The 69173-nt window shown below is 43.8% G+C and overlaps 3 protein-coding genes across 5 annotated transcripts; all 3 read right to left on the bottom strand.

Annotated features, from left to right (window-relative positions):
* Window positions 1-13960: 13960 nt before the first annotated feature.
* Window positions 13961-35676, bottom strand: LOC106033043 (dual specificity protein phosphatase 13B-like). The gene is made up of 4 exons (XM_013176354.3): window positions 35544-35676; window positions 20780-20971; window positions 19855-20075; window positions 13961-14416 (listed from the first exon to the last, which is right to left on the bottom strand). The coding sequence occupies exons 2-4, from the start codon at window positions 20968-20970 to the stop codon at window positions 14160-14162; spliced, it is 669 nt and encodes a 222-aa protein (XP_013031808.3). The 5' UTR covers window position 20971; window positions 35544-35676; the 3' UTR covers window positions 13961-14159.
* A 604-nt stretch (window positions 35677-36280) lies between these two features.
* LOC106033034 (dual specificity protein phosphatase 13B-like) lies at window positions 36281-55691 on the bottom strand. Of its 3 annotated transcripts, XM_013176341.3 has the most exons (5): window positions 55446-55691; window positions 55190-55334; window positions 41027-41234; window positions 39680-39900; window positions 36281-38186 (listed from the first exon to the last, which is right to left on the bottom strand). In XM_013176341.3, the coding sequence occupies exons 3-5, from the start codon at window positions 41185-41187 to the stop codon at window positions 37960-37962; spliced, it is 609 nt and encodes a 202-aa protein (XP_013031795.2). In that variant the 5' UTR covers window positions 41188-41234; window positions 55190-55334; window positions 55446-55691; the 3' UTR covers window positions 36281-37959. The 3 variants fall into 3 exon arrangements, with proteins under 3 accessions (XP_013031795.2, XP_066856985.1, XP_047916070.2); XM_067000884.1 differs by lacking the exons at window positions 55190-55334; window positions 55446-55691 and adding an exon at window positions 53200-54135; XM_048060113.2 differs by lacking the exons at window positions 55190-55334; window positions 55446-55691 and adding an exon at window positions 46492-46836.
* Window positions 55692-62281: 6590 nt separating this feature from the next.
* On the bottom strand, window positions 62282-64498 carry DUSP13A (dual specificity phosphatase 13A). Its single transcript, XM_013176335.3, has 3 exons — window positions 64296-64498; window positions 63761-63978; window positions 62282-62617 (listed from the first exon to the last, which is right to left on the bottom strand). Exons 1-3 carry the CDS (start codon window positions 64445-64447, stop codon window positions 62418-62420), a joined length of 570 nt encoding a protein of 189 aa, XP_013031789.2. The 5' UTR covers window positions 64448-64498; the 3' UTR covers window positions 62282-62417.
* Window positions 64499-69173: the final 4675 nt, after the last annotated feature.

The raw sequence follows: 69173 nt of genomic DNA, 5'->3' as shown, positions 1-69173 counted from the left end.
TTTGCTACAAAATATGCTATTATTTGGAAAAGCAGTGTTTTTAGCAATTGCATGGGAAGAATAAGTGTATAATTACATGAGATTGTCCTAATGGACATTTGCAGCTGTACTGAGATGCTAACAGCATGCAGAAACCATTATGTTTCCAGTCGTTTGGCAAAAGTTGAGAAACTTTATATATATATTTTAAAGTTAACTGTAAAGTAAATCCAGATGGTTCTCTCTTGCACAGACAGGCAGTCTTCAAACTAGACATATAGATGTAGCCTGGCTATAACTTCTTTTCATTACTGCAGATACAGAGAAATGTTTTAAAAGACTGTGCACCCTCTTCACAAAATGCTCTGTGCCCTTGATTCTTGCTGAAGTCAACTAGCGTTGATGCAGCACTACATAAAACTTGTTGGACAACACCTTGCATGCATGAGGATCTAGCTGAGCGCTGTGTGTCAAATCCCTTGTTTTACTGAGGTATGGCTAATGGCCCCACCAGGGGCTGGAATCTGCTGAGGCAGGCGTTGCAGATCCATAAAGCATAGAGGACGTGTAACCTGCTGTTTGAAGTTGAGTTTGTTCTTCTCTCTCATCTAGTTAAGGACTACCAGAAGAATTGGTGGTTTGCCTAGTTTGGGCTGGTGATGTGTTCAGAGTTATATTTGAGTCTTTAATAAGCTTTGTCTGTTGTGTTCATTGCTTTACTTCAGTTAGGCATACTTCTTGCTAGCTTCTATCAGCAGGGAATCAAAATGATGTTGACTCAGGAGACCATCCTGCAAATCAAATCAGAAGGAAAGATTTAGTACATAGGGCAAGGATTTCAGTGCCTGGGTGATTTAAGACAAACCATTAGGAGCATTTCTGAAATTCTGAAAAGAGGGTGAACTGAAAGACCCATCATAAATGATAGGCTTTGGTTATGTTCCTTTTTATGTTGTTTTTCCTCAGTCAATAAACGAGTATTTGTGTAGGTAAGAGTTGATATTGTTTGTCCAAGTAGTATAACAGGTGGAAATATAGCTTTGAGTTTCTTAAGCAGTAGTATTATCAGAAGGGTAATGGATTTGACCTGGTATGGGTCAAATTTACTGACTGGTATGTTTCTTGCTGTGTCTCTGGCAGGACTAATAACCCAACAGTCTTGATGGCTGTTCTTATAAGACAATATTTTGAGGCTGGGGCAAAGCCAAGTCCCTGGGAGCCAGGAGTGAAGGACCCTGGTCCTGAACAAGGTTCCTTAGGTTTGTGGGAAGTGAACAAGAAGTCTTGTTCACTGTTCTGCTTTTTCTCTCACTGTCAGCAGAAAAAGCGTTCTGGGAGATGTGCATTCAAGTAGAGTAGAGATCCCAAGGCACAATAATGTGAAAATAAAGGATGAGGGCTTTCTTGTAATCCGCCCTTACTGCAGAATAGTGGGAACAGGAAGAGCCAGAGGCCCCAAACTACTTACTCCCTATTTCTCAGTCAGTGCTAAGGGAAAGCCCTGTGAGAAGAGCACCTGCCAGAGAAATCCTATAGAGAGAGAGAGTATTAACCAGTGAGTAAGTTCTTCTGTGTTGTGCAGTGCAGGACATCCTGACGTGCCCCAGAGGTCCAAAAATCAAGCACCTCCAATTGCTCATAGCATTTAAGCTACCCTACAAGGAAAATGGCATTGCCAAAATTCAAGGTATTTCGTCTTTTACATGCCAAAGTATTACACGCAGGATTGCACTTGAATTTTCTTGATGACAAGTTGGGAAACTGCCACAGTTTTTCTACTCTCATTGTCTGTTGGGGTGAGAAGGTTTTTTCTTCTTCTCTGTATTCTTACCCACATGTTGCTACAGAGATTTCAGAAATGTGTGATCCAATCTATTCCCTAAGTATGGCATATTAAAAAATAAAAAAGTAAAAAAAAAAAAAAAAAAAAAAAAAAGGTACTTGGTATGTAACTCTGATCAGACAGTTTTGTCCAGGCATGCTGAGAGCAGGTTTCGGGTCAGAGTAATCTCATGGTATATTGAGTGCCAAATCTAGACTTAAATGGAGCTGAGAGACAGAAATTGGATTGATGCTTGCTATCCTCTTGGTGTGGGCTCCTGGCTCGCTGGCATTGTAGATGGAGAAACTCCAGAGTTGCTGTGCTGGTGCCATTAGTCCAGCATCTGTAATGCTGACCATGGTCAATAACAAATGCCTTAAAGGGAAGTATGCATAATCTGTGCTCCCTGCTTAGGGGATACATGTGTTGCCCCCCAGAAAAGCTGTTTAATCTCCCCACTCCACTTCCTCAGATAAAGCTTGTCTGGAAGCCTGAAGCATGAACTTTTTATAGCTTTTCCAAAGCCATTTTTTTTCTTATAATGTAAATTGACTCTCCTGGTGGTTTGCTTTATTTATGCAACTATCCAATATTCTCTTTAACTCTTCTGTGCTCTTTGCCTCCGAGTGTTGTGATAATGAGTTCAACAGATTAAATAATGAGAATAACTACACCTTGTAACTGTAACTGGTTTGAGGTTTGTCCCCTTCGCATTTTTTCGGAGCTAGCTTGGGGGAAATTTGCCCGACCACTTGCTCAGGTGCAGCTGTTTTGTGGTGCTCCGAGCATCTGGTCCCGTGGTACCATGTGGCTGCAACCTACTGTCTGCGTAGAAGTAATCAAGTACACTTCATGTCTTAAAACCCCACAACAGCAAAACAATGCCTCGTAATCCACCGGGAATGCTCCACACCACCTCAGGGCAAGTGCCTTTTAATGGCTTTTTGCTCGGAGTTTGATCAGGTTCCAGACTCTTTCAAGCTGAGAACGCCATAAATGTTGGAAGTGAGGTACTCCATTTCAGGGAAAATACAAAAACCAGACTGAGTCGTTCTGTGAAGTAGAACAGAGTTGTTACACTATGAGAGATAGCGAGGCAGCCTTAATAGATGGCATTCAAGTGCAGCTGTTTATGGGTCTTAACTGGTGTTGGCCCACAAAACGCATACTTAGAAAGGAAATCAGGGAAAGCTAACACATGCCTGAGGGCTTTGAAGTTGTTATTATCATCCACATGCATAAGAACGGGAGATCCTCTCTAGTCTAGCAAGTACTGAGAAATGAATGAGTTTGGCTGGCGCGTACATCAAAGGTCTTCACTTGTAATTTGCTTAAGAGATTAAAAATGAAATATGAGGAAATTATCGAGGAAGAGCAAGCTGCTGTTTTTTTCCCCCTTGCATCAGGAAAGAAGAACAATTGAGCATCTATTCTGGCTGAAAGTGATTACCGAAAAGCTTTCTGACAACCTTGAGCAAAACAGCAGTTGAATCTTAGCTTCACTGACATCAAATAAGCATTTGATTTACTGAGACCCAATTGGACCTGTCCAGTGCCAAGGAGTGTCTTTGAGATACAAACAAACTTGATAAAGCTTTTCCTTTAGCCACAATCTCTAAAGCAGTGCATTGCTAGACCATGAAATGTGCTCTGCGTTTTAGGTACCAGAAATATTTTGCTGCAGAAGTAAATGAACAAAACCTTGTGACAAACATTTGAAGCCTGCTGCTGTTTCCCATGCTGTCAAAAGTGATTTTTACTAAGGTTGTTCAAGAGACTGAGTAACCACTGGGAAGGAGGCAGTGTTGTCTGGTGATTACGCCATGGTTGGACTGAGAGATACGAAGGCTTGACAACAGCTGTGATCTTTTGGGACAAAACCGACTATGAATGCTTTTGAGGTGGAATTAAGAAGATTTCTAGTGAGGAGAGAAGTGGCTTTCTAAACAGCTTCCAGCAGGAATGCAGATTGTGAGAAACCCTTGATTTTCAGGGGTTTAAGGAATAATTATTTTTTTTTAAGGATCCAGAGATGTTGGCAGAGATCTAGATCATGTAAGTCTTCCCATCCCATGCCTCTTGCTGTTGCCAAGTCAGAGGATTTATGGAATGACTTGGAGCTTCTTAATCAATATCAGATACCTCAAAAAAAAAAAAGAGCCTTACCTTTTTCAGAGGTGACACAGGAGCTGATAGGTGTTAGTCTGCAGCCCTTATGACCTAGAATCACAACCTGTGATTCTGTGACAATGGCACATGCTGACTGCAGATAATTTCCATGTTCACTTCTGACCTTTCTTTAATAGTGCAAAATCTGTTAAAATTTGCTGACTGTAGGTCCAGCATGTGTTTTATCACTTTTTCTCTGCTTCACCACGCAAACTGTTATGGAGTGTTCTTGGTCCACATCATAGCATTTAGGTTGGGATTTTACCTGTCCTTTTATGCTCCAAAATGGGGAGTGCTAAAAAATTGTCTGTAACTTTATTGTACATAGAGCAGAAGAGATCGTCAGTCCAGCTCATTTATTATTTTCTATCACTGAGACACAAGGCAGGAGTGTAACAAATGAGCGCATCTGTTTCCCAGTCAGAATTGATCAACAACATTTATGCTCTGAGCATTGCTACTCTTAATTGTTATGCAGTGTTAAAGTATTCATTTTTGTGAAGCCAGCCAGGCTCTCCTACACCTTTCAGCCCATCCACATTACCATGTTAGCACTGAGTATTTTAAGCCTGTAGCATAACCCTTTGCTCTTCCATTAAGATTCCCAAGCAACTGCATTTTTCCACGAATCCATTCAGCCTGCTTTATTCCAGCTGTTGCAGGTGCTGATTTCAGCATGAATTATGGCCGTGATCTGCTACACTTATGAAATGTATTAACAGATACATATCAACAGATAGCAGAGTGTCAACTGAGTGTTTTAAAAGAACATTCATGTTGCAGAATTGCAAGTGAATGAAAATGAACTCAAAATGACAACAGCCCTGAGACAAGTGCCCTGTGCCAGAGAGGAGCATGCAGAGCGGTGGAAGGAAACTCCCGCTGCCTGGTGGTGCAGGGAAGGGCACAGGACGTCGGGAGGAGTAAAACTGGGGGAAAGCTGGGCGAGTGGTCAGCAGGGGGATTTGAAAAATCTTTCCAGGAAAAGAGGACTTGGGTGTGAGATGCAGAACTGAAGTTTTTCAGGAAATTGAACAGGAGCTGATGCCTATTGCAATTATGGTTCCTTTACTATTAGAAAAGTAATATGTATAAATAGTGAATAAAATTACTGCTAAGCATATTTTTGAAATGTCTTGAATTTTTCAGTGATAAGAAAAAGCCTGGTTTTAGAGAGAGAAGTATGCTGCACACCAGAGATAAGTACAGGCTTTACCTATTGACTTATCTCTTTAAAAAAAGGAGGGAGAGAGGGGTGGGGGTGAACCCTAAAGGAGGAAAAACATGAAAGTAGAATACATCAAATATTGTTTCCTTGGAAACAAAAAGGAAGGTTACGTCACAGGGTTCAAGACTATATATAGAAACCTAACAGTGCAGATGCAGAAGAAACTCTTGTTCCTAGAGGGAAAATTTAGAAATGAGCATGACCTCCCTTTAGACACTGCTGTCACAATGCAGTCAGCACAAGCTGATCTCGAGGACTAGCAGTAAATTTAGCTGCTGGTGTATGACAGTCTTCACTCAATTAGCTGCAGAATTCGGTTCAGGGAACTGGTTCAGTTGGTGACAAGAGGTGCAATTTTCAGACTGCTATAAATACAGCCAGTGTCTCCAGAGCCCTGCTATGCTGCAGTGGCAGAAATTATTAAAAGTCTTCAGCTTGCACTCTAAGTCCTTCAGGCAGTCATGACAGGTCAGTGAAAACCTCTAGCCCTTATTAATGCTTGTGAAAAGCTACCTAGGTGAAGCATCACTGTGCTCAGGAGCAACAGGCAAGGCGGGAGCTCAGGCTTTTGGACACGATGAGTTGGGGTTCACGGCGTCTGGCACAGGGGTGCCTGTCCCCTCATGTCCCCCTGCATCCTGCCCCGTTTCTGGGATTCTTGATGCCATGGAGTGTTTATACTACTAGTTGCAAAACCAAATAATGTTGTTTTTGTTGTTACAAGTGGGGTCCTTCGGACAATGTCAGGGGTTCATCATAAGCCTTGTATTTAAGTGGTGGTCAACTTTCTCCCTGCTTTTACAGTCAAACTTTCCCCTGTGTGTACGTGTATACAATGCTGCTGAAAAGATAGCTTCAAAATTGGGTGATCTGCACGTCATTTTACAGGCTAAAGCAGTTAAATCTTCTTTCTAAAGACTGAAGCCTTGAATAAATAGCATTATGATGTGGCCTTTCCAGATGTTTAAAAAAAAATTGATTGGTTATGGCTCTGTGAGTAAATGATTCCTTTCAAACTGAAACACAGATTTGTTCCATCAGTTTGCATGTGATAACACAGAGCCTGGTCAAATTTCCCCTTTTTGGTGGGAATCATCTCGGTTTGACTGGTGATCTTAGTGTGGCTGGCAGCTCACAAGGGGCTGCTCCTCCCCAAAACCGGCAGAGCAGGGCTTGGAGTTACCAGTAAGTGAAGAGCTTTGCTAAATGTCCCAATGTCAAGGATCTTGATGATGCTGTAATATATATGCATGTATACATCCTTCCCCAGCACTGCTCATTTTAAGGCATAACGAAGTAAATGAAACAGCATGTGCTCCCAGCTGCTTTAGCCCTAGGACATGTCTGTGGTGTACCAGGTGGCAGTGCTCTAGCTCTTGGAGCTTTTTCATGTCTCAACGTGGTACGCACTCCTAAATCTACCGCAGAAAGTCAGCTTTCCTTGGCAGGGGAGAGGAAGAGAAATATAAGTTTATTGACCTTGTCAAGAAGATTATGAAAACAATGAACTTTAAAACAAATAATAGTAATAAAAAGATCCCATGCTTTGTAAAGACAATCTCACAATGGAAAGGATGGGGGCGAGAGAGGAGTTCAGAACATCTGGGGCTGGCACAGGTTCAGGTCTTGTTTGGGTTGATGAAGGGGTGATTTGTGTGCATGCCTGAGCCTAGCTGCGATTCTGCATCCAAGGTGGATATTGCCATAGCAAACCTTAAGACTCCAGGTCCCTAATCAGGATAAGATTTGGACTTTGTGATTTGTGTCAATCTTTAGCTTAATCTTATGCCTGAATTAAAAAAAAAAAAAAAAAAAAAGTTGTAAGGGTTGCGGCGTACTTTTAATGGGAAAATTTGTTGAAGGGATGATGTTTTAACGTTGGTTTTCCTGCCTACACAGTTGCTGTCTTTTCAAAATATCTGCTACTCATTGAGAGCTGGTATTTCAGCCTGCAGTATTTTGCTAGTATAACCAGAGCACTCCAGAAGTGCTCGTGTAATACGCTGCGTGGTATAACTACTAGACTATACAGATTTTTTTAGCCTGACATGATTTTTTTTTCTCCCAGGTTTCTTTCTTTCTTATTTCTTTATTTTTTAGCAAGCCAGCACCTTCATTGGCGGGTAGGCATTTCTGAGCATTGGGATGACTGTCATCAGCATGACTAGCCTGATAAAGATATATTAGTATTCATCTGTTGAAATGCTTTTGGATGACTGGCCAGATGGACTGTTACTGCACTGATACTTGACATCTGATCAAAAGGATGCAGAATAGCAAAGATGCAGGTAAATTGACAGCGCATGTCTGTGGTGTGAAGTAGGATGGGGTAGGAGCTCAAGGACTTCCTGGAGGTTATAGTGATCTTAAAGTCAGGTTATAACTACGTGAAAGCAGAACTGAGTCTAATCTAAAGCTTTTTTACTATTATTATTTTATTTTTTCACAATGAAAGATGACAGTAGAAAAAGACATAAGGTGAACTGGAGAGTTGTGAGAATTGATGAAAAGCGACTTCAGAAAAAATCAAATATGTCTTTCTGTTTACTGCCTTCTCCCAATCATTCCCTGCCTCCTTGAAAAGCACCAGGCAGCTATTCTGCCTGATCAGATGAGCCTTTTAAATTAAATCTACTCAGCCTAACGTGTATGCCAGCACTGTTTTCCTTCATACAATTTTCATTTCTTGTAACGTTATGTCTCCTTTGATTCATTTAAATATGCTGAAGATGAAAAAGATGGTCAGTCTGATTAACAATCAGTTGTGTGTTCCAGCCGAGTATCAGCTAATTATGTACAGACAATTAACGGTTCCATCTGAGAAATGTGTTGCATAGGCTTCAAATGTGCAGAGCTGGCAAGGCTGAGATTCCCCTAGGAGAGGTGAAGAGGAGAGCAGCCAGGAGCCCCTGCCTGGCAGTGGTGACATGTCTTCATGAGGGGAGATTTTCTCCTGAAAACCTCTCAGCCAGGCAGCGTTTCCTGATTATTTTTTCTTGCAGTTTTCTTGTCATTGGCTGTTGTAGACTGAGCCCCTTAGAAGTGTTCCTTGCGTAGGTGACTGGTCCAAATCATGTGGACTGAGACTTCCAGGCATGGTCATCACTACAAAAATGCTGCAGCCGATTGGTAGCTATATACATGCCTGGACAGAGGATTAGAAATGCAAGTCAGTGAATAGAACAGAAGGTAAAAAGTAAATATAATTTTCCGGTAGTCTCTGATTAAAAATGCTGTTTCTCTCTCATGAGAATGACTAAGAAAAGTGTCTTCAAGTCCAGTCCTGGTGTCCTGCTGTGTCTCTCTTGTGAATGAGTAATGAAAAATGGCTATTCATTGCTGAATGATTACTTTTCCCCTTCAATGGAGGGGGGAGAACCCTCCAAAATCCAAGTCTTCTATGAGTCCAGCAGACTAAAAGCACCAGGAAACCTCTGGAGGGAAATAAAAAGTTATGAATGGAGAATAAAATATTGGTGTAGAGCAAAAGGGCTGTTGTGTATAAAGAGCAGATGGGAAAATGTTGGGTTTGAAGTTTAAAAGACAAGGATCTGAATCTCATTCAGTTGAGCAGGGGGAAGTGGTTTGGGTTTCCTTTCCTTGGAGGTTGGCTCCATTTGATGAATTGTCGAGATGTGCTATAAATGTTTAAGATTTATAGGAGAGGCTCCAAGTATTACTAATGAGCAGCTAAAAATAGATATGATAGGAAAATATAAACTGACAAACAGATCATCCAGCATAACAATAACTTCATAATCACACAACTGTTGCCAGCTGAAGATGGGAGACATTGCATGAAAATGAGCTTTTGTTTTTCACATCTGAAAGTTAAAGAAGTCGGAGTGGAAACAGATGTTCTACAAAACAATGTGTCAGAATAACTCTAGTAACAGCCAGTTGTCACCAGAGCTGAGCAAATAATTCCTTGCTTGCTGTTTGCTGGCTGATAGTTTTCCAATGATGGGTGGGGTTTTGGTAAAGAACTGGTTTCTTTCTTTGTTTTTGTAAGCAACCTAAATGTTTTGGTAGAAGAATATCAATATTTCACTGCTTATAGTTCTGTGCTTCTCAGGTTTTTGGAATTCTTGTCTAAAAGCTGTTGACCCTCAACAAGTAATCTTAAGGGATTTGGTGAATCATTTTGGTTGTAAATTTTTCTGAATAACTCATTGTTGATAGTTAATATTAGACAAACTGATGAATTATAATGCTGAATTATTGAGGAATTAGATGGCTTAGATGTTTGGTCTTCATAAAAAGAGACTTGCAGAGCTCTACTGTCTTTCAGAAGTTTTACACTGGGGCACAACCACAAGAGTAGACTTTATCTACTACTTAGCAACAAAAAGAGAGTTTGGCTTTTGTTTTCAGATTTTGTCTGCTGAATGTTTCTCTTCCATATTGTTTTCAAGTCAACTGGTAATACACGAACAATTTGACAATGGGATCAATTACTCTTGATGCCATTGTGAATCTTGGTCTGTGCTGGGTGCCCCCTGAACACACTGGAAGATCTCTGTGGTTGTGAGGGTGGCTGGCAGCCAACAGGACCCAAGTGCAGCAGCCAGAAGCCCCCACCCCTTAACAAGTGGCATTTTGTGTGAAGGAGGCTCTGCCCATGTCTTAGAAGCAGAGAGCTCAGCTTCTCAGAAATGGGAGCTGAATCCTAGACCTGCTTTAGAATTTCACCTGAAGTTTAGTAACTGATGTTTTTTGTCAGCTGGCTGGATCTTTGCTGTGCAGGTTTTCTCTTTCTACTACTAAGAAAATATTTTGATTTGCAAGGGTATTTCCACTAGGAGATGCTTTGTCTCCAGGGCAACTTCCCTGAGAATGGTTTTAAAAGTTGGTTTATGGAGAGAACTGAATCTTGGTTTTGCAGCCTTTAAATGCCACTTTAGATAGTAATAAAAATATTTTATTCTTATACTGTTTTTGCCCTTACTTGACACCTTCTTATTTTCTGAAAACAGGGGAGCCATGCAGGTGTACTCAAGGATTTGATAAGGAAAATGTGGGCCTCAGCGTAACTTTGCAATCGAGTGCGAAAACATTAGATGGGACACCACATGGCCGCCTCACAGAAGGGGCTCTGCAACAGGGCACAAAATGGCTACCAGAGGAGAAGCAAGGAAAAGAAGGGATTTTTAAAGGGTGAGACAGGAATAAGGCAGCCTGAATAGCCAGGGCTGTTGAGCATGAGGGTGATGGAGGGATGTTCTGGAGACAGAAGCAGGAGGAGGAGAGCCAGAGCCAGATTCTCAGCTAACATCACTGGGTATTTTTAGGAGCACTTCCTGAAAGTGCTCTCAGTGTATAAACAGACGAGGTTCCAGGAGGCAGCAGCGAGGGGGAGCGGTATAACTCAATGATGCTTGTACCACAAATAGTACGCTGCAAAGAGCAAGTTGTTTGACTTTATTAGAACTACAGCCTCCTGCAACGGATCAAGGATCAAGTTTATAAGCAAAGTAATTGTAGCTTGAGGAAAACTTAACTGTTGAAAGCCTTGCAGGCCATAGATTCCTGTTTGACTTGGCTTCAGGAGCTGCAGATACTCTTTGGATGTCAGGGTATGAAGTAGATTTGCAAAGCACATGCTATTTTGAAGCTCCTCTCTGCAGTAAGATGTACCTCAGCCTTGTGATCAAGGAAACACATGAAATAGAAAATAGGAGGAGGAAGATAACATCTGGCAAGTGGACTTGACAGTGCTTTGCAGTTCTAGAGGGACTGGCAGGAGCTGGGCAGATCTGATCCCAACAACAGAATTAGGCAGCAGAAAATCACCTGGTCTTGTTGTGCAGTGCCAAACCTCAAGCAGAAGTGGGAGCCGCTGGCTCACATGGAACAAACCCGTGTAATGCAGAAACATAAATTTCCTTGCACCTGCAAGGAAAAGGCTGACACTCTTAGCTGTCGCCACTGCACCACATGGCGTTGTACCTGGACAATGTCCTGGCTGGCACTTCTTTCCATAAGAAACCTGTCCTTGGCAGCATCTCCTTCGCTGCAACTTGTTGAAAATTTCTATCCTCTCTTCCCGTGGCTCTTTGCAGAACAGATTTATGGTCCCAGTTTCCTTTTACAAATAAAAACCTAAGGGCAAATCTGAAGGATAAATAATGCAGTGCAGACATGCCCGCAGCAATACTCTCTGTATTTATCATTGCTGAAAGTCTGGGAGGAAAAGCTGCAGAAGGCATGATATCTTAACTGAGAGAACTATTCCTGTACTTTTGTGCCAATTCTGGAGGCTGGCGAGCAATTCCGTTGTGTTTTTCCCTAAACATCCTGCTGAAGCTCAGTCTAAGTCCAGGTGCTTTGTCTGACATGGGGCTAAGATGGCCATCCTCCTTCAGGGGCTTCCTGGGTGGGAAAGGCACCAGCTCCTCCTCAGTGCTGGAGGTCGCTCCTCAACGGGCACTCAGAGCAGAGGTGTTCATAAATAACCCTCACCACTTGCTCTGTGCTGGCTGAGAAACAGGCATGGAAAAGATGATGGCCTAAATGTTGCTTTGCCCATATGTACGAGTCTGCTATCTGATCACCTATCCCTGTATCTACTAGCATGGTTTTGGGCAGGTAATATTTAGCTAGTGCGCTGGACAAGTGTGATAATGGCAGGCTATGTAGAAGACATGCACCTCTGGGGGAGAAAGTGGGACTTTTCTCTACCTGAGTCCTCAGCAGCAAAATTGGCAGCTGCCCACCAGGATCAGACTCCTGATTAGCAGCAGGGATAGCTGTCGGGAAAGAATCTTTTCCTTGTTTCTCAGGGCGAGCTGGCAGCTTGCAGTGAGCCAGCAACTCTGGTTCTGGAAACTGCAGCAGAAGATACACTGGAACCACCCCCAATATTGGTTTTAGTTTTTATTGTTTGACTTGATTCTGGCTGTAATTTTAAGAGACTTCTGCTTGACTAGAGCACAGGGGCAGCAAGGTACTTGAGTGTGCAACCCGTGTGGGTTTGATGACGGCTGCTGAGTTGTGACCAACCTGTGAGCTGGGGCACATCTGTGCTGCTGCAGGCCTTTGCCATACACCTGCAGCCGTGTCACCCAGCCAGTGGTCCTGCTTTGGCAGTGCCCTGGCTTCCTGGGCCATGTGGCAGGGCATCTCTGGCTGTCCCTGGCCAGCTGAAGCAGTCCTGCAGTGGCTGACAGGCCTCTGCAGGGGTAGACTTAGGTTCAGTCCCTCTGAAGAGTTGTTCATTTTATATGAACACCCGCAGATGTTTCCAGGTGTGCAGTTCACTGGGAATTATGACCTGTCCTGACGGGCTTAATGCACGGATTTTGGACTTGAGCGTTTCATACACCCCTTGTGCTTTAATGTAACACCATTTGGCTCGGCATCAGTGGTGCTGCAGTGAGCTGAAGGCAGCTGAAAAGACTGCTCACAAAACAGCTTCAGCATGGCCTGAACCTTTCCGTTAGGAAAGGGTCCCCAGGCAGAGCTTGGTGGGGCAGACCCAGGTGCCAGGAGTGATCCAGCCACCAGGCCCCCTGAAATCCAACCTCCTTGCTGTGGCAGCAGTTAAGAGGCCTATGAAAGCTGTAACTCCACTGATTTTTCCATCGTTAGCTGTGACCTCCCTTCTGGCCACTTACTCCGGTCTCAGAGCATCGGACCTGTTCTGGGGGAAGTGTCATCTTTCTGTTCCCTGGGAGGAGGTTGGTCTGTACCATTGCTTGCTTTTTACTTACTGCATTTATGGAGGCAGAAACACCACCTGAATTTCTCTGTAGGGCTCTGCAGGGAAATCAGGTTTCCATATTGCATTATGAGAAATGCAGTGGAAGTGTGCTATGCTCAGTTAATTTTTTATTTTTTTTTAATGTATGGAGGCAAAAGAAACTTCAGTTGGGAATGGCTTCTCTCTCTGTTCACCATCCCTAGTGCTATAAATATGAACTGCATAGTACTTTCAGAACTGCAAGCCTTTAAGGCATCTCAGGGGAAAACATCACACCAAATTAATCTGCCGTCAAGTGGAAATTCTATATTGTTTGCATTTGCCAATGTTCTGTATGTGGCTGTAATTGCACTGAAGCAAATATCTGCTTCGAATTCTTCACAAGATTAAATGTGGCCAATTGGGCGTAAAAGAGTAATCGAAAAGCAGAACTGCTACTTTGGATTTGTTAGAGGCACTGCTAATTTTTGCTCTGACACAATGACACCAGGTTCTGCCTTTCGGTCGTAGCAGGGAAACCCAGGGAATGTGATGTGGAGCACACGGTTTCCAGGCAAGAGAAGGACATCCCAGCCTGGCACTGCCACCCCACAGGCAGTGTGTCCACACATGCTCCTTTCATGAGCAGCAGCCTCCCTTCACTCCTGATCTCCCTTCCTTCCCGGCAGCATGGCCTTGGCATGCAGCATCTGCCTGGCCCTCCTGTCGGCCCCTCTCTGCATTCTGTGCCCTCGCTGTAGGTTTGAAGCTGAGAGGATCAGTGAAGGCCCCCACAGGAGCCCCGTTCTGTGGCTGGTCACAGAGATATCCCTGAGTCTGAGCTGGATCCTGGGTCATGTCACCATGCATGAAGGAGCACGTCAGCTCACCAAACCTGCAGTCCCACCCTATGCCAGCTGGATGTGAAAGGTTAAAGACTGCTTGAAAACCTTATGGTTTCTTTTTCTAGTTTACTAGTTGAGCCATTTTCCCTCCTGCCATATAAATGCAATTATAAGCAAGTAAAAAGTCTCCTCAAGTTGGCTGTGCTGCCTTTTAATTCTGCACGAAAACCCAACTGCTCCCTGTGCCCCGCACAGCAGGTTGTTAAAGAAACAGGTCCAGGTGGGCAAAATTTCCAGTATGAATCCCTCTTTATTTCATTTTCTTTCAATTAGTGGGCTTATCCAAAAAATACATACTGAGCTTCTACCAGCCATTTCCAGAGGAGTTTCTCAGTGCAGCTACAGCTAAGTCCCCGCAGCATCTGTGCCCCATCTTCAGCTTGGGCAGTGTCTCTGGGTCTGGCGACAGGAGACAGGCCCCGAGGGCTCTGCTTCTCTGTGTTTGTCCCTCCCTAGCTGGAGGTCCAGCTCCCGAAGCTGCTCGAGGAAGCCGGAGTTGGGGCAGATCCCTCTGTGTGAGCGTACAGCCTGAATTGCGTTGGTGAGGGACATGTTCTCGCAGATCATTAAGAAGGCAAGGACAAGAGTTGCGGATCGACTGATTCCCATTGCGCAGTGAACTAGTACTTTGCCTGGAAAATGGAGAGAGAGGTTCAGTTATACCAGGGGGCCAAGTGGTGGGGTTCATGGAGCTGGAGCAGAGCCCAGAGCAGTGCTGATGCTGGGGCTGAGCAAGCAGGTGTGCACAGCCTGTCTGGGCAGAGCTGCTGTGGCACTGGTAGGACATAGCAGGGCTTTTAATGGCTGGGGACAGAAAGTTCATATCTGCATCCCAGCATCTGTGGTTGTGCCTGTGAGTTTTGGGCTTAGCCCTCAGCCTGGTGGCATGCAGAGGTGGCAGAGAAAAACGTTCAGAGCTGCACAGCCTGCTTGTGGTGGGACCCAGGTGAGGGGGCACGAGCTTTGGGGCTGCACAACCGCCCCCTCTGCCCTCTGCTTCTTGTGCCCTGTGCCCAGCCTGTCATCCCTGGTTGTCCCTGCTTGCTCACCCATGGTTTTTGGAGCGTTGTAGTTGCTGGTGGATCTTCAAGGGAGACAAAAATATCCCTGTTGGATGATGACACTAGATCCAGCCAAAAATCTCAGACTGATTGCCCCTGTCTCTCTGGGTGTTAATTCTGGATACTTTGTGCACAGCTTTTCATCTTAAATCCCATTTTGTTTGTGATAGAGTATTTATTTAGCAACTGCTCTGGTTCTGACTAATGATGATCACATAGCCACATGCTTGGAGAGCGGGAGCATGTGTTGTAAAAACCTACTCTGGGCAGCAGGTTCAGAGAAGTGTTGATTCTGCAACGTATGTGACACCGCCACCTTTCGTTATCCTGGCATGAGGAATCTGAGCTCAGCCCTAAAGATAGACATGTCTTCAGGAGAAATAAAGGGACAAATATAGTCTCCAAGGAAGCAGCAAAAACAGCCCTGGTGCCAGCAGAGATGGACTGGGCATCGAAACCTCTGGGGGAAGGAAGAAGTCTTTGAATGTAATGTTAACGTTTTGCAGACCTCAGACCCAATCTGCATGGCTCTCTAACACACTTGTTCCCATGAGGGTGCAGGTATATCGCCTCTTTTACATGTGCAGTGTTTATTCCACAGCTAGCCTTTTTCACCATGCACAGAGGTTATGATAAATGCTGGTACACTGACAGTAAAATGACTGTTGCAGATAAATCAGTCGTGAAATGATTTGATTAACGTAAAATTGCTCTAATGAAAGCAGATTTGAATTTACTATGTGATTATTTGCAGCAAACAAATTGAATGTTTGACTTGAGTCAGGAAACAAAAGCTGTGTTGCTCTTCAGCTCTGTTTACAGGCTCAGAGCCGTATCCCTTCTCAGGAGCTGTAAATGGGTTAAGTGACACTGAACCCACCACGACGTACTGTGCCTGAGCAGCACTCAGAGCACGTCTGCAGCGTGTGGGCTGACTGCAGTGACCTTGGTACCGAAGCGTGGCGTCAGCCTCCCACGGGAGGCAGCTGCGCTGCGCCTGTCCCAGCACTGCGGCTCGGTTTCCTGGGGTGGCTGCTGGACCAGGGCCTGGGAAACAGCACTGGAAGCCCTTGCGAGCAGCCTTCACAATGGCCATTGTGGTGCGTGTCCCCGTCATGGGATGGGCAGGGAGGTTATAACCAGATCTTCTGCACCGCAGAAGCTGTGCCACAAGCCAATGTCCTCCAACTCTGCCCCCCCCAGCCTTTGTTTTAACATATTCTCCAAAGAGAAGTTGGACTGAGCCCGCATTAGAAGGCCATGTTGCAACCTTCTCTCAGCGTGTAACAGGATCCCTTAGGAATAATGGGATTAACTGAGGAGAAGTGGGGGCATTTAGCTTCTGGCATTATTAAATCTTGCAATCCTTACTTGAAATGTTGCACCGCGCATCTCAAGCTACTCTTTGCACAGGCAGACAATGACTGTCATCTGGCTGGGATTTGTGCAGAACAATAACACTTGGTTTTTAACAACGGATTATGGATATTGTATCCAGCTCATGCCTGCTGTAACTCTACTGACATCAAAGGGTTTGCAGTAGGGATAAAGTTTGCACATTCAACTTTGTTGGCCAAATTCAAGTTGGGAAATTCAATGTAGCTGAACAAATTAGCCATTAAAACACATAATATCTTATTGTCCTTTTGCTACTCATCATTAACTGAGCTAAATGTCCCGAACTAGCCCTTGCTTCCATGCAGGATGGATTCAATTTGGCTTCAGACCAGGCTCTAGCTCCGTCACCCAGAGCGAATGCCCCAGCTGCCCTCGCTCCTCTGGGTCCAGCAGAGCCCCGCTGCCAACCAGCAGCAGAGCTCAGCGGGGCTCTCCCCACTCCATCTTGCTTTCCTCATCTCTCGTTATGTTTTAGCCACCAGCCTGTAGCCAGGTGCAGGACCAGTGGTCTATTTCTCGATTCACCAATGTCTATGTTTGCACTTCTTTAAACAGCAAGAAGCCTGAGGAGAGCTGTAAATGGCGGCCTGCCCCTTCTTCCCGGGCCTCCCAGAACAGGTAAGGGCTGTCATCTCCTGGGGAGAGGCAGCTTAAAGTGAGGCACGGGATGTCTCTGTGGCAGAGAGAGGAACCCTTTTCTCCTTGGTTAAGCTTCTTTTGTAACCAACAACCAACAGCAACAAAAAGGAAGGAGAGGGAGCTTGGCTCTTCATTTGCTCCAGTGGTGTGGAAGAAGGGAAATGCCTTTGAGAGGGTTTACAATTTCAGTAAGTTAATGGGGGACTTGAAACCTGCCTGTTTTAAACATGTTTGGAGGGCAATAAAAGGATGAGCTCCCTACTTGGGAATCTTTCTCTTTTAGTCTGGTGCTTTCAACTATGCTTTCAACTGTGTGCTCAAGTTTGCTTTTCCTCCCCTTTTTGCTAGACTTTATCAAACTCTGCTGATTTATGCTTAGGTTTAGCTGCTCTACCAAAAAATGCCAACTACACAGATGCCCATGCAAATGGGCAAGATTGATATTGGTATCACTGAATATCTGTTCAGTTAAGACAGAAATCTGGAGTAAATCCAGTGTGCTGCACTCTGGACTTGAGGAATAAAACATCAGAATTTTGCTTCAAGCATGATGGGAGAACAGTTCTTACTTGATTCTAATGAGTATTTGATTCACAGTTTTAAATATGTTTGTGGCTTGTGTAGTCTTAACGTTAACTTATCCTCCCAGGTAGAAAAAAGATCATTTAATTTCATTAAAAAAAAAAAAAAGAAAAGCTGAATTTGCTAGTAGTAGTTAAGCAGCAGTCTTAAATGACTTCTCAATCAAACAGAAGTACCTCATTACATCCTGAATTTAATATGAACAGGCCTCTTGTCACCTGGTATAATTTTTTGTTCAGTATCACTGCTTATAATACATTCGGCTTTTTTCTCGTCTTCTAAATGATGTAAGTAACAATCCCCTCCCTGTCTCATCCCTTCACAGGTCATGGATATTTAGCTGCTAAATTTCTGTACTTCAGGAAATTATGCTTCTAGAACATCTTGTTTATATATTTTCCAAACTGTTGTACTTTCCTTAAAATGATGAATGTCAGCAACAGCTGGACTCTATATGATTGAATTTCACCTTGTCTCCGTTCCCAGAGCCCTGTTTCCATATGGAGTTCAGTAAAGCAATATCTAAAAGCACAGGAGTAGGGATAAATAGGAACTCTAGACACTATGAGTTCATTGTGTTTGTCTTGAGCCCTGACTTGTTCTGCGTTCATAACTTTGAGTATTTGGGTATGCATCTTGCAAAACACTGGTTTTGCTTGCTTTTGTGGCCACTGTGATTCATCTGTTGTTTTCTGTCTTTTGTCAATCAACTTGGAATTATTATTATTTTTTAAACTCCTTTTGCACATGCATGAGGAGATTTTGGATCTTTCCTTTCCCTGGAGCACCACCAATAATGACTTCAATTGTAAACAGTATATGCTGTACTAGGCATGGATGCAGATCCAAGTTTCCCAAATACGTTAGTGGTTTTGATATCCAAATGCAACCCTCAATTCCACAAAGGCAAGTGCTTTCTATCGGGGTGGATTATGCACTCCAAACAGCAGTAAACTCGTGTATCTAGCACAAAAGTGCACTGTTTTCTGTTACTGTGTCTCCCTTTCCTAACTTGTTCAGCGTAGATCTCTAGATGTATAGATCAGATTTTTTAGATGCATATCACCAGGCTGGGGAGTTAAAATTTCAGAACCCTCACTGGTATTAAAGCTCACTATGATGTAAGCAAAACAGTCTGCTGAGTGCATGACTAACTATTCTCTTCATAAATCACTTTTCAGTAGGCAACTATACTGTTCTGTGGCACAGTGGAGACCTGACGTTGTGAAGGCTTGTCCTTAACAGGCACAGTCTCCATTAGCTCCAGGTCTCTGGCATCATATCTGGACAGTGTTTAGCAAGTCCAAGGATTTTGCCAGTTATCTTCCTATTTCAAGGTTATTTCTTAGCAACATTGTAGTGTTATCTCCTGACTGTTTTTTACCAATAAAATGACATTTTCCCAACTGGTTTTATCAAGTCAGGAGACTTGGTAAACAAGCTCTCTTCAACCAATTTGCTTCCTAGCAAGTTCTTTCCTATATTGTGTTCTTAAGACTTGCATAGATTGTTGTATTATGTTTTTTTTTTTACACAATCCCAGCTTTTATTTTAAACTCCATTACTAATTTGGCAAGATCAAGTGCATGCATCTCCTCCTGGGTCAGGATGTCCGTATAGTTAGTATGGGATGTTTGCTATTCTGTTGTGTTTTGGTAATAGAGATGTTAAGTAGCAATTCCGACAGGGAAAACCTCTTTGAATGCTTGTTCAGTGCACCCTCCCTGTTTTATCTTCAGAGAAAATACGCATCTGTTCAACTGTCTTCTAGTGCTTTTTTCCTTCATGCACAAAGACAACATGTAAACTGCAGGAAGCTCACACCAATATGCAGTTTTCAAAACAAGCAAGCAAATAACAGCAAAACACACTCAAGTGACACCTGCCTTCCAGCCTTCAAGGACGTTCATGCCCTAGGGTGAGCCACTGCCATGCCATGTTCCCTTGCTCGGGGTCTGATGCCCTGCTCTGTGCTGGGAGCACAGCCTTGGCTTTCCTACCCCGAGTCCTGCAGAAGTTTTGGGGGATCTCTGCAATAACTAGTTTGCTTCTGAGCAGGAATATGTGAAGAGGAGATGATGTGAGCCATTCCTGAGGGCTAGAAATAGACTTCTACAGCAGCATGGCTTCACTTCTGTCCTTTCCCGGACAGGGTAATGATTGCAGTAACAAGGAGCTTACAGTCTCTCTACACCTCGTGTCATCAGCTTCCCAGACTCGCTGTGGGAGTCTGGGAGGCAGGTGTGACACTGCTTGGTTTGTGTATCTCCATTCTTACCTACATCTGCAGGTGGTTAGTTTATGCTGAGTACTATTTGATCTCGCCCTACTTGGCTCCTACACCAAGGAGCATGCCAAAGGTACGTCACATGCACAGATGATCTAGTTACCTCTTGGGGAGTTCAGTGCCGCTCTTATGTACCGAGCTACTGGGTAGAAGTAAATGCTGAGATCAAAGTTGGGGTTGTCCTCTGCTTCTACTCCATAGTAATCCACAGGCAGGTCTTTGTAGAACTTGGGCCCGGTGTCTATGCAAAATCGCCCGGCAGCGGCATTCACAATGTGAGAAATGCCCATTTGGCTCAGCTGAGCTTTGTCACGAGCGATGTACCTGGATGAAGAAAGGTGGTTTGTATCGTCCTGCTGCATTGCAGTGCGGGATAAAGCATGCTGCTAATGGTGCAGTTTGTTACAACAGCCGGTCATACTGGCTGTTTTCTGACGGGTTAGTTAGGTCCAAAGTGTCCACAAAAACGTTTCAAGACAGAATTGGCTTTTTAAGAAACTGGCTGTTATATTTCCTACATTTCCATTTTTTTCCCCAAACATCAGCTTATGTTCTTCTCAGATAAGTAAAAATGAAAAGGTTGTAGTGATGAAATACTTGTGCAAAAACTGTTTTTCTGGTTTGCTCTCCCACCAAGTCACCTCTGCTGAGCATCCGTCAGGTCAGGGGACTGGTGCCATCTGGCAGTATGAAGTGAAAACCAGGGGGTGTTTGTTTAACATGGCCCTGGTGCGACCGCCTTCAGTAGTGATGCTGTGGCCCCACCAGGCTGCAGCAGTGTGGGCCTCCTGTGCTAAAGCAGGAGGAGAAATCAGGAGGGGGAGTGTTCTCCTGGGGGGGAATATCAGGATGCTAAGTTTGCTGTGGAATCTAAAGCACAGTTCATCCTTGCTCAACAGTTAGACTTACTGTGAGGGGTCCCCAGATTAGTGCCTAGTTCTCTTTTTAAATAGAGTGGAGGATTTGGTCAGGGATAGGGTGGGGGCTAAGAGTTTCATCAACACCTTCAACCCTTCTCTCTCTCTTACAGGTCTCCCATGTAAAGGTTTGGCCAGACTTCATCCACGTGCCCAGTGGGGCGTGCCCTTGTCCAGAGCAGGCACCGCAGCTCCTCCAGGGATGGTGTCTCATCACTGCTCTGGCTTCGCCGAGTCCAGCTTGAGGCTCTTCGTATGGTGGGGCGCAGTAAGTCCCTGCTGCACAGCGAGTCCCAGGCCATCCTGAAAGGGGGAGGGCAGAAATTCACCACCAGCCAGAGACATTTCTGAGGTCATCCTCACTTCTCCTCACCTTCCCTCACCCCTTCACAAAATTTGCCCAGGATTACAATAGTGAGCTCTTTGGGGCAGAGATTATCTGTCTTCTCTGTTTTGAGATTTATCACAGCAGAGGCCATGACTGGAATTTGCGAATACTGTTGCAGTTTAATCCACGACAGTCCTGTGGCTCGTGTGGTCCCATGGTGGGGTTCAGACAATGACTTCGCATGCAGCATGTGCTTCTAAAATAAATTCTTATATTATTATGGCAAATTGGAAGCTGAAGCTTTTGCAAACTGCTAGGCTCAGGTACTCAGTAAGCTTATTTTGATCTGATTACTCAACACTTTTTCCTAGATTTGTCAAACAGTTGATTATAACTTCATGATTATGTTTTTAAAGTTGTGTTGTTTTTTTTTTCCCTCCTTCCATAGTAATAGAAACTTTCCCTCTTCCTATTTGGAATTTTAGACACTATTGTTACTGCAGCAAAACAGGCATGAGAGGAGTTCTGCTTTTATGGACAGAGGTAATGCTATGGAAAATGTATCATGTAACTGTAGCTACTCGGTGGGTATACAAACAAGTTATGAATTTGATATGCTGCACTTTTCCTTTAACCTTGCAACTAGAACTTGCTTATATATTCTTCATCTAAGTTGTCTTTTATAATTTGTAATCAACAAGCTGAGCTGAGTTGAATAGAATTGGGCATGCAAAATCTTATTCACAGGCTAACTCTGAATTGTCTGATTCAATACAGGAAACCATAATGAGTATTTTGGTTCTTTCTAATGGTAGTTACCAGCCATACTTGCTGTCCTGATGACAAACATTCATGATAGAAAGAATCTGCATGAGTAAGTTAGAGTGATTCTAGCTGTCATTCATGAGCATTCCTATAGGGTTTTTTATAGGTTGTTTCATTTGCATTCCTCTGCTTTCCTGAAATAAATACTTTAATTATGAGGAGAATTTTATTTTATTTTATTTTATTTTATTTTTAGAAATCAATTTATCTCTGGAATTACTCTATTTCCATGTGGTACATTTATTTTGAAATAGTAGTTCCATGTGTTAGATGCAGATTTGAGCTGTTGGGAGGATTTTTGAGGAGGAGAATAGAAACTGCATTTTTACCAGAGTTCTGTTTTAAGAAATTATTTTTAAAAGTCTGTTTCTATGTTCTAAAAACTAGTCAAGTATCTGCATTGCAGAGATATTGCAAAGTCTGTCAACTCAGGCAGCTTTAGACCAGCAGTATCTGTCTAGGACTTGGATGAATTTGTAGTCAATGAGTCAAAATCTTGTTCTGCCATCGACTGCTGAATGTGCTTTGCGCAAATGATTAGAGGGGTGGTGTGGGGTAAAACAGTACAGGACAGCAGACCTGAAACCTTCCATCTCTGTGCTGAACAGCTGTCATGTACTAATAGGTTGTATTTACGTTTAAGCACATCCATTGACAATTTTTTTCGCAACCAAAAATAGCTGTGGTGAAAGGTTTTCCTGGTGTCCCATCAAGGCTCTTTCACTAGCCCTAAAGTCACATTTTGATGTCATTTTGTTTAAAAATGTCTATCTTCACACACACAGGCAGAGAGAAGTTGAAGGCTAGCCCGCTTTGGGAGCTTTTGGCACCTTTATATTAATCCACTGTTTCGCTGAAGGAGAAACTGGCCAACCAAGGAGAGAGGGAAGCAGTGACCGCTGTGTTGGTGTTAGGTCAGTGAACGCCAGCCAGAAGCCACCCTTTGGCTGTGCCCTTGGGGTGACTCGCCTTGCCACCCAGCTGTCAGGGGGGCACCCTCTTATTCCAGTACACCTTCTTCTGCCACCTTCCCAGGCAGTCTCCTCCTTTTAAAATACAGTATGTTTTCACCAAAAAACAACGTTCCCAGGATGGTCTTGTATTGTTTGTGTTACAAAGAGCTCCACTCTGGAATGTGCTTCCCTCCCAAATGTGCATATCTCCTCCAGTGTCAGCTTTTACTGTGAAAACAAAAGCAGATGTTCTTGCCCATTTCAGATGGCTTTATGCAAGAGGAGGCATGGAGGCATTCCCATGCTGGAACGGACATTCCCCATCAATTTTGATAGCTTCTTTGATACTGGCCACCCTGGTGTCCCTGTACCAGCTCTGCCCCGGCTCCTGTTGGTGATCCCAGACACCTGTGTGACTCTCTGATCCCACACAGGAGGGCTGCAGCAGAAATGGGACTCGCATTTCCTGTGTCCTGACCACAAGGCCATCTGCCAGTTCATTAAAATGTTTCAGGAATAACAGCCTCCTCCAATCCTTCCCACCTCATAATATCTGCAGCAAATGTTCCCCTTTTTTGATGTATCTCATTCCTTGCAGTGTGGCTAATGACCACTCTAGGGCACTTCTCACTCCCTATAAAGCTGCTTTCAACTGTTTTGGGTTTTGTTCCTTATTTACTGCTGCCTGTTATCCCTTCCTCTTGCCCTCTCCACTGTATAAATACTTAGATTTTCATGTTACCTTGCCTCAGCAGACTGAAGGCTGCTGTCAGCCTTGCTTTGCTAAGCTTTGTGTGAGCAGAGAATTACAGGGCACTGACCAAGAGTGCTGGTAGTATTGCTGTGTTTGTGTGGCCCTTCCAGGAGCTGTGCTTTCCAGGTCCATAACCCCATCCCTGTATCCCCCATGCCTGGGGGGGACAGCTCTGACGTATGGCAAACCCTAGGAAAACTGCTCTGTTGGAGATATTTTTTTTAAAGTTGTCTTTCTAGAAGTGAACATAACTGTGTAGACAAGGCGAGAAGAGGCAGTGTGTGCTTCGCTTACTGCATGGATTCCAAAAGTTGTGGAATAATGGTTTTCTTTGTAAGGTGGGTGTGCTGCTTCAGAACTATGCTAAACTGACTTTGAGCTGGTGCTTGCATTGATCTTGTATTCAAGCTAAGGAATTTACTCCTGTTGAAATGCAGATGTGAACTGCGGAAGTTGTGTATGAAACTTAGTCCATCTGCAGTCTGGTCACATTTGTTCAACTGGAGAACAGAATCGGTTCATGTAAACTCTATGCCCAAGAAAAACTAAGGACTAAGGCTCAAATTTCAAATGTGAAATAATTGGAACTAACAGGCTGTGAATGATTCAAAAGCAGAGAAGTCTCTGTAGGACTATTCAGTTAATATGTTGAATAATGAATGCGCTGAAAAAAAATCACAGCTTTCCATATAAAATTTACAGACAGGAAAACAAGGCATTTTTTTCTGAATAAATGACTGCTCAGTTCTAGTGTCAGTCTAACTTTTTAACTCACTAAATTTATACATGCAAGTGTCATTTACTGAAATGCACATTTTTAAAGAAAACAATGATATGAATAAAATTGCGTAATGTTTTATAAGGAGTATGAATAGATTAAAACAAATTAGTATGAAGGGAAAATTATTATATGTAATAATGTGGCTCTTCATTTTAAAAATATGTTTTTAATGAGTCTCAGCTTAATTCCTCTCTATATTTTTGTGGTGAATTTATTTCTGTGAAGTGTCATATGAATGAGCAATACAATTTTAAAATGCCTGCCTCTGAATGATATTCCTATGAAATATTCCTGATCTTTGACCTACTAGAGTTATATTGTAGTAATTATTATGTATTAACATAGGAGAAATTTTACCATTATATTTAGATTAATTTTGAACTGGTTTGTACTACAACTGTAATTTGAGTTCCAGTGTGTAATAAAATTTCCTTAATTATGAATAGCAGGAGAATTGCCATCAGATGCCTATCACAAAGCAAAAGGTCATTCAGATGGCCTAGCAACCTAGGCGCAGGCTGTGCATGTCACCGCACCATGCCCCTCTCTGTAACCCCCTTTCTGAAAACCAGAAGTGACTTTGCAGCAGTGGGACTAAGAGAATGGCCAGGTTGATGGTTTGTTGCTGTGCAATGTTTAGGGAACATCCCTGGAAAAAGGGAAAGTGGTCCTGTGAGAGGTCAGAGAATATTTCCTTGTTGTCTGATTAGGCTTCCTCTCTTCCCGTCAGTGGATGCCTCTTTGGGCTGTATATGCTGTGAACGCTTTGGTTATTTTTCAGTTAATTCACTGGCTACAGCCTTCTCCATAACATAATTAGTGCTGTTTGGTGCCATGCTGAGGAGAGGGCCTTTAGAGACCGATCCCGTAACAGTCCTTGGAATCCTTTTTGAAGTCCTTTTATCCAATTTTCCAACACCACAGTATTTAATTAAATAAGAAAAAAATCAAATGTCAATGCAATTTTACCATTTGGCAGTACATTGGTGCGATATCAAGCTGAGAGGATGGTGTGTAGGCTGAGCTGGGACAACATGAAACCCTGCAGCATGATGCTGTGGGAAGTCAGAAGGGAAAAATAACTCTTATGTCTAGGATATCAAACTGGCATCCTAGCAGAAATCCCTTATATCCTTTGCTTTTCCTTACAATTTTCCAATGCCAAGATAACGGAGAGATTTTGGTACAATAGAAGGATGTCAGTGCTCCCATTTCAATGATGTTTGCAATATTTTAATCATCCCAGGTATTTTATTAGCTTTTGTGTATGGGTAGAGCATAGCTGTTTTCCCCTAGCTTTAGTAAAAACACTTTCACATTTTTAAATCTTGAGAACAGAGTGCTTTGCGTCCTGTGTTGTTTCTTTTTTTTCCCTCAAGCTGGTATGTGCTGTACCCTTGTCATCTGGAGATATCAGTCTGCCTGCACTTCAGATAGACTGTTTGATTTGCGATGGTAAAAGACCAGGCTGAAGCCCAGGGCTTGGCCAAAGTAGGTCATGTCAAGTTCATGCCTATCGTGTATTCAAAACCATAAACGTTTCTCAGAAAGCCTATCGGAAAGATTCCTCCAAGATAACATACGTTTGAGAGAGGGTTTTGTGTTGCTGCATCTCCACACAAATGACAAGTATTACTGTCATCATTCTTTCTTCCTTGGTGTTTAACACAATAGTCTCACTGGAGTCATAATTTATCAATTGCTAGGAGTGCTGTGGGATATAGATGGCATGAATCAAATACAGTGATGGCTGAGGTAAAGCTGTCTGGGCTTGAAAGCTGTGATAAAGGCAGTTTCCAAGGAAGCTCGAGGTATTTAAGTTGCCAACTGTTTGTAAGAAAATCTCTCCAGCAGCTGGAGGATGTAATCTGAAGAGCACTTCCAAATTTAGTAGAGGCTTCCAGACTGACAGCTTTAACTGAGCTATACGTTTAGGGTAAGGCCACCACTTGCCTTGGTGTGACTTAGCGAAATCCTTTCAGATGGCCTTGCTCTCAGCACAACATGCAGAGCCTGCGCTGAGGAGCAGACTAGCCAAGTTGGTTCGTGTCTGGGACAGCTTTGAGCAGCACAAGGAAGAGGAAAACATCTGCTTGTTCCTCTGCTCAGTGCTGTGCTGGTACCAAATTCCCTGTCCCAGCTGGAGAGTGACTGTGACACTTTTCCTGTGCCCAAGCAGAACTTCCCTCCGTGTGACACCCAGGGAAATTGGCAGTGTTATTTCTGATGTAAAGCACTACTGAAACGTAAGGAAGAAATTAATCAACCCATCCTGATTCTCAAATATGCTGAATTTACCACAACTTCCACTGATGTTATGGGTAGCCAGGCCTCAGAAGCCTCAAAAATGTCTGTGTAATTTTTTCATAGCAAGGCTGTGGGCCAGCCAGCAGGGCTCAGACCTGATGGTCTTGACTGTTTCAGGATGTACAGCAGCATGGAGGCCCTGAGGCAGGGTGGCCTCATTTTCTTCTCTAACTGTAGTATAAAATATTCTCTTGTCATCAGCTGGTTAGTACACTTGTATTTACCAACCATGTGTGTGGCTCCTGATGGTGGCTAGTCAGAAACAGCCACCCTTTCCCTGGCAGCAATATTCGCACTGAATGTGCAAAACCTGGCCACCTGCTGATTTTGCTAATTTTTTCCTGCATCTTGCATGTATATTTGTTTTATTCTTTAGCCATGGGAAATCATCTCAGTAGAAATATTGCCCACACTACAGCTTTGACTGGATAAAAGAGAAGTGAAAAATATGGGCAGCTAAATAGATTTTCCCTGACTCACCCCTTGCTCACTGAATGGAAAGCCAAAGCTTTCTGGACACAGTTGTGTTTTTGTAATATAAATGGGATCCTAACAATGTCTCTGAGTCAGAACACAGGCAGAGATGGGCATACGGAAAATGCTTTACAGAAACTACGGCTGATAGGTGGCACCGCCAGCAGGACTGCCCAGAAAAGAGGAGAGACCTCACCCACCCCAAGCTCAGTGAGAAAGGCTTGGAGAAACAAGGCTCACAACAATCCCACTGAAATCAACAAGCCTTTGAGCGGTTTTGCAAGGCATCTTCAGTATGGAAAAGAAGGTCCCCAAACTATATTTTGTCAGGGTAAACACATGAGTGAAGTGTCTTTGGGAAGGTGGAGAGGTAAGAGGCTAGAGGAAGGTACATTGGGCAGGGATGTGCTTGGAGAAGCAAGCTTTGCTCGTGCAAGCCATCCCTCTGGCTTTGGTGGAAATTGTAGGGAACCATGGTGACAGAACTGAGCTTCTTCTCTGCTGCTTAGTAATTTTAGGAAAAATAGATTAAAACTCCTTTTTTTTTGTGTGTGTGTGTGCAGCTATTTTGGGCCTACTACAGTGTAATGAATAATTATGGAGAAGCTGTCAGAAGGTGTGCACAAAAGTCAATTTTCTGTGACTTCTTCACCACTGAAGATTGGATGTACTTTGTTGCTGAATTGGACCCTTTATTTACTAGTTACAAATTTTGTGCCATTTTAATAGTGTGCATTGTAACTATTTAAAGCTGTGCATTAAACAGGCCCAGACACTGTGTTAACAATCTGCATGTTACGATATATTTTTTGTAACTGTTTGTTATAGCATCAGCTATTACGGATTTATTACTAGTGCATTTTAGGTGGTGCTTTACAGTCGTTTAATTACAGTCATCTAGCAGTCGTTACATAAATATGCATCGAGAGCAAGAACCCCAGTGTAAGGTGACCCAGAAGGCTTTTACCTGCCAAGACCAAGGTTCAGGCCCTCAGGTGGCAATGATATCATCAGCGTGTGCAAGGAAACACAAACATTTAAAGCTGTGCGGGGAGCTCTGTTCCTCCCTGCTCTAGGTGTTCATGAAGTCATCAGCTGGAGCAAGAGCTCTGTAGACCTCTAAGGACCTGAACTTGGCTCTTGGCAAGCAGGCAAAAGAAAGTCAGTTCCTCTCCGTCCTGTGTCCCAGCAAAGATGCCGGGCTTTTGGCAGCGAGCTGCAGAACTGGGCCATCCGGAGCCCCTTGGTACTCCTCTGCTCTCAGCTGCTAAGTGCATCCTTACACCCAGTAACCCAACCTGGTCTGCTGGAGACCTGGAGGCATTGCATGTGACCCAAAGGCAGCAGCTGGTCCAAAATGCATCTGCCACCTCTGTGCCACTGGTCACTGCAGCAGCATGCTCGTATCTGAGGCTCTCTAGCTCCCTGCTGGGCTACCGCTCCTGGATCACATACCATTGCTAGTGTCCTCTGCAGTGGACCTCAGCCACCAGACTTGACTGGTGATTGATTTTGACAGTCTGTAACACATTCATCCATTCAGTACCGGTATTTTTTACACCCCATTGAGAAAACACAAATCCCATTCTGCAGTATGATAGTGCTAAACAGCTATGTGCTACGTTCATGAGAAACTCCTGCTATTCTTATGCTCCCACTCAAAGACAAGCTTGCCTAAAATTCAATTCTTCCTGCGTAAGGCTGTCTCTTCTCCTGTGCACAAGGGCTGTTAAATTGCAGTATCGTTGCCTCCAGCAATGACTTGCCTGTGATGAAAACAGTTATTTTGAATGGGTAAACTGTGGTGTTTTTTGTTTGTTTGTTTTTCTGAGAGCACCCTCAGATTACTGAAACATTTCTGAAACAGAGATTGGCAAATGGATGCAGGTTGAAATCAGGAGTAATGTGTGCCATTTTGTTTTCTTATTGGAGCTGCTAGTAACCAGCTGGGCTGTCTGGCTGACCTTTTTTTTTTTTTTTCCTTTGGTACAAGCACTGCAAAGCTGTCACCCTTCCTGAGCAGCACAAATCTTGCTTGGTTTTTCCTGACTGTTAGTAATGTTCCACCAATATTTGCAGTCCGCAGCTGCAGAGAGCATGGGGTGCTCTCGTTACTGGATGGTGTTAGTACAGCGTGACCCTGCAGAGAGGTACAAGCTTAGGTTTGTTCACAGATTGCCTGAAATGTGCTGTGTCTGTTTCTCTGAAGCAGATCCAGTGTACTGAAGGCTCACGTTTGTGGCGGTGCATTTCAGCCGCAGTGCTGTGGCTGTGTGGGAGGCAGAGCCTGGCAGTGCTGCACACTGCAGGGTAAATCCATGTGCACCCTGGCTGCTGGGCATGCTGCATCTAGCTTCATGAAAGAAGGATAAAAGATCACCTGGGAGTTGTTTCCAGTCTCTTATCCATGATTTTATCCATCTTGGGATTTGCTTATTGGTGCATGTTCTTAATCTAGCCTGATCTAGTTTTCCTAGGTCACCTCTGGTATCCAAAATGATCTGTGGCAGAAGTCATGTGTATTTCTGTGTCAGAGGCCAAGGATTTCCTGTGCCGTGCCTTGTGCAGATCCCCAGCTGTTACACAGTCCCTTCAGTCGGCGTCCTGTGTCCCCACCAGAGTTTAGCAGGCCACATCTGAAGGTGGATGAGGCCGCTGTAACAATAAGTACTGTAGCAGTGTCTTCCAGCCCAGCACTGGAAACATCAGGCTTCAGAATTCAAAGAATCCCATTACAAATGAATGGTTTCTGCCTCAAGGATTTAACCAAAAGGATGGCACAATGCAAAGCCCTTTTCCCCTGTGACTAGCAATGGTATGTTCTTCTATCTTAAAAACAATATGCTGCTTTTTTGGGTCTGTTCTCTTTGGGGGCATTGACAGCTTCTCTGCTCTTTGTTCTTGTCCTGTGGTCTCTACCAGCACCATGAAGAAGCTCTGTGTGACCCACTTGCAGGGACAGCTGACGCATATCCCTGTGCTGGCACAGTAGGAGGGCCTAGCAACCTGTTAGAAAGGAAGATGGGAAACAGCAGGAGGTAGGCACCCGCAGTTCCCTGGTGTTTCCCGAGCACTGCAATGTTTTCTGTAGTTATCACAGTGAGCCTGTGAGGAAGACACTGCTGTTCCCACCACACAGGTCAAGATGGAAAAGAAACGCTGGATTTTTCTACATGTCTGCATAGGCCTGAGCTGGGAGGGAAGCCAGGGGTGGAGTGCTGCCAAGCACTTGTAGTGATAGCTGAACCTGCTTTACCCACTGTAATTTTGCTCAAAAGCTCTGCCCACCTCTAGTGTGTCATAGGCAACTTATATTGAGGTGAAAGTCATGGTTAAGTTTGGCCTTCTGTGGGATTTCTTTCCAAAAATTATGCTGAGCGATGAGGTCTTCTAGGGATGCTTCAGCAGACTGGTTTTTTGCACTCAAAATAAGTTTCAGAACATGCAAAAATCAAACCGAGGACACAGAAACCTTATTTCACCACGCTGTGCTCCTGATACCTTTCTTTCAGTGTTTGCAAAATCCTTTATCATCATACTGGAAACCAGCACTAGACCTTATAAAATGGCTTAAAAACAATTGCAGTAAGGGCTTCTTAATCTTTCTTTCTCTCACCACAGCCTCTCTGATCTGAGGCTTTCTATTAGTGTGATAGCCATGGCAGGACTCAGAGAGACTTGGAAGGCTAGTTCCAGAAGCCTGTGTTTCTCACCAGTATCTTCTGGCAGAAAGACAGACCACAGAGCTGATAGCAAGCTCCTGTTGCCCCGGTTTCTGTCTGGAAAACTAGAAAGGATAAACACCTCCTTAAGCACTATAAGATAGAAATAGAACAAGAGAAAGGAATGGAAATCCTCTCATAATGCAATGGCTAGAAGCAATCCAGCTGTTTTGTTTAATTCGCACCATGAGAGCTATGGTCAGTCCCAGTGCAGGCTTGGCCACCTGTCAAATCAGGTTTGTAAACTAAAGCTTATTGGAATTTGACACTCTCGTCTTGGAGCACACTGGTATGGATCAATAAAGGCTCCTCCTATAGCAGTGACACAACATGTATGCTACCCATGCAGTCCCAGATGCCCCCCATAAATCATTAAAATACTGGACAGTTCTAATCAGACCCTTTGGGGTATAACGTAATATACTATTTGAGAGCTAAAAACAATAAGTCAAGTTAGTACAGAGGTCAGTATGAGACTGAACAGATATGAGACTTGCTGGGTGATGTGTGTGCAGTCTAAGAGATGCAATGGAAAGAGATGAAATCCCAAGTCAGCTATGCAAATTGCTTTCTTCTCATTGTAAAATCTCACTACTAAGTCTGCTGAAAGGGAAAAAAATCATATTCCATAGCACAGCTGATTTGAGGTGTAGAATTTCCCAGCAGTTGTGTTAGCTCTTGGGATCACAGGTATTTCTAATCATTTCTCCTTTACTCTTTTACCATATTTCTAAAGTAACAGGACAGAACTTGTTTTCTTCTAGAGCTGGAAGCCAACTAACCATTAGCAAAAATACAAAAAATAATTCAGATCCCATTAGGCAGCTGCTGTGTTTGCACTCTTCAGCTGTGCCTGGGACACGACAGGCAGCTTTGTGAGGGGGAGGTTGCCTTGCTGTGCCCAGGTGCTGGGAACTAGTAACAGCCCATGTGCTGCAGCACTGCTGCACAAACCCAAACAATCAAGGCTTTCTCATTGATACAAATAAGGTCAAGTCCCATCCACATGTTTCAAGTGTTTTGAGACAACACAGCGTGGGGTATAATCAATCTCCAGGGACAGCATGTAGCTTGCCCACCATAAACGTTATCTGGCAAAGCATAATACTAAAGGCTAACTCGCTCATTCATGGTGCATCTGCATGTACCTTTGGTTTCTTACCTTGTATTTAGAAGATAAATACCAAATAATTTTCTCATCTTACCTTAGGGCAAGGACAGTCTGCGATGCATGTTGCAGATGCTAAGGCTACATAACTCTCAGCACTGCTGTTTAATTTCCCTTGTCTTCCCCTGCACTTTTCCCTCAAACCTCTCTATGTTTAGCCTAAATGGGGCAGAGCGTTTTTAGAATCTATGCAGCAGAATAGCATGGCACCTGGGTTTTACCTATGGAGCTATCTTTATGGTAGTGGTCTGCAGGAAGCGATGTCAGAGGCCCCAGCTGTGGTAGCCTCCCTTCACCTGCAGAGGCCAGAAAAAGATTTTGCTCTAATCCTGTCAAAGCTGCTGTTATTAGAGTACAGGCTTTGCCATGGGGAGATGCGTATCGTACGAGCTCTTGGGGCTTGTGCTGGTGGTTCTCAAGGGTGGGCTCAGCTGAAAGGTTTGGAGGGCAGTGCCAGGAACAGATCTCAGACCTTGTCTTTGGTAATGCAAACCAGTAACCCAGAAAGTCACCATAACACAGTGAACAAAGTCACCACGAGACACTGGTATTAAATAAAAGCTAACGAAAACCAGGGCAGTAAATAATTGGTGGTGAAATGAGTGGAATTTGGCCTGCTTGAATGATGTACCAACACCTCCAAACTGGGTGCATACGCGGGGCAAGGTGACTTAATGTTGTATTTTGTTTCTAATTAGACCTAAAACAAGTCTGAATTTGTTTTAAGCCTGGTGGAGAAGTAGTTGAAACGAAGATGGAGATGCAGTAACCAGTTCCATCAGAGGTGTAGCACAGCTTGATGCAGGAACTTAATGAAGATTAGTTGGTCAACAACAATCTCCCAAGCTGTTTAATGTGCTCTCTATTTAATTTGCTCTGCTATTGTAGTAAATTTGAAGCCCCCAGGTCACACTCGGCTTTTGTGGCTCTTCTGTGGCTCTCCTGCAGTGTCAGCAGGAAGCATGAACCGAAGGCTTAGAGCCTGGACTTGAGCAATGTGTATTTCTCTTAATGAAACCCAAAGCCAGGTGAAATTTTTGGGAGAGAGGAAACAGGATATGGAGCCCCTTTGGGGGCTGGGAGGTGTTCATAACACTCCGAAACTTGGCCCACGTTTCTTTTCTCCTCCCTTTCTGCTCCACAAAGGGTTTGTATTTTTTTTAGACAAACTTGGATCCATCACATGTTGTGAGAGAACCTGCTGGGAAATTTGGTGATTCCTGCTCTCCAGGGCAGAGGAAACGTGTTTCTGGTTTGTGTTTTTAGGAAAGTAGGAAGATGAAATTCAAAATGAAACACAGCAGATGGGAATCTTGCAGAGACAGGCACTGGGAAATGTTTAGACAAGCTTTGTCCCCAGTCCTTGAGCTCAGGATTTACCAACTATACCGTAGAGAGACTTCAGAAAGACAATGAAATGCATTTTGGCTTCAAATACTGTTCCTCCAGAATCCAATGAGAGTTGTGCACATGAATCTGAAGGCAGAATATAGCCAGCAGTATGGGGAATAGATGTAATGTGAGAAACTCTCATGCTATATTATTATAGTCTGAATTGTTTCCATCATTTTGGGTTAAGTAATTCCCCACTATCCATCTCTGAAGTGTAAGCAGTACAGCCTTGATGTGCCCCAGGGAGAGGAAGCAAACCAGCCTTTGAATCTTTACCCAACCTTACTGCTCATATTTTGCTTTCAGTGAATAACTGTTCAAATCCTTTAATATTTCATTCCCATAAAAATATATTTACCAGGGGTTTTTGTGGCAGCAGTGAGGCTGTGTTTATTATTTTAGGAACACAACACGACTGGCTTTAGAGAAAAGACAAGGCAGAAGCACAGAGTGCTCCAATCTATCAGAGAACAGCATGTTTTCCACCTGTTGAGGCAGCAACCACAATAACAGATGCACATAATAATTAGCTGTACCTCAAAGGCAGCACCAAGTCCTGCACCTTCTGCTCCCCACCTAGCAGACAGCTTGATAACAGAATTACAAAAGAGGAATTCTGAGAGAGTAGAGTAGATAGTGTTTTGTGAAGAACGAAAGAGCAGCTCTTATTAAAGAGAAACTGGAAGGTGCAAGATGAGAAGGAAAGATCTGAGACGCCATAATGCTAAAAAAGAGTGGAGCTGAGGAACTCCAGGAGCCTGCCTTATTTTTAGCATAGGGGCCAGGTTTTTGCAAATACCTTTTCCAAGGCTACTCTCACGTGTACTCTTACCGTGTGAGCTGATTTCTCCCGATGACTAGGCACCCCACACACCTACTGCACCCACTCCTTTCCAGAGATGGATGCCTCCCAGTGGCAAGAGGCTGTAGGACAAGGGTCTCAGTACATGGCACGATGAGCAAGTGTGACCCAGGGCTGGGGGCCCTGTTCCTCTCCTGCTCCATGCTACCTGGCACTGGGAGCACACCAGAGCTGTGCTGCCTTCTTGTTTGCAAGTGCCCCAGAGAATCTGGTGTAAGAAAGAGGGCTGGGGACAGCGCAGGGAGCGGGGGTACAGAGCAGGTGAGACACCCTTGATCTTCACTACTAAACTGCTGGGGGCTTGCGAGGCTCCCCTGCTCTGGATACCACGCTGGAAGAGGTGACATTTTTCTGGGTGAGGGCTCCCAAAGCACATGAGCTTTGAGGTGATTTGTACTGCTGTAGTCCTTTATGTGCAGAAAGGAACAAATACTTCCTTGCAGAGATTTGCAGAGGAAGGGAATGATCTCAGCCCCGATTTAATCTTGACAGAAGCAGATGATGAGAAGACTGTGTGCTGAGTTGGAGTTTTCCTTTGAATTCCTATGGTGGTGAAGGCAGAGTTATAAATAGACACAGTATCCTTTTTACCCTGGTACAATTCTGTCTCCAGCTCCCCATATAGACAGCAAGTCTGCTGGTAGGTATTTAGCAGGAATTAATTTAACCCAGTCTTTTCTTTCTGTACTCTTTTACTCCAAGCATCCCAAACATATTTCCTCAATAAAAACGTTCAGAGGAAGGCTGTTGATATTAAAAAATCCCACTTCTGCCTGAAAATTCTATCCTGGTTATAAATAAACCCTAAAAGCCCAAACTATAAAGAGTATTAAAAAAAAAAAAGGTAAAAAAACCTCTGTTATTGTCTACCCTCTCCCAGCCTTCTTAATTTTTCCCCCATGTTTTGTTTTTGAACTGCACGGCATTTTACTCATAATCTATTTCACATTTTCTCCAGTGTAGCTGGTTCGTCAGTTTCAATGACTCTTGTGCACATCATCTGAGAAGTAGAAAACCTGTATACAGCACTTCACGACTATTATCTTAATGATGTATCTTTAAGAAATTTCAGTATGGACTAACATCTATAACAAGAAGATGGACTGGTATTTATAGCAAGAAAAACTCTCATTTAAGCATCTTTTCCAGCGAGGGCTCCTCACCGTGGGAGTCCAGCTGGAAGGCGAACTAGAATTTCACAAGTATTGGAGTACCAGCGGCAGTACTCTGGCCTAGCCCTGCCCATGTCCCACTGCCGGCGGAGGCGAGGTGGCTGGGGCAGGTTTGCAAACAGCGTAAAGGTACTTGCCTGGTGGTGGGCGAAGCTCCTGCACGGCCGTGCCTCGATTTACCTTTCTTTGAGTAACACCCCTTGCCTTCCTCCTAACCTCCCTGCTGCACGCACAGCTTTCCAGCCTCTCTGTGTTCAGTTTATTCAAAGTCTATTTTTATTTGTGTTAATTATAAACCATAATCCCCCACCCTCTTTGGCCCCGCGAGCATCAGCCGGAGGGAGGCAGCTGGCAGCTGGAGGCCGTTACGCAGGGGGATGAGGACTGGGGCTGGGGGGCAGAGGGGCTGGGGGCAGAGGTGCCCGGGCTGCCCTCACCTGCACCCCGAGACCCGTGGCCGTGGGACTTCGTCCCGGGTGGGTCGTGCCCGGTACCCCCGGGCAGGGCGGCTCGCCTGGTGCCGCGGCTGCCCCTTTTCCCTCGGGTTTCCACCCGGAGCCGGGACGAAGCGTCCCGCTGAGCGGCCTGGGGCTCGGAACCCGTTCAGCGGCTGAGGGCCCGGGATGGAGCCGGGGGTGGCCGCGGCCTGGCCCCGCTGCTGGGCCGCGCCGTGCCGAGGGCTCCACCTGGCGGCGCCGCCGCGGCTGTGCGGAGGGGGCTGGGGGCTGGACGCGTTCGTGCTGCTGCTGCTGAGAGAAGAGGGGGGATTTCTGCGGGTGGGAGGGATGAGGAAAGGAGGTGCTGGGGCTGGGGGCACCTCTGCAGCCTGATCTGCCTCTGGGGGTGGTGTCCACTCGTTCTGCAAAGTGAAGCCTTCTTTTTTAATTTTTTATTTTCTTTAATTAATTGAGATGCACTTATCACATTTGGATTTGGGTCCGAAGTACGCTTTCAAGATGATTGCTCCTATGCGCTGTGCTTTTGTTGACCTCGTAGAGCAGCCCTGGAGCTCAAGAGCAGGTTTCCTTATGCAGGGAACTGAAGCAACGCTGTGCTCCAGTGCTGCTCTCCTGCTGCCCAGGGATGTTCAGTCCACAGGACTCATCCAAAACAAACCCCCCTGAGATCCTCTCACCGTAAGAACCAGGTCCGCAGTGCCAAAAGTGCTGATTTGTGCTCTCGCTCCCATTGCGTGGTCTACATAGCAAATGTAGATGCTGCTAGAGACTTTTAAAAGGCACTGAGTTGTCCATTAGGAAGGCAGAAATCCGCCTTTCAGACAGCACTGGGAATGGCAAGGCATGTTTTCCCTCGTTGCTCTGCTGCTCTTGAGCAGCCGGCTCGCCATGGTGGGCAGTATTCATGCCTCTGTGTTCCCAAGTGTGGTACCGGGAATGCAAACAACTGCCATCCCTGAGCTGGCTCTGTGCTCTGAACATTTGTCCACTGGGAACCAAGAGCCAGATGTGCCTCTCATAGTTTCCAGGCAGCACTGATCCATCAGATGACAGTAGCTATTGAGCACTCCTATGGTGGCCCAGAGACACAAAGATGAAAGTCTGATGCCTGTCAGCACCTCCCTTGCTGTTCCTGTGTCCCTTCAGTTTTCACTTGAGTCCCCTCACAAAAGCAAATGCCACAGAACATGATGTTGCAATGCTAATGGCCTTTATTTCTGAGAAAGAAAATCATGAGTTTTATGATGTTGAACTGCCAGACAGATTTGGGATCCCTTGAACTTTGTTGTCACATTCCTTCCTGCTCCTAATCCCACTGCCTATGTGGCTATTCGGAGCCTCAGCTTTGAACCCACGTTCCTCTTCAGAAGCAATTTCCACGGCACCTCTTGGATGAATTTTAGTAGGGAAGATGAAGAGGATTTGAGTGCTCTCTTGAACAAAGATTTTTTCATGGAGGAAAAAAATGATTATTTGATGAACAGTCAAAAGGAAATCGCTGTAAATAGACTTGGAATCATTTCTTTAAGAGTGGCTTGTGTTGTATCCCAGCTGCTCTGCCTCTAAGCAGACTCTTTACCGTCAACTCAGGGGCTCTACCAATTGTAAAAGCAAGAATTAACTACTGCCAGATTGAAGTCTCAAAATATAAACCATTTTAGATATGGAAAGCAAAGGGGGTGGGGGGGAGGCTGATTCATAAGAAAACTTCTGAGCATTATTGTAACATAAATAATATGGCATCTTTCACCTCAAATAGCCTAACACTTCATAAAGTGATATGAGCTTCACTCCTTGCTGAAATGCAGCTATTTCTGAAGTGGAACCTGATATCTTTTCTTTTTTTTTTTTTTTTAAACCAGCAGAGCAATGTTTTAAGGTGGAGAGTGAAGGATACAATACACAGTCAACTGTAAGTATAATCTAGGATGGTGTTGCAAAATGGGAAGATCAAGTAAAATGTACTTTTACTAATAACATGCATTCTAGCGTATCTTAAACTTACATCCTTAGTTTGCAATCGTAATTCATTTGAAAGAGATTTAGGAAACTCAAGTAATGTTTTGTCTTCTTTCTTTCTTTTAGGACTACTTTCTTACAACTCTTTGCCAGCAGATTCTCTGTTTCCTTTCCTCTCTTCATTTAATTTAATGTCCAAGTCTCGGAGCTGGCTGAGGAACCCTGTGTTTGGGCAGATGTTTCTGTGAGAACCCACTGTTTTCAGAGCATCCACAAGTGTCATGTTTTCATGGATCATCAAAAAGGCAAGCACTAAGGATGCAGAGCGGCTTACCCCTATGGCACAATGCACGAACACTTTACCTGCAAAAAGAAGAGACATGAGGTGAGCAGGCTTTAGCATTTCAAAAGTGAAGGGAACACAGAGAGGACAAAAACTACGAGACGTGAATTGGCAAAACAGCTGTGGTGTTTGGTGGGTACTCATTTTTTTTTGTGGATGGCCTAAGATTGTGCTATAGATCTGTTGCAGTGGTATTTCATACTGAGTGTATGCATCTAGTTTAGGTCTCTCCGTAGTTAGTGAAGAGAATAATAGAATTAACAGAGCTTATCTTGATGCTCAATAGCACTAGAAAGAAAGGACCTAGGCACTGAAGTTAGGTATTGGAAATGGAGCATTATGAATGTTCTTCCCTGACTGAAGTAATTGTATGGTGGACTTTTTTCATGGAAGGTTTCAAGAGTGCTGTGGAGACTGCATTGGTTGGTCTGAGGTAGAAGACTAAACATTCCCATGCTGACATATATTCAAAAAGTTTTTGCGAAGTTATACAGGCTACAAGAGCCTCATGTTTGCATTATCCCTCCACAGACTGCATAGCTCCCTGACAAAGCAGTGCCTGGGGATCTGCTGGCCGTTACCCTGCAGGAGGGGCCTCCAGTCCCGTGAGGAGCTCTCACCATACAGGAGAGCAGGGCAGAGGAACCTAGGCTGGTGACTGCTCCCAAACCAGGTCTCATCCAAACTCTCTGGGTTCTCAGATATTTGTTCCCAGATTAAAATAGCTGAAACTTTCTGTGGAAGGAGAAGCTTTCTGTGACAAAACTCATTAGTGTAATTTTTTGTGGGAAAAGGAAGTTTTGGCAGAAAATTTTGGTCCAGCCCAGACTGTGATCATTGACAAGTCCCATAAACTCTGTGGGACAGTCTGCCTATAAAAACGGACTCGTAATTTACTGTATCTCAGCAGCCCAGTGTGAGCTATAACTAGGGATTTAATAAAGCACTCCAGTGAAAGCAGCAAGATCTCACAGCCAGAGTCGGAGCAAGCTCTGGAACAAATGGAAATTATGATAACTAGGCCCTAATCCAAACTCTGCTGACAAAAATTCAGCAGGCTGCGGGTCAGACTCGTAGCTTGTAACTTAGTTCATTAACTTGTATTTCTTCTCTAGCTTAATAGACAGCCTGGACCAGGCTCCAGTTGTGTGAAGCACTTTGGTACGTGCAGCCTGTCAGCCAGTGCTCCCAGGTGCCGGCGGGGAGCAGGCGCAGAGCTGCCTCACGGTACGGGGCCTGTGCCTCTGGGCTGCAGCCCTGGCCAGGGTGCTGGGGGCACGGACACGGCAGGCAGGCCCTCAGACTTTGCTAGGAGGCAATTTCTGCAGGGTGGGCATGAGGGTGCCAGCCCTAGCTGGCAGCCACCTCGTCGTGGCCACCTCTCCATGTACTATGGAGCAGCATCCTGTTCTCCCAGCCATACTCTGCGTGTGCTTTCTCAAACCCTGTTAGTGCAACGGGAGGTCCGTTGGCTCATGTTGAAGCTTCATCCCAAAGCTTGCCTCTCTCTTACCTCCTGAAGTGTTTAAGGCTTTGCCAATGAAATTGGCAGCGTCGTAGAAGAAGATACTTAAATCAAAGGAAGGATCATCAAATGCTTCTACTCCGAAGTACTCTATTTTCAGATCTTTGTAATATCTGGCTCCCGTGTTGATACTGTATGGCCCATCTGCTGCATTAAGGATGTGAGTAATGTTGAGGCTTTGAAGAGTAGTTTTGCACCTAGCAGCCCACCTGTTGAGAGATGCGAAGGGTTCATTGGCAGCACGCCTAACATTCTGGAAAAATATCATGGTTTGACGTTGGTGCCTGCTCCCTCTAGGGAAGGATGCAGGAAATGCATCTTGCTTACAGCACATGTGAAGAAGCCCATAGCAAATGAAAAATGTGGTGTGGTGGTATGGGGAGCAGCGTGAGCACAGGCTTGCCTGTGGGATACTGGTAGCTGAGCAAATACCTCCCAGCAGTTAGCCCCTGGGAACACTGCTTACTGTATAGAGTGGTCAAGATTTTACTTCACATACGTGTTTAATGAGATCTGCAGCTAATCTCTCACTCACTGTGTGCGTGGGTGGCAAGGGCGAGAACCCTCCCAGATGCAGCACCTTGTTCCTGGTTTGGACACGAAGCGGCTCTGTCATGCTCACCAGCCAGGTTCTCCCCCTTTCCAGCTATAAACTAGGAGTGAAGTTATTCCATAAAGTTGTGCTCCTTAACTGATGTATATATAAGGAGGAGGAGAAAGGATTGGTAATCATGAGCTGTTGTTCTGCCCATCTGATGATCTTTGTAATCTGCGGTAATCTAAATAGAAGGAAACAGCACTAAATAGAAGTGGTCACGAGTATGAGGTATTTGAGTGGAAATTCCTATTTGATATTTTCAGTGTTACCATCTTTGAAAAGAAGTTTGGATTTGGACTGCCAAAATCCTTACTGCAAATTTTATTTGGGTCCTTGTCCATCTGGCTCCTGATCCTGCTGCTCCTGTATTTGAGTGGAAGGCTACAGTGGCCTTGTCTGCTGCCCAAGAGCTCAGTTCCCAGGGCAGATAACGCTTCTCACAGTTGACACTAATTTGGGATGGGTTCTTTCTAGACTTCTATCTAGAATACAAATAGTTCTTACCCTGCCAAAGTCTGCTGTGGTTCACAGAATGCAGAAAAAACAACTCAGACTACAAATTACCCTTCGTCTGTCATGTTTTTCATGACATTCAAAGTCCTTGTGTTATCAGTTTTGGAAGCTTGTGTTGTGAAAACATTCCTATAGACCCAACAGCTGCTCCCCAGTGCACCACATCCCTTCCTTCTCCTCCCAGGGACTGATAACAGCTTAATAATAGGACCATATGTTCTTACGCATCTCCCAGGTAAATGTTTGGCCAGACTTGGTCCACGTGATTATCCAACCCTCCTCTGAACCAAATCAGCCGCTGGAGGTCTGCTAGCGCTGGTGTTTCATAGGAGTCTGGGCTCCCTGCACTGCTGGTTGGGGAAGAGTCATCTCTGGTGTGAGGCATCTTGCTCCTCTCTTGCACACACTCGGTTTGTCTCAGAGACAGCTTTACTGAAATGAATTAAGAGGAAATTTTCATACAGAAATAATAATCCCTAGGAAGCAGTCCTGTTCACTGCCCTCCAAATAGCATTACATTATTATAACTGGTGTGTGCAGTAGAGCCTGCAGGTGTTGCTGAAAGCATCCAGAGAGCAGGATTGACTCTGTGGTATGACTCTACAGTATGTAATTCATCCCCTGAGAAGGCAGCAGCATAAGACGATATGATTTAATTTCTTGTCAAGTAATGCTGTTAAAAAAGAACGTCCTGTGCCACCTGAACACGACATTAACTGAAACTCGTAGGTGCAGGTATTATTGTTGTTACTGTAGCTCTGATGAGTGTAATACAGGAAAGCTCCAGCACTTTGTGTTGGAGAGTGTTTGTGCACACTTGCTTCTTGTTAATTAAAACTGGAAGTTTTTGAAAGAATGAATCATTGGACTGACTTAAACTCACAAGGCTTCTAGGGCCAGGGTGGAAATCCTAGGATGCGTACATAAGACATATTCATATAGTGTATATGTATAAATACATAAAATATACATGTGTAGAGTTTTTCTTTCATTTATATGGATGTATTTATATACATACATGCAGATCTACATGCACACGTACAGTTATATATGTATGTGTGCATACAAGTAGAAACAGAGAGAATTTGAACCAGGTTTTTGTATATCTCAGGTGAATGTCCATGAACACTCATCTATACCAGTATGCTTATGTCTGTTTGTCTCAGTCTCTCTTCTGGGAGCTGTTCCACCTTGTATAAATAAGGTGATAGATATTTTGTCTCCAGAGAGAGGCTGTTTCTCTCATCTGAAGGGTAGGGCGCTTACCTGGGATGTGAGGAAAAAGAGCATATAAACTTTGGAAAATTATGAGGCTGAAAGTTCTGGCTTTGTTGCCATTAAGAATCCCAACTGGGACTGTTTTGCTCCCTTACAGAGCCTGCAGTAGATCCTGTGCCCCTTTTACAACATTGTTTTCTGTTTTAGACCCAGGAGGCTCAGTCCAGCCCAAAGCAGAACTCTATCAAGAGCAAGAGTTCAAAGGCATCCAAGGAGGCCCTTCTTTGAGACTTTAGGAGCATTCCCCTGCCAGGATCTCATTATCTGGAATTGCTGTTCTCACCTCCAGAGAACATTGATGAGCTTTGTTTGGTTGTTTGTTGGTATTAAAGCCATTATCAATGTGGGAGCCACATGAGAACTTGTTCCCAAAGTGAGGTGGGTGGCCTGTGTTTATTCTGCAAAAGGTTATGTGTCCAGAATAGATCTTTGAAAGTCATCTAGTCTGTCCCCTGCCCCACAGCAGCAGCAGCTAGATGGATGCTGTTCCAAAAGCCCAACAACAACTTTGTGTGAACAGGCAAGTGTGTTATTTTAAACAGCGTAGGCCGATGAGAGGCATAAGCAGAAAGCAAAAGAGGATATCTTGTTGCTTATGGAAAAAAAGTAGTTCAGATGATGCAAGGCACATTACTGATCACACCACATATACTCCCGTGACCTCAGACTAAATTTGCTTTCCCCACTCCCCTCTCCCTCCTCCTCCCCACAAATGTTAAGAGCAGCTACAGCTTTTTGTACATTCCAATAAAAGGAAGTCTCCCTGGGGTAACTACTTAATAAGCAAAATATGAAAAGCACAGTAAAAATGGTGGGGGAGATGGAAAAAAGTTAACTGGTTTTTACCTTTAATGATGAAGGAAAAGACCTACATATGAGAAACTCAGAAAAGTAAAGAAGGAATAGGGATAAAAGCCTACAGATTTTTCAGGGCATGTAACACCAAGAGCTTTAGTAAAGGAATATGTTGTGTGCTCCCAGCACAGCTTAGCATGAAGAATAGCACAGAAAAAGACATCGTGCATTGCCTTACAAGTTATACTGCCTTGCAGAAGTCATGCCCTGTGCTTGAGAGCTACTGCCAGCATTGTTGTGATCTCTTTGTATTTTCACTGATACAGAACATTAAGCTGAAGCAGTAGAAGGAAATCAAGAGGTTCTACATCTGGAGATTCAGAAGATCATGGACTAATTTTCAAGGAGCATGCATGACTCTCAGACGCTGCAGATGTTAAAAAGCTGAAGTTGTGGAGGTAAGCAGATGGTTCCTAAACTTTCATTTGTTGTAGCCCTCCATTGCTTTAAGCTTCTGTTTAGTCTGTCAGGTTGTTACGGTAATGGAGATGATTTGCGGGGAGAGTGGAAGAGATGGCATCGCTAGGCCTCTTGTTCAAGACCTGACTTTGGGGAGGTTCTCTTGGCCTGCTAGAACTGAGATCTCTTGGTGATGGTGAAACTTAACAGGTGACTCCAGCCGTTGCAGCCAGCAAGGTGCTTTGCAATAGAGCTCCCTTTCATACAGCAATCCTCTTCCCAAAAAGCGTGTCAGCGTCACTTGCTTCCCATGACTAATAGCAGACAAGTGAGCTCCTCATGTCAACATGCAGCACAGCTCCTCCCAGCCATGCTGCTCTGCTCTGTGCTGTGCTGGCCTTGAAAGTGAATTACTCTGTGGGGCCTTCAGGATAAGCTTGGAAATAACTATACCAAATGATTGGACTAATGAGGAAGGTAATACGAAATTTTTAATTGAGGACCAGGGATTTTGCTGAGGGTTTTCTCCCCACCCCCTTCTATTTCAAGATACTGCAAAGTTAGCAAAAGTGCTGCCACTGATCACGTTACTCTACACTTCCCTCTCCGGGTGGCTCACAGAAGCTAATCTAGCAGGAAACAGTGACTGCAGGATGGCACAATCCTTTGTAACATGAAGAAAAATCACTTTCTGCAGAGATCTAGTCCATGCAAGTTAGGGAGGATTTTACTTCTCCCCTCCCTTCCCTTTTCTTTACTTCCCACTGCACTAGAAAAAATTGCCATTTTCTAATCAAGATTTTTTTCTGGCAGAGAAAAAAAAATGCACAGCCCCCACTGACTAGAATTGTCCAAAGCATTTAACAGATTTGTGTTGGACTTGCAGATTCCAGTCTTAGAAAACTCAGCAAATTCCTGGAGAAAAAAAAAAAAAAAGAAAGAAAGAAAAGAAATACTCCAGTATTGAGGGGGTTGAAATAGTTGATTTTGTTATTTTTTTAAAAAAAAAGGTCAATTCCATTTTTTCTATCAAAAATTACTTTTGTTTTGGAGTTTTACTTTATCATTGCATAAAATCTTTTGAAGTATGAATACAAATGAAGTGGCTTCTTCCTAGTTGAGAAAAACACATTTTGTGCAACTAAACATGCACACAGACTAACTGAGCAGCCTTCACATTCACTTCTGTGATGGGGGAAGGCCTGGTGCCATTTTGCTGTGGTTGCTTCCATGTCTCCTAAAGCCAGAAGTGAGCTACAGAGAGGCTGAATGTCTCTCTGAAGTCCCAAGACGAGCCTGTGGCAGGGCAGCAGCTGAGCCCCAGCGGACCTGACTCTGGAGGTGAGCTCAGCGGGCCTGGCTCTGCTTGTGGCAGTGATGACAGCCTGGATGGGGACAGGTGTCTTTCAGTAACAAGGTCTTTAATTAGGTGGTTGGTAGCCTCAGCCACTGCAGAGCACTGGTTTGGAGTGGACATTTGGTTACCACAATAGCACAAGCACTAGATAACAGTAACATGACACAGAAGGCTCCAGCAGCCAAATATCCTAAATTCCCTGAAACAAAAGCCAGCAGATGAAATGGTTCAAAATACTAGAGTACGAGATCAGAATATAATTTGCATGAAAAACAAACAAAAAAGGCCTGATGATGCATTTTAAAATTGTTCTCTACCCTGTTTTTTCTTCTCTTTTTCTCTGACCAAGCATCCCTACACACATCTTTTACACACCTTGTGCTTTTCTCTCAGGTAGTGCTTACCACTATGGCTCTTTGTCCTCCTGATGGAAAAATCCAGATGGAAAGAAGCATGGTTCACAGGGAAATGATCATGTAAGTTGAATTAATCTTTCAGATACTGTAATGTGAAACCTGATCTTCCTTTTTGTTAAGAAGACCCAATCTGTGTCTCTACATTTCAGCCAGAATCTGATGCTAAGAGAACCCAGGAGTCTCCTGAGGTAGAGCTGAAAGCCTCATGCACAGAAACAGGCGCATTTAAAAGCAATAGCAGAGTTAAAACAGCCAGATGGGAACTTAGCAGGCAACTGAGAGGGGAACTCTCTGTTTTCCTTGCAAGCCTACAGGGGCTTGTTTGCAGGAATTAGAATCTCTCACCAGCAGTTCGCTGCAGCTCTAATACCAAGTGGTATTGAAAATAAGAAGCAGGTTATGGCTGATGGTTTAAATGAGGAACCTATGGGAATTTTGAAATGAGATCCTGGACTCGTCTCAGTATAGATCGCGCACATGGCAGAGCAATATTGCTTTCTTGGCTGACTGCATCATATATTATGGCCTTTTATTTTGCCCACGTTCAAACAGCGGGGAACAGCAGAAGTTCATTGCTCCTGCTTGCTCCTTAAACCCTGATCTGCCTCACCAGAGGCAGTGCCCCTGCCTCGTGGAAAGCAGAAACAGTCCCTCAGCCCCCGTGCGGTTATGTGTTCAATGCAGCACTGTATTAATGCCATTTCCATTATTCTAGAGTGAAGAGAAAAGCAGAATGTACAATTAAGAATCTGTTGGCTTTTTTTTCTTTCTTTTTTTTTTTTTTTTTTAAGAGAATTTACTGCTCGGGAAGGATGCCAGATTGAGGGCTCTGGCAAATGCAGCCCTCGCTTTAAGCACTGCACTGGGGAGAAGTGGGGCGCAGCCCTGCCAGCCACCTGGTGCTGCAGGTGCCCCCAGCCCTGCGCTGCAGCAGCGCTTTGCTGGCTGGGGAGAACCCAAGCTCCCACACCTCTTCACTGCCCCGTCTCTGCCCGACGCCTCCATTCACGCCTGGTGTTTGTGGTGGGGCCCAGTAGCTCCTCCAAAGCGGGCTGGAAGGGACCAGCTTCTGCTCGCGAGGCGCCAGAACTGGGCTGAGGGGCAACTGATCTGCACGTGTTGTCCCAAGGCTGCATCTTTCCATGGGGGGAGAACGTCGGTGGTGCCCCCAGCCCCGTCCTGCCTCCTCCAGCCCTCCCCTGTCAGAGCCAGCAGCCTAGGAAGTGGCAGCTCCCCGTGCCCAGGCTTGTGCTGCAGCAAGGGATGGAGAACCGGGGCGTCCTTGATGCTTGCAGTGACAGGCCCTGGCTGTGGCAGGAGGGCAGCTTTGACAGCTGCAGCTTCCACATTCAAAGGAGGAACAACAACAACAACAAAGTATTACCTTAGCAGCTGGCATCTCTGAGCTATTCAGTATGCCATCCCCAGCAAGACAGCGCTGCCCTCCACAGGCTCCTACCATAATTTCCGACTCAGCTGTAGATATCTGTCAAGCCTAGGGTGATGCTCTCCCCTTTGGCTCTCTTCTGGGGCACTCCTGTCCAGGGCACAAATGCTAGGATATAGACTTAAAAAAAAAAAAAAAAAGGGAAAAGGAAAACCACATCCTACTGTTTCTCTCGACACATCTTGACCTGATTTTTGCTTCTCCCTTAATTAAAATAGCTGTAGTTTTAAGTCCCACTGCCAGCAGTCATAACTGTGCTGTAGTCGTGAGAGCAGCAACCCGCCATGCAGCTGTTTCTAATAGTAGAAACTTCACCCTCATCTTATGTAAGGCCAAGAATGGAGCAAAGTGGCTGTGGCTTGTGACGTGCTCAGGCTGAAAGCTTCCTGGGGCAGCCCGTGCCCCGAGGGCAGAGGAGCTCCAGCCAAAGCAAGAAAAGCAGCGTGACCTTGATACTGATAACAGCTCAGTGAGCACTGCCAGCCCCACGCTGAGATGTCATTGGTGTCACAGGCTGTCAATAGGTGTAAGTTATGGGCACAGTATGCGCCCATCTGACACAAATGATGTTGAACAGACCTGATTCTGAGAGGGGGAAGGAAAAAAAAGCCTTGCAAGCTTCAGGAAAGACAAACAAGGATGTTAATATATTGCCATTAAAACAGGCTCTGAAGCAGTTGCCCTTCTGCAGGCGGTATGGATTTGTATGACTGTGGATTAAAGATTTTTTTTCTTCTCCTCGATTTACTCCTCAAATGATTTTTGTCTGACTGCTGTTGTCAATACAAAATTGATGACACTGTCAAGCTTGCAAGATTTCAGAGTATTTGAAGACACGAGTGAAGGTTTTTGATATTCCTCAGTCACTTGGCACTGGTATCTTTGAGCTGCCTGCCTCTCCCTACATTTCTAATGTAAGCAGCAAAGTGCTTTCCCTTCCTGGCCTTGCCTGAAAGGGCACATGTGAGAAAGTCACCTTTTTATAAAGTTGATAAAGCTGTACAAACTCTTTGCAGTAGAATAAAGAGCAAAGAGACTTCAAAACTCCACACTTGAAGATCTATTTTGGCACTTAATTTTTTTTCAGGGAAATTGTAGAGCTCTCGAGGGATGCTCTCAGCTTTGTTGGGGTGAAGTTGAACATCTTTTCTTTAGATTTTTAATTGCTGACTTTAAACCGATGATTTGGTTTTTGATTAAGTGATGCCCAATGGATCCGCCCCATGCCCAAGACATGATGTTAATGCCCCCTGAGTCTTGCAGTGTTGGGCAGGGCAGGAGCAAAGGTGGTTGTGCTCCAGCAACTTTGGGGAGTTGTGTTTTTTTTTCTCCCACCTATATTTCATCAGGTTTTACGCTGTTGTTTTTGCAATGATGATTCTTGGTGATGCTTTGCATGGGCTGTAGATCAATGCCAAAGCTGGTAGGGTGGGGAGGGAGGGTAAGCTCCCAGAAAAGTGCAGCCCTGTGGCTCCCAAGGGGCCAAGCACAGGTAGCAGGGAGGGGAGCAGCCTCGCTGGAGGTTGTCCTTGCTGGAGGTGATTTGTAATAGATGCTTTGGAAACAGGCTGCAAATTTCAGTCCCTTTTCCCAAAGCAAATCCCAGTGCCTCCAGCACTGCCATGGGAAGGCCATCCTCTGCCGGAGAAAGTCACTGTGAGCAGGAATACGTTAAGGCTTGTGAGCTCCTCAGGTACAGTGGTAATGGGAGCCATCCCTGTGCTATAAATAGCATTAACATCCTTTCTCTCTGGTGCCTGGCATCCCAAGCAGTCATTTTTGCTGGTGCTAGTGAAAATGAACAAAGCTTTGAAATGCTCTTGTTTACGTTCTCTTTGCAGGCTGGAATTTTGTGAGTAGTTTTTCTTACCGACTCTGAATTTTGAATTTATTTTAAGGTGAAATATTGGCTTTTTTGTTTAGGATTTTTCTCATTTTTTATTATCGTATATTATTTTCATATCTTTAGTAAAGCTATGTGGGGAAGAGCTATTGTGAAAGGAGAGAGGGGATCAAGACTAGCTATTTACAAGGGACCTCTGCGTGACTGAAGGAAAAGCCAATAAAAAACCAAAAACAAACCAACCCACAGGAACCATAATTCAATCTTACGTGCTTTCTTAACAAAATATTGAAAGTGTTTTTTTTTAGAATTAAGAAAATCACATAAGGTGTTTTGGCATGATTTGTGGTGTTTACATTGGGAGATCAGAAAGAAATAATTGTTGCAGTAGAAGGAAAATCTTTGCATGCCTATCAGACAAGGAAACAAAGACGTCTTTTGTCAAGGAGCTCCAAAGACCCAAGAGCAAAACCAGCAAAAGGGACTTCTCTTTAAAATACTGATTGTATTTTCTATGAAGTCCTGTTATAAAACTGTAAAGTCTCACGTGCCATGCAACTCCCCTTTGCTTTATGGGCAGTGAAGAAGCAGCAGGCCAACAAAGCAGACATTTTGCTCTGGGATAACCACAGGAATACTGCTACTAGATCAACTGGTAGAGCTGGAGGAGTTAGGTAAGCTTTCAAATACACAACAAGGGCTATATTTTTTTGCACTTATGCCAACTGCTCTAATTACACACTACCTTTACTGACAACCCTTGCCTTAGACCAGCCCAGCAGCACTGCTGCTTTTGAAACACAGTTTTTTTTTCATTTTGCCAGAAGATGGCAGAAGAAAGCAATCTTGGATGTTTTAAAGTAGTGTATTCATGGCTGTCTTTTAGAGAGAGCGGTTACTGTTGTACAAGAAACTGCTGTGGTTGGATGGGAGAAAAATGTGAAAGGTACTCGATGAATTAAATTGGTATTGACCTGGGAAAATACATCAAATGATCTACACTGTACCCTTTCCTATGCAGGTTTTCTGTATGAGAAAAGCATGTAACACAGTTCAGTTTTCCTAGGCACAGTGCAATTTGGCCTGGATTTGCTCCAGTGGCAAAATCTGTTGTAACAAACCAGGATCCAAAAATAAAGAAACCTTGCAGAAGTTGTTGGGCATCGGTGCAAATTAACAGGCAGTTACTCCTCAGGTAGTTATTTCCAAATGACAGCCCGGCACAGACCCTGGGGTCACCACTCCCCACCAGGTGCCCCCACAGCCCAGGCGCCCACAATTGCTGTATCTCCTAACTGACTGGAAACATTAGGTGGAGCCTGCTGCCGACTTGAATTTAGTTCACGTCAGAATTGGGCATCAGGGTAATTTATTAGTGGCATTTGTGGTTCATCCAACATGGGGAAAAGCATCCCAACCAGGGAAGTCACACTGCAAACCCAGCAGCAGCAGACCCACCCCATAACCTTGCCGTCCAGCCGGGGCCTGGTGGTGTGAGAGCCCTCTGCCAGAGCCAGCTTTCCATGCAGCCAGCTTGCCATGGGCTCGCTGGCAAGGTGCTCGCTGGGTGCAGAGGGGAGCAATTAGGGAGTTTTGTAATGGGACCAGACCTTCCATCAGTAATTAAAAGCATCACAAGGTTTAGGAAGTAGTTAATCTGTGGAAGGCCAAAAGCTGGAGGCAATGCAGCGGAAGAATCACTCCTACATTGTCCAGCTTTTTATGCTCTCTTCCCCTAGACACTGCTCTGGGCTGATGGAGAACGATCAGCTAACCAGACCTTCAGGTCTAACCTGCCTTGGCACCTTTTCCATGTCTTATGAAAGAGGTGTCTACAATACCCATTACTAAATACTGGATTATATAACATGGGCACTAAACATACCACATCTGCTTCCCAGGCTGTGAGAAACATTTATCACTATGAAGCAAGATTCATTTCTTAGTACCAGCAAGGAGGAGGATGACAAAGGATTTGGAATGGAGAAGGAAAAGAAAAATGTTTAAAAGCAACTTTCAACTGTTGTGGTGATAAGGAAAAACGACTGAAGACATAGATGCCTTTCACCTGGACAGCAGCACCCTCGCCCAATGAGATGATGCTAAGACAGACCCCAGTGCCCTCCTCCCTCAGGATTCTGATCCTACTTGGCTTTTTAAGGTATTGTTCTTTATATCGTTCCATTTGGTAAAAAGACTTTTTTCCCAGGTTGGTTCTGTGCTTATCAGCAGGAATTAGCTTCACCTTGTGAGGAAAGCAAGTGATGGAAGCTCTGCAGCTGCTGGCAACACCACAAGAGCACTGACAGCATCCAGAAACCTTCTTTTGCCCACTTCAGTCACAGGGTCCCTCCTGCTACTTGGAAGTGGATTAAGTCTTACTAAAAATGAGTAAGTTTAACAGAGCACAAAATGACTTTGAATCTGCCTCATCTAGAACGTCCTGCAACCCGGGTCCTTTTGCTACACTTCAAACAACTGATCATCTTGGTCAAAGCCACCTCCAGGATATGCTGAATCCTCTTCTGGAGACACGGTGAGCAAACTCATACCCTTTATATGTTGAGGTTTTAGTAGATGTAGGTATATGGGGGAAACAACGCTGCAGATGCCTCTTCCCCTTCCATGCTTAGAAGTAAAATCCTCTGACGTTCCTTTTAGCATTGAAGCATTGACTTCAAATGCTAATTTGCCATCTCTCTCTAGCTTTTTTTATTTTTTTTAGTGAAGCTAATAGTGAGAAACCATTCAGCACAGGTAGTTCTTCCCCAAAACAAAGGCAAATTCAGGGCTGTTAAGGAATTTGAAAGCCCTGGGTGGAAGGGATTTTGCAGTGTTTTCTGTTGAGCGAGGTGTATATACCAGGGAAAGAAAGAGCATACATACAGGTGAGCTCAGAAGGGAGGAAGCTCCTGCAGAGCCAAGACAGCCGTGGTTGTGGTGCTGAATCAGGTGATGAAGGGGCTGCACCCAACTCTGCTCTTACCCTGCCCATCACTCCTGACCATTGCCACAAGTAAGGGCTGCACTTGGGTGGGTCGCTCCTAACCTGAAAGGTCAAATTTGGTCTGAAATGCAGGAGCTCAGAGATGGATCAGCTCAGATGAGCCCTCTTCTCTTTTCCTGATGCTGTCAGATGGAGGAAAGTGGCTAGTGGTTTGCTGACAAAAGCGTGCTGCAGAGCTGAAGTGCATTCTTGTCATGGCTTACTAAATGCCTGTCCCACTTTCTGCATCCGTGGTGACAGCAGCCTGTACGCGGGCCTGCTTATCATGACTGCTTTGTTTGCTGTGTCTTCCTAAGGTCATAAACAATTGCGATTACCAAATAACCCCATCTCATCCCTCTGTTAGCTTAAGCATCCAGTCGATGAATCGAAAACTGGGTGACAACCGGCAAGGCCTCTACGGTTAAATACTCAATCTGCCTCTGCTAGCAGAGGTGTTGGCATGGCAGCACCGCTCTCTTCACACGCACACAGGCTGCCATCTGGCCAGTTACAGCTCCTCCGCGCAGGATGCTGTGCTTTGACTTCACAGCTCCTCTGCATGGCTACACACTTTCACAGCACGACCTATTAGCGCCAGCTATCCCCATTTGCAGAGAGTTGAAAGCATGCCACCTTTTTGGCACAGCAATGCGGTCTGCTATCCCTAAAGGTGGAAATAAAAAAAAAAAAAAAAAAAAGAAATCTTGGCCAAAGAGGGAATCCTGAAAACAGAGCTAAGGTTATGGCTTTCTAAATGCCTATCTTCAGTCTGTATTTGATGTCTGGATAATAAGGTGACTGGGCTCTTACAGCAACCTGAAGCAGGATAAACAACTTGGAGGAAAACAGTGGTTTTCCTGAGCTGCAGGACAGAGGATGTGCAGGGCCTCTCTCAGCCTTTGCGGCTGACAATTTTGCATGGTGTCTCTTGCAAAACCCTTCAAATCCAAGCTTTAGTAATGGTCTTTACAGCTGCACTTTTGTTTCTAAAAGGAATGGATCTCCCTCCATACTGTTTGAATTTTCTCACACTGCTTTGGTTCACTCATTGTTTTCCTGGGTTTAGCTGTCTGTGAAACCAATAGAGGGGAAAAAAAGAAAATTATCTAAGACTTTTTTCTTATATGGGGGAAAGAGTTTTCAAAGGCAGAAGGGGGAGTCTATCAGGCTGTGCACCTAAGTACTATTTATGCCCTTGAATATGTTTCACTTACAGTGCTTAATTGGTCTGTGAAAAGCCATTGCCAGAAGAGGTAATTGACCATTTTTATAGCGGGGTCAATAAGAAAAACACTCAGTGCTATTTTTCTAAAAATTAAAAATAAAATAAAATTAAGAATTATGCAAAGAATATGTTTCAGGGCATAAGCCAGCCTCTCCAGAAACTATGCAAATTCAGTTGGTGAAAACAACAGCAGCCACAATGAAATGAGTTGTATATGAAGAACTGAGATCTCAGATGTGATATTATGCAGAAGGTAAAGAGACTGTACTAGATAAGTAACAGCTCAATGTGTTATCAAGGGTGCACTTCGATTTTGATGAATGTTAAAAGAACCTTTAGCCTTGAAAATAAAGAGGATAATTTCTCTCTAGGCAATGGCTGCTCATGAAAGTCATAAAATAAGAGCACTGGAGCCCTAATTTTATAGTGCTTTTTAAATGATTTTCAAATGGTCCAGCTGCTTTGTGCCACAATAACACGAGGCAGAGATATTTATGCCGGCGATAACAAGCATGCATCAGCCTGCCCGAGCTGCTCTCCACAGGCAGCCAGCATTAGGTGAAACACATATGGAAAACTGATACTTGCCAATGCGATTGATCACAATTACACCGTGGTTGGGGTGATCCTGGGAAGCTGCTTTTTCCAACAGACAGCTCGACTGTTTTTCTTGTTTGCGTCTCGCTTGTGGAGCACAGGATGTACGCAGCTGGTGATTCTGCTTCTATTTTGACACTTGAGAACCTGCCAGTTACATACGCCTCCTAGGCCATGCCGTCCTCGGTAGACACCTCTGCATGGGAAAGCTAACTCAGCCCTGGGTTGCACCACTGTTTTTATTGGTGGGAGTTTCACCGTGGATTGATTGTCCCCAGCACTGATGTTCCCAAGTTGCACTGTGTTCGTTTGTACAGAAATGTATGCACACTGCAAACAAACTCACTGCAAATGCTGCATAGTTCTGCTGAGAAGCTGGAGTTGTCACCTGCGGCTTTCCCCGGGTATTTTACTTCTGTGTCTCCAGGACTTCAGTCTATAACTGTTTTTCTAGGATCTGCCCTAAGATAAGAACTACCACAAGGTGGTGTAGCTTTGCTTGTTAATTTGCATTCATTTCAAAAATCTAATTAGCATTTTATCATTTCACTCCCCTTTCCTTTGTGAGAAAGTGACAGAAGACACGCTAATGGGAGAAGCTCTGAGCAAGCAGAGTAGGGTTGAAAGAGCAGTTTCTTTATGAAATATTCCTGTAAAATTAAGGAACTCAGCTCTTTATGTGTTCGCTAGCACTGAAGACACAGCACAGCTTGCTTAAAGAGAATTTTGGTGGGAACAGGGCATTCTGAGAAAAGAGCTAATTTATGGCAATCCGTTGCTGTAAATCTCAGGTCCATAAAGCTAAGACTGAGCTGGACAGAGGACATGGTGGCAGGAAGGTACCTCTGGGAAGTCCTTGGGAACTGAGCATCTATTGTCAGCAGGGTGGGAAAACTCTGTCCCCCATTTGGGTAACTTGTTGTCTGTGCTGGACTTCCACATTTTCCTCCCTTTTCATTTGTTGATCCCACTGCAACAAAACAGGTTACCATCATTTTAAGTCCAGGGTTATTCTTAAGAGCTTTAACTTCAAACATGGGATTGCTTTCTCTTGAAGTCAGGTTTTATGAGTCTTTGCAAACAGAGGGGACAGCAAATGGGGAGCATATTCTAGAGGTCTGTCTAGCACATTTGTTGCCTTCATTTAACCAAATGTTTGAGTAGTGACTGGAAAAACCCTCTGTCCTCTAAACAGAGGGGAAACATAGGTTTGATGCCAAAGCTTTAGGTCACATTCCTTTCATCTTTATCTCATATTCAGACTGGCTGTCTGACATTTCTTCCTGTCACTTTGATCTTCTATTTCATAAGAATTTACATAGGTGTATACCGTATGTATCTTAGTTCAATATCTAAGTCCTGCAGCTGTTTCAGGAACCTTCCGCTTGAAGTTCCTCAGTAATGGATAACTCCTTGGATAGCATTGCCCAGAGAAAGAAGATGGAAGATCATAAGGTTAAGGTAGCACAAAGGAGGCAGATCTGCTTTTTCCAAGAATACAGTGAACCAAAATTTTCCTGCAAAATAGAAATTAATACATGTTGTGCTGTTCCAGGCTGCAGAGAATAGTGCCATGGTCACAGATGGCATAAGCTGGTACTTCTGCCTTACTCACATCATCTCATTTCTTAGAGATCGAATTTACAGCAGCTGAGATAAAGTACCCTTCAGGGTATTACATTCATCTCTTTCATAAATCAAGAACCACTTTTTGTTACTAGAGATCTGAGTCCAGAAAAATAGGAAAACATATGGCATTAGGCTCTGTAAATGGCCAATTGGCATGTCTTTACAATAGCTGTTTGCGGATTTTTGGCTGCTTCTCAAACCAGAAAGTAACATTTTGTGTGTTTTGTATTCTGATGAATCAATACAGAAAAACTCAAATAACAACAACAACAACAGTGTTTTTTCAACTGAAAACTCAGTCCTTCTCCCCACCCACTAAAATACAGCATTGTTCCCATTTCTACTTGCTTACTTTTTTCTCTTCTGTTACAGAAGATACACTCCGGTCATTACAGTGGGCCATGTGTGATCCTTGACACTGACTTGGATGTAGTTTTGTGGGCCACTCCGTATCTTTCAGGATGCTGCTATCCTCCCTCTTACCATGGAGACAATATCTGTAGAAGTAGATAATTAGGCTTACCCAGTGGTTGAATGAAGTATAGTTAATGCTTCTAAAGTAATCTGTGATTGCTTAATGGAAGTGCTGTGTTAGAGCAGTGGCTTACCAGCATTTGGCCTTGTGAATGTACTCAGAGGTGGTATAGAAATGCGTGCCAAGGTGAAAGTCCTCTGCAGATATTCCATAACAATGACTTTCCTGGCCATGGAATGTTTGGTCCCCTTTGCTTCCGTATGCAAAATGTGCAGCATTCAGTACTCAAGGGACACCAAGTCTCCACAGGTCTTTCTTGCCTTGGGCTATGAAGCTGTGGAGAATCGTGTATGAAAGCTTGTGACAAAAAGCAGCGCAATATATCTTATTGCCTTGTAACGTCTTAGTCTGCAAGAGCTTAGGGCCTACCACACTTTGAGACTTGCATAGGAAACAGTGATGTAGTTAAAAGTAAAAGGTTGTGATTTCTGAATATACTCAAAATAGGTGTAGAAAAAATATAACTTCCTGTAAATTTAACAAGTATTGCAGGCTCCATTTGACTACAGTCATTGGGAGTTACTGGCCCAAACACCTTGCAAAAATTCACTTCATGAGGTAGCTCAGGTCCTCCTACAATTGGACTTGAAGTACAATGCTGAAATAACCCAGTCAGGTTTTAGTACAGCCTGTAACCCTTTTGCCCCAAACTGTGATTGTGTCATATTTCTTTGCTGGGGTGGTATTAATCTTGTTAATATGGCTATATTCCACTTGTTAAACCTGCCTATTTTAAATTCACTGTCAAGTTTAATTTTTGCAGGATGTTTTACATCTTGTGCCCTGAGTTGCTTATTGTGCAGCACTTATAAAAATATTTTACCTTTCAACCCAAAGGGTCTTGGCCTTGGCCTTTTGTATCAGCAGTGGCTGATAGCAGACAAATATTTAATAATCGGTTTGTTGACCACTTCAAAGTCCTCCAGGATGAAAGACATCATGTAAAGTCAGCCAAACCTGCTTTATTTATAGTATATATTATATAATGTTATCATGTGTAGTATATAATGAATTATATTTAACTCATTTAAAGAGACTGACCATCAAAATTCTGATAAAGTCATAAGGAAAAATGTCTTATAGAATACAGCTTTAATTCTAGATTTATCTTTAATTGCCTGGTAGCTCCTGAGGAGCTGCACATAACTGGTTCCACAGGAACAAGCAGTGACAGTTTATGGTACTGCTTTGGGTTATATGGCACGAGCTGTGGCACAAGTCCTGATGCTGGCACAGGTTTGCTCAATAACAGAAACAATCACTGTTTGTTGACTTCACTGTGTACTGGGTAAGTCCCTAAATGCAAATTCTCTCTCTCCCACACACTTCCACCTCAAGAAGATGCTATGAAACCTTATTCTGAGGTGCTGTTCATATTTGTTGAATTGATGTTGGTAGCATACAGAAAATTCCATTGATAGTACTTGATAAATTTCTAGTTTCAATGATTGCAGTCTTTCACTCTTTATATTTAACCTCCATATTATAGATCAGCTGTTGCATTAGCAAATCTCTTTGCATTTTTATTCATCTTGGCTGAAAGTTCATCTTTTACTTACTATATGTACACACTGCTATCTATACATTTTTTCCCACCATTCTTTTTTTTTAATACATAGAATGCATTTAGAAATACACATGGAAGGATAATATGTAACATATATCCCCATGGGCATTAAAAGGATGTCTTAAATCTGCACTTAGAAGAATGTCTAAAATCAAGTGATGGTGTTGAGACAAAAAAGTCCGTAATTTATTTTTTTTTAATTTCCAAGTATAGTCACAAGGTTTAACTGGAAAAGAGAAAGCAGGTTTCCCACTCTCACCACCAAGTCAGAAGTTCATGGAAGTAGATAGGATTTTCACAGCAGATTGAAGGTAGTGAAGGACCACTGGGCTTTTCTGTTCAGCTTTTTCACAGCTAAAAGATTCCTACTTTTAGCTGTAATCAATGGGCAATTAGTCAAAGGATCTTTAGTTCCTTCTGCTTCTCTCCTTTAGGAATTATTATAATTTTCAGTTATTTCAACATGCTTTCAACTTGCTGGTGGTGTAAAGAATGTGTTTTGACAAAAAAAACTGAACACTAGGCACATTCACTGCAGGTGACTGTGTGTTCCCTTCATGCTCCAGAGTGAAACAACCATCTGTACAAGTCTGAGAAATAAACAATGAAGTCTGGTGTCATTCAGGATGTTCAGACATTTTGTCAGAAATTTCAACTGAAAATCAGCTTATAATACAAACAGCAAATATTGGAGTACTTTATTATTATTATTTGAAAATTGCCATTCTAGTTAAAAATAAATTGAGAAAATGGAGAAAAAAAATCATGGTTCAATTTTAAGGCTACTCAGAATCATGATTCTGCCTTGTGGTCTACATGTTAAATGCTGCACCATTTAGAAAATTGTTTTTTCTTAATGATTTTAAAATAATACAAATTCATAAAGATAAATTTGGTCTCAATCCATTTTAGTCTGTTTTGAAGGTTCTTCTTTAATGGGCAGTCATTTTGCTTTCTTCTATGCTAATCTTACATCTATTTTAAGGCAACTAAATTTAACAATGCTGACTAAATAAAACAGTTGGTCAGCATATGTTAACAAGCACTACATTCCTCAGCCCTTCAGCCTCAAATAGCACTTATGTATTGCCCATGTGGAGCTTAGGCCACTCATCACACACGTGCTTCAATTCCACCTTGCAGCTGCTCAAAATACTTTGTGATTCCTGGGCAGAGGGAGTACAGCTCAAAGCGTTCCTGAGCGACTGGGTCTGACCACCTCCAGGCACCGGCCCCCCCGTTGGTGGCCACACACAGATTTAGGCAGTGGAGAGCCTGCTGCTGCAGAGCCAGCAGGGGTGGCTTTGCTGGAGTGTGCTCTTCACTTGATGTTCCCAAACAGGTGGCTGTCTCTAAATGTGGCACGCGCCCGGACGCCTCCCAAGATGAGCTCAGTGTTGCATCCCCAATGGAATGGGAACAGCCACAGGAAAACAAAACCAAAAACAAATAAACCGAAAAACACCTCCCCCCAGAAGCAATAGTGCTGTGCTTGCCAGCACGGAGCTCTCCCCATGAAAGAAATGTCAATGAATGCAGCCAAGACGCAGTCCCCAGTGCCTCATGCTACCCAGTTCTAATAATAAGCTACTGGGAAACAGGGGACAGCTCATCTTAAGGGCGAGTTCAAAATAAAGACCAGGAGAGCAGTTGTCCTGGGCCTCACCACAGTCCATCGAGTTTGACTGTGGCCATAAGCAGATGCTGATGGAAAATGAGACCAGGCAAGTATGAGATATACTGCTTTCTAATACTGTCCCAGCTTCCAGCTGGCTGCAGCTCAGGAGCTTCCAGGTCTGGTCACAATTTCTGTGTATTTGGTAATCCTGAGGGGATTTCTGTTCCCTAAATGTTCCCAGTTACTCCTTGAATTTTTGTAGGCTTCTACACCCTGCAGCATCCTGGGGCAAGGCATCACACAGCGCACATAACCCCCTTCCTCCAGTTCCTAGCTTGGCTTCTGCTGACTTTGTCTCTTACCTTCAGCTATTCTACTTGAGAATAAGGGAAGTTTCCACTGGCATTCTGCATGCCTTCCTTCAGGGGATGCTGTGATTTTGTTACTGCTTTAAGCTGATTTAGGTCCCTTTCACCATGCCCTCTGCTCACAGCCACCCACCCACAGCCTCCATTGAGCTGGCACTAAGCCTCATGACCCACTTGGTAAGGTGGATCAGAAATTGAATCTAGCTGAAAATTGCTTTCAAAAACCAAAAAATTGTTTTTCAGGAACATGCCTCTGAGCCTGGGCAGGAAGTTCTGTGTGCCTGTTTGCTTCAGGGGAGATGGAGGGTAAGCAGCTCCTCGTCAGGCTTGGTCCCCAGCATTGACAGTTCCTTCAGGGTCTTGGGAAGGTACAGGGGCACCTCTGGGTGAGCCTGGATGCTTTGGTTCAGCAGGCACCCAGCTTATCTTCAGCTACTGAAGCATCTTCCCAAGTGGGATCCTTCCTCAATGAGGAGTTAACATTCAATACCTTTAGTCTCCTGCATCGTGCAGCCCCTGTGTCACGTGCATATTCTTGTGCCACTGGTGAGGCAGTGTTTTGCTTTTATTTTGTCTCCTCAGCCTAACTTGCCAAACCAATATTCAAAATACAAGTTTTTTTGCTGATAGAGGAAAACAGGGAAGTACTAATGTTATGCCACATCATGACCTGAGCTATGGATAATGTAAAGGACTGGTGAGGTCTTTTTTCCTCCTAGCAAGTCAAAGCAGTGTTTTCTGTTTCAAGAAGTTACAGGACTAATTTTACTGCTTTTACATATGTTGATGGGAATCTTTTTCCCTGCGCAGAGCTGGAGCCAAAGGTGCACAGAATATAAAGAAGGGAGCAATATTGCAGGCAGGAAATTTAGGCAACACAACCGCTGCAGATTAAAAACACTTCTGTGATTTGCCAGTGCCCTTGAAAAGAGCTTCGAACTAATTTTTTCTATCCACTGGGGTAAGTAAGTCTTGCTGTGCAAAATCACTACCGTGTCACTGGTGGCATGGATGCCATACTGGCTCAACTTCAGTCTACAATTCTGTACCCCTTGTGAAACAAAACTCTCAAAGGAGAAGCAGTATCTAAGAGAGCAGGTACTAATTTACAACAGGAGCAGCTTTCACAGCTGTGGCTTTGTGGGACAGATGTTCAGGGGCATGCAAAGCATTATCCTGATGGGAGGTTCCATCAATCTTGCTCACATGTGTCTAATTTTGCCCAGGCTAAAGCCGTTAAGATGCTTTATTTCACTCACATGAATTTCAGACTTTTCAGTGCCATGTCTTCAAAAGGCTTCAAGACTGAAATCTACTGTAATGTGAATGAAGTATAAATTACAATGAAATGTTAACTCGTGTAAATCCTTATTAACGCTAATGGAGAACTTCAAAGCAAACCCAGCTCCTCCTCCGCTGCACTGCTGCTTTGTGAGGTATAAAGATTGTGCTAGCACTGTTGGGTTTTAAATGTGACTTTCTATTTGATCTTTTTACATTACAAAATTTTCTCTTTGTTGCCAGTGGAGGTCTTTGGCAAGATTTAGGAAAATCTGAACAGACAGTCAAACAGACCTCTAAAAGGATCTTAAATATGCTTATTTTGCAAAGCATTTGTGTACACTGAAATAGGGATTTCTACATTCCCATAAGCACTAGGTCGAATCAGCATCTGTGTCTCGGCCTCTCCAAGAATTAAAGGTGATAGAGGTCAGGGAAGGAAGAACTACAATCCACAAGTCGTCACCATTTACGTTTTGTAATAACTTTGCAAGCCTTCTCCAGGAGAGAGGAAATGATCAGGCCTGGTGCTTCAAGCAAGCAGAAATGTATTTACTCAATCTGGCAGGGAAAGTTTATAAGGTCATCTAATCAATAAATCAACGTAGTAGCAAAGGGCAAAAATAGATTTGAGTATTGCTTCATGGTTCACCATAAGGTAATTTTTAGGGAGAATAGTAGCATGAATTTCAAATTCTGTTTCTGTATTAAAAATCATGTTGGTTTAAGTAACTGATTAACTGGTCATAGGAAAAGTGACAACCTCAAAACAACCTAAAACTAATTTGTATCAATTAAGCCAAGCTATTTATTTAAACTAACTCAGTTCCCTGCTGCATTTAGAAAATAGCAATACAAGATGGGCTTAAATCAAATTAAGGGCATGCATGCAGGCAGGGAGTCTGTCAGTCTGGTTTTTTAGGCTTATTTTAAGTTGAAACTTTGAAATCTGGAACATAGACAAGACACCATATTCAGGTGTCAGCACCCTTACGCGGAGATGGATGGAAAGCATTACTTGGATTTCCTGGACCTTTGATACTTTCTTTCTCTGGACTAATCCTTTGTGAAGGAAGAGGCCAGAGAGGGTGGATAATATTTTGGCTTAAACCTGAGAAGTTGGAAGGAACAGGATAAAGGCAGGAGGACAGGCAGAGGGGGAAGATGTCCTTGCTCAGGTTCAAGTTGCTGGTGTGCGGGAGCAGTTGCCAGGCGTGGAGCTCAGCAATTTCCTTGCAGACTGAGAGGTGAAGAGCAGAGAGATGGTGCAAAATAAGCACTTTACATACTTAAAGCCAAAATGACTCCTTATACACGTCTTTTATGGATTTAACATCCACAGGCCCTTAGCGCAATCTGCATTTCTTGTGGGTGAGAGCTTGGAAACACATAGTGGGGAACAGGCAAACACATGCCAGTAGCTCCTCAGTAATGACAAATGCCTGGGCTCCTACCTGATGTTAAACCAAGGATGATTCAAAGCCACTTACACAGAACTAATGAGTTTATGCTTACAAAATACCTTGAAAATCTGTCTTCTTTCTTAATGTCCTCAATATACTATAATATACAATATCTTGTTGAAAACATATTTACACAAGAAAAGGCTTGTGAGTTTGCTGACCCTGAGACTTCATAGAGAGCTGCGCGGAGGAAGTTTATTCTGCTGGTGTGGGTGTTCAGGCTGCCACAGCTTTCTGTGGCAGTGCAACACTGAAGAGACTGGAGGAAGAGGAAGGTGTCTGCAGCAGTGCTTGGGCTTCTGACCAATTGCCCTCATTACATCACCAGGCCTGCACCACGACGAGCTTTTCATACGAAAACTGCAACCAAACTGAAGGTCATTTTACACACCTTAGTAAAGGGGTCTCAAACATACTGTACCACTAGATGCAGTTATTGAACTTGCCTTTGGTATTAGCACAAATAGGGAACAACCACAGTCCATCCTAACTGCTCCAGGGGAGTCATCTGGTAGCACCACGCTGGGCACAGCAGCTCTGCAGCATGTGGTGCTTATAGGGCTGATGTTTGGCAGTGCTTGTCTACAAGAAACTGAGCTACTACAGAATTAATCCATTGGCAGTTCTGTTGATTTTTTTTAATTTGATGCATAACTCTTTATCTTTTCAGTATGCACTGATCATGGGAAGTATTATAGGCACATGGATTATGAAGGCTGAAAAACTGAATGCAAATGGGTTTGCCCTTTCAGAAGTCCTTCTTTTGCTGTAGCTGAACATCCAAATTTCGCAGGTGTTTCAGAAAGCCACGGTTGGGTGAAATCCATCGATGTTCCTTCACTGTTTTGATGGCTTCAATCAATGGGAGGTGGTGATTTATCATGAGATATGCTAGGACAAGGGAAGCTGACCTGCTTACTCCAACTGCACAATGTACCAAAATTTTAGCTGGTCAAAAAAGGAAAAAAAAAAGGCAAATTATAACCATAAAAGTGAAGCAGCACAGTGGATGAAGTTTAATTTAAAGGGAAGGCAAACCCCTCCTGCCTTTTCCAGTGTGGTCAGAGCAACACAGCAAACAATTTATTTTTTACCCTTCCAATAGATGGCATGAACTACTAACAGTGAAGTCTAATTTGTAATTGTTCTAGCGACTTGAATGAGCAGTGCCATGAGGTCACAACCTGATTTCAGAAACACTGGTAAATCAAAGAGAACCCTGTTGAAGCAGTGATGTTGTTCTGTTGTGAACAAGAGGAAAACCAGACCCATTGCTTTCAGAGGGGCTTAATAAGGTGAAGAAGAATGCTACAATATGGCCTGAAAGGATGGCACTAACACATTAGCCACCAAGAAAAATGACTGGCCTAGTACCATTGCGTAATAAGGCAATTTGCTGTGGCTGTATTTCTTTTTTGAAGGCAGAGCATGTGAGACAGACTGAGGTAGATCCATTAATGCCAGTTTACTCATACTAAGGAATAATCTTTTATGTAATAGATACTAATTAGTATTTTATAGCACCAGTGCCAAGATGCTCAATCTCTTGTGCAACGTGCCATAAATCTCCTTGGGTAAAGGTGCATCTCCTGCTAAGGCGCATGCTCTGCAGGCCCTGTTCACATAGGAAGTTCACCTGCAGTGTATGGGCCTCTTCACAGGCCTTGTGGCTGGAGAAATCAGGACTTTTATCTCTTTATTCATGTGTTCTTACAAATACAGTTGCTATGAGAGGGTCTCAAAAGACTAGACCAGATAAAACTGTGTCCATATCAAATGTGTGTTCTTTCTTTTCCTTGTTTGAATAAGCCTTTCCTTCCAGATATTTTTCCCTCTACTCCTTCTCCTCTCTGCCTCAGTGTTTCTCCTTCACTGTCCATCCTTTTTCTCACATCAACTTTTTGCAGTCTTCCTTGATCTTTTGGGACCAACCTAGAGCTACACATGTGCTCTGCACACCCTCCCCTCACCACCCACCAGGCAGGTGACCAGCAGTCTGCGCACTGACTCATCTACCACTGAGCTTGTGGACCTGACCAGTTACAAGAGGCTGCCAACACATCTGAAATGCGAACAGTGATAATTTCATACCTCCCGGCGTATTCAAGGCTTTGTGGATAAATTCTGCCGCAGAGTAAAAGAACTGGCTTATATCAAAGCTGGGGAGGTCGTGGGCTGGTACACCATAGTAATCAATGGTAGCTCCGTAATAGTCCTGGCCTCCCTGGCTGTACACTGTGCCGTGGGCAGCGTTTAAAACATGGGTAACACCCATCTTCCACAGAATAAATCTGTTGTGAGCTGTTACTCTGAGGAAAAGACCAACACAAACAAATCAAGATGGGTACAGAGATATTCAGAGGGCAGGAACAGTCCTGTGATTGCATCTCCCAAGCCATGTGCTGGCACATAAGCCAGCGCATTGTTCCTGAGGGTTAACAAAGAAGCAAATACCCAATTAGTCATAATTTTATCTCAGAAACTTTGCTGTCTGCAGTTTAAATGACATCAGTCAGCAAAACCAAGAGCTACCTAATGCCTGACCGATGAGGGATAATAACAGGCTGAAAAGACAGAGCGTACAGCATGGCATTAGAGCAAAGTCAGTCTGTGCAACTTTACTTACAGGTCTCCCAAGAAGAGATTAGGCCATACTTCATCGACGTGGTTACAGGAGCGCTGCCCGGTATTGAGGAGCTGCTCCAGTTCTTTGAGGGAGGGGACGTCTCCTGTGCATGGCTCGAGGCCCAGGGGGCCCAGCGCCTCTGCCCCGGACATGTGCGAGCCCCGCTCCCAGCAGCCAGAGGCACCGTGCTGGGCGCTGGGGAGCTGCCAGCACCCGTAGCAGTCACGGGGTGCCGGGAGATGGGCTGGGGCAGGTGCTGGGCTACAGCTCCTGACACTACGCCCACGCTGCGGCATACCCCGAGCCTCCTCCCCAGGGCTGGCTGCTGGCTGAGGGGTTGGCCTGGTAGGCACCGGTGGTGGAAACAGATGCACAAACCTAATCGTGCCTTGCTGGTTCCAGTCTGCTCCCTGCCGTTCATCCCCAGACCCAGTGCTTGAGCCCACAGGACACCCACCGTCTACCCAGACATAGCTGGGATGGCCCTCAGGGATGTCCTCAGTGCTGCAGCGGCAGCCAGCCAGGTCTGACCGTGCATCACAAAGCCATAAAAGTCCTGATAAAGGAAAAATGCAAACCTGTCTGGGGCAAGATGCACGGCAGCTATCTCACAGTAACTCAGTGGCATTTAAAAGTGTAGCTGCGAAAGGGCTAGGAATGCACCAACATGTTCTACCAATGTGGTCACTGGGAAGCTAAACACCAAGTAGGTTAAGATATCTTGCCTATCACCAATAATCTAGAGAAATGCTATTTCTTGAAGACACTGGTTTTTCACCAAATGAAAGAATCTGAGCTCGTTTGTTATGTTTAATCTTTTCTATTGCAGTTGCTGCTTTCATCAGTGTATTAATACAACACACCTGTCACACATTGTACCATATGTTCCTGTGTTGAAAACAGAGCCAAGAACATGAGTGTAATGGTTGTCAGGTGAAACTTGTAAGCCTCTGCATTAGTTTATATGGCAAGGTCTGGAATTCATAGGTTGGAGGTTTAGCATGTTGAACTGTCATATTAGTGGATCCTTGCAGGTATGCTAGTGCTTGTGCTCTTGGTCTGCAGGCTGCGTGATTCCTGGCAGGGGACTGCAAAACTGTAATGAAGCTTCTGGGCAAAATGCATGAAATGCTGATGTTCTTCCTTTGTAAGCCTGGCAGCTGATATGAGATCCTCTACTAAATGAGTCCAGAAGGCAAGGTGATCCCAGAAGAGAGGTTTGGTGCTGACACCCCCCCTTCCCATCGAAAAAGGGTGGTGAACACAAGTGAAACCTTGGTAAGGGCTGACACACCTTTATTCTACATGCATTGCTGTACTATGATGGAGGGGTCATTTTATTTTATTGAAAGATGTATCACAGAGAGCAATTTGAAATTGAGTATTAATATCTGGACTATTTAACTGTGCTTAAGAGGACTCTGGATGATAGCTGGCCTGATTTAGCAGAGGAGAGGACTGCAAAAGTGGTTAAAGTTATACTTCAGGCACATGTTCTTAACACGTTATTTTGTTCTGGCTTGCTCTTGTTTTTTTCTTTCTGCAAAACAGCTTTTTAAACTGACTGATTTGTGTTCATGAAGCAAGAAATTTACTGACCCAGCAGGTGAAAATTGTTTAGTTCAGTCTTCTCAGGTTTCTGGGTGGAGACTCAAGTTGGGGTTTCACTAGCAATTTTGCTAATGTAAACCCAGCCCTTTTGTTGCCAATCAAGTTATGTCAGAAAGGTAACACCTGTGTTTTATTCTGGCCCTTTTCAGCACTAAAACTTTTATTGGCCTCTACCTCAAATGTACTGGCTAAGAACTCAGTGATACAAAAGCTGATGAGCAGAAAAATGTGACCTCCAGAAAAATGATATCTAAACACAGTGCGCCTGCAACATTGATATGGCATAAGGCCAGCTGCTTCAAAACCGTGTGACTCTATCAAAACTCTGGCCTTCCACTCCTAGCACCCTCTAAACCTTTAATAGCTCTGTGAACTTGACTTTGGTACAGCTGTGTTATGGACTCTTTCTTGCCAAGAACTGTCACTGAAAGAGGCAGGAGGCAGAGATTTGCTTTTCGGACAAGCTCCCTTACTAACACATAGGATGTAACCCTGCTAAAGAGGCAAACATTTCTTCCTGTTCCCTTTGCACTCTTGCCTGCTGTTCTGCCCTTGGCACTGGGCTTGGGTGGTCTCGGAATATTCTTCTCTTCCCATGTAGTCACACAGAATTTAGCCATCAGGTCTGCGGGCTGGCACAGGACTATCAAGCTCTGTTTTACTGGGATGTGTGTTAGCATTAAACTCCCAGGAGGCTGGGGATCCTTCTCAGCAGAAGTACCAACACTCCTAAGAAAAACTAAAGGCTTCTGGTAAAGTTCTTGTGGTAGCATTCAGGAAAAGGCCACGATTCTCTTTGTGAAGAATTGTTGTAGTTTAGTTCATATAAAGGCAGCCTCAACGCAAATGATTACAAACAAACAAAAACACTATGGAAAACATGAACTTAGTTTTGTCCTAAAATTTGGCAGCAGATTCCTTCCAGGTGTAATCTCTTGTCCAGGTGAGTTTGGCTCACTACAGCTTTGCCTCTTTCATGGTCCTTTTCAAGTGACTCAGAAAAGGTGTGAAAAGCAACAAACCTGGCCACTCTGAACAGAGAAGAAACTAGAAACTAGCTTTCTCTGCATCAGGGGCTTTCTGAGGTACCAAGGATTCCTGCATTCTGCTGACTGTTGGGACAGGGAGCAACCCTAAGCCAGACACCTTTGCAATTATGCGTGATCTTACAAATAGCTGCTATTTCAGCTGGAATTAATGCATGATTATCTACACCTAACAGAAGGCATCCTTTTAATTGTTTGACTATGCCTTTGTGATTATTTTGTAGGTAGTACGTGGTGCAGTAATCCAAATCAAACATTCCCTGGCTAATAATGTAATAGGTGGCACCAGTGTAAACAGCCGGAGTGCTTTACTAGTGTGCAGCGTGGCACTACCAGGAATATGTGCACTGGTCAAAAATAGGGCATGCATAGAGTCTCTCCTATTGAAAATGCTGCTATCAGTCCCACCTGATGCCACATCTGTGACACCTCTCTCTCTCTCTCCAGTGAAAACTGGGACCAAGTCCTTCACGTATTCTGAAGGAAGAAGGCTTTTTACAGTGGAAATACTACAACACGGAAGTTCAGCTAGTGTAAACAAATATGACCATCTAGATACATTCATCTCCACCATCAAGAAATTTACTCATTTCACTCGTCACCCTGTTTTCAGGATTTGTTTTTTGGGATGGTTAACTATTGAAGAAGAATGGAACTGATTGAATCCTGGTACATTTAGTTCAACGTTAAGTGAGACAGGATTTTCTGGTGTTCTACAACATGAATCTGCTCATAACCTATGGAACAATTCCATCTGCTTAGCACATGGCATTCAGTCTGTTGTTTTTTTGCTCTGACAAGTTCATCTTCTTGATGAAGATCAATTATGCTTGATGAATTTGATTAGTTCTTAGCCGTTCAGTCCCTTTTTCTTCCTTTATGGGAGTAAGAAAGTTAAAGTTAAAAATAGATGCTTGAAAGTTCACACATGACTGATCTGAGTATGCTTCAACACAAGTATGGAGATGATAAGGCAAACAAAGAAGAGATCACCAAAAAGAAAACAGCATGATGTAGATCAATTAGCACCTCTAGCTAAAGACTCACCCCCCCCCTCCCCCCCATGCTGCATTCTTTGCTTGAAGAGAATTTTTATAGGCAATTTGTTCTCTATTCGCCCAGGGCTTTTCTTTCCTGAATAGTCTTTAGATTTATTGGAGAGAGATTGATTATTTCAAATTATTGAATACGAACACCAGTATTTAATGACAAAGACTGTTTCAAAGAAAACCAACACCCCATTACATTCACACATCTCATTTTCCTTTGCTATATATATAATATATTGTAAATGGACCTTTTGTAATTGGGGAACTTCAATAAAATTTTCCTTTCTTGTTGTTATTAAATGTCAGCCTGAACATTGAATCAATATAACTGTGTAAATTGAATAAATTGTTTTTAACCTAAAGATGCACACAGTATAATTACATAGTTTAAAGAGTGCTTTGTTTTTTTTCTTGGCAATCTGCAGGGATTTTAAAAATATCAGTAGCGTATCATTTGTCATAAATTCTCAGACTGACATGTCAGCATTGGCTCTGCCTGTCAAACTTAGATCGATGCATTCATGTCACGTAGCATGAAGTGACATAACTCACAGTGATGGAATGAGGCTTATCAGAAATTTCTGTTATATAAAGCACAAATTATTTAGATAATTCACCCTTTTATACCGCATCAGATGTTAGCGAGGAAAAGTAGTTTTCAGCTTTGAAGCACAGTGACTAAACAGCTATTAGATGTGCATTTTCATTTAAGAGTTACAAGTTTTAAATTGTGCTCTTTATCACTTTTCTGTGTAAGCTAATTTGGTCATTTTGAAAATATTTGTTAGGTGATGAAACTAGATGCCAGAAAAATGCCATTAGCAGTGATGACTTCAGATGGAAACTGTAAACAGTGAAGGGGAATGGGATAAGAAGCCTTTGGCTTGCACTTTTTGCTTCCTTTATGCAATCCAATGAGCTTGTGGATTCTAGTGAATACTTACATTTTTAAAAAGGAGGAGAAAAAAAAAGCCAGAGTACTCTGAATAAAGCAGCACTTTCCTGTCACCTCCCATAAAAAAGGATGACTGCTAGCAATTTTGAATACACTCTGAACGGGGACTTGGAGTAAGCAAAATTGCTTCGACTTTCAACCTGCTTTATTAACGGCTTATCTTCAGGTCTGTTGGATTATTTTTTTTTTGTCTGTTTGTTTTTCAGATTCATGCTTA

Source organism: Anser cygnoides, chromosome 7 (genome assembly GCF_040182565.1).
Source record: "Anser cygnoides isolate HZ-2024a breed goose chromosome 7, Taihu_goose_T2T_genome, whole genome shotgun sequence".
Lineage (NCBI taxonomy): Eukaryota > Metazoa > Chordata > Aves > Anseriformes > Anatidae > Anser > Anser cygnoides.
Note: the sequence above shows the minus strand (reverse complement) of the source record. Positions and strands in the feature narration are given on the sequence as shown.

Bases quoted from the DNA above. Each gene is read 5' to 3' on its own strand.
- LOC106033043 (XM_013176354.3), bottom strand. From the start codon at position 20,970: ATGGCCTGGGACTCGCTGTGCAGCAGGGACTTACTGCGCCCCACCATA. The intron at 20,076-20,779 runs GTAAGAGAGAGA...TTCTTCATCCAG, and splicing joins AACCTTTACATGGGAGACCT to GTACATCGCTCGTGACAAAG. The intron at 14,417-19,854 runs GTAACTAGATCA...TCCATTTTCCAG, and splicing joins GGCACTGAACTCCCCAAGAG to GCAAAGTACTAGTTCACTGC.
- LOC106033034 (XM_013176341.3), bottom strand. From the start codon at position 41,187: ATGCCTCACACCAGAGATGACTCTTCCCCAACCAGCAGTGCAGGGAGC. The intron at 39,901-41,026 runs GTAAGAACATAT...ATCTCTCAACAG, and splicing joins AACATTTACCTGGGAGATGC to GTGGGCTGCTAGGTGCAAAA. The intron at 38,187-39,679 runs GTAAGAGAGAGG...TTCTTTTTGCAG, and splicing joins AGCCTTAAACACTTCAGGAG to GTAAAGTGTTCGTGCATTGT.
- DUSP13A (XM_013176335.3), bottom strand. From the start codon at position 64,447: ATGTCCGGGGCAGAGGCGCTGGGCCCCCTGGGCCTCGAGCCATGCACA. The intron at 63,979-64,295 runs GTAAGTAAAGTT...TCTTTTCCTCAG, and splicing joins AATCTCTTCTTGGGAGACCT to AGTAACAGCTCACAACAGAT. The intron at 62,618-63,760 runs GTATGAAATTAT...TTTTTTGACCAG, and splicing joins AGCCTTGAATACGCCGGGAG to CTAAAATTTTGGTACATTGT.